Source organism: Triticum urartu, chromosome 7A, assembly GCF_056163025.1.
Source record: "Triticum urartu cultivar PI428250 chromosome 7A, HENAU_Tu73, whole genome shotgun sequence".
In the NCBI taxonomy this organism is placed as follows: domain Eukaryota; kingdom Viridiplantae; phylum Streptophyta; class Magnoliopsida; order Poales; family Poaceae; genus Triticum; species Triticum urartu.
This window is the reverse complement of record NC_141879.1, coordinates 10,158,912-10,229,679: the sequence shown is the minus strand read 5'-3', so window position 1 is coordinate 10,229,679 and position 70,768 is coordinate 10,158,912. Positions and strand designations below refer to the sequence as shown.

Below are 70,768 nucleotides of genomic sequence, written 5' to 3'. Positions count from 1 at the left end.
TGGCGAATCACACACATTGCGTCCGCTGTCTCCTCCGTCTCTCCAACTTATGAGGTGCACCATTTGTGTAAAGAACGGTAGAAAAGCAAAACAACATCGAAATTCGAAAGGACCAAGGGGAAGGCTGCATTGCAAAAACAAAAAAAATGTGAGTGTGCCAAATCTACCTTAATATTAATCGAGTCCACACGAAATCAGATAGAAGATAGAGGAGACAATGTTTGGCAACACGCGCGGTAGTAGAATGCGGGAGCACGACCTGCATGTTTGTCTATTCTTGGTATGCCAACAGTTGGATATTCTGGGGAAAAACTTAAAGCAACAAAATTTCGTGTTTAGAAGAACAAGGAAAACGCTATGGTTCAACTGGTGAATCACACGCATTGCGTCCGCCGTCTCCTACGTCCAACATGTGCACTTATCCCTTTCTTATGTACGCTCCGCCTCCCTACGCTTACCCGCAGCCATGGCTACTGCTCCAGCGCGCAAGCCCGAACTCCCCTGTCGCTCTCCGTCGTCGCTCCGACCGGCGATGTTGGCAAAGGAAGGGTGTCCAAAAATAAAATAAAATAAGCAAATGATTTTAGACTTGATCATTTGTTTTTTGTTGCTAATTGTGCAGTGCTGCACAATGGGTCACCATCTCACCGATTGGTGTGCTCTGTTAAGGGCACGGATGGATTGTCATGCTCCTCCCATTTAAACAAGGCCAGATATGCTTAGCTTGCCGATGTGGGACTAAAACAAGCGGCTTATCTGTTTGGCGGCCGGGCAGGGTACAAATCCATCTGATCTGATGATGCGCTTGTTTGGTCGTATATACTCTGTGATGCTTGTGTGATCCGATCACGATCTCATCGGCATGACTGCATGTATAAGCAGAGTGGACAGGCTAGCAAAACTCACCGGGGTGGTTTTGGTATTGTACGGTGACAGTCTTCTAGTTTGAAAGATGTGCATCAGTCCCACGTAAAAAGGAGGAAGAAGATGTGCACCAGTAGCGCATGAATGCAGTTCACCGATCTCTCAATGCATGAAACCCCATAATTGTTAATTAACCTGCTCTATTCCTAAGGGCCACTAGTAGAAAAATGGCCTAATGTGAAGCTCATCAGTCGTGGTTTGTAATTGAACCGGCACTAATGTGACCATTATGCCGGTTCCAACTGATAGGCGGGCGGCGCTCATTAGTACCGGTTCGTGGCGAACCTTTAGTACCGGTTTGTGCCACGAACCGGTACTAAAGAGGTGGTGGCCTTTAGTACGGGTTGGTGGCTCCAACCGGTACTAAGGCCCCTCCCCCCCATTTAGTATCGGCTGGAGCCACCAACCGGTACTAAAGGTGGTGCGCTGCCACCCGCAGTGCACAATGTTTAGTCCCACCTCGCTAGTTGAGAGGAGCTCGCACTGGTTTATAAGCCCCGCCGCGGCTACCGTGTGGAGCTCCTCTCTAAGCTGGCCTTTGTGGGCCTATTGCAAGTCTTCTGCTCTGTGGGGCCTATTGGGTCGTACGGGCCTGCATCCTGGCCCAACTAAAGGTTGGATTTCTAGTCGTATGAAGGTCCTTACGAACCGATACTAAAAGTCGTTTTTCTACTAGTGGGCACGTTCAACGACCACCCGCAATTTTTCTCCTGCATACATCCGCAGACAAGGGGGACCAGTCCGCGGGAACGGATGTAGGAGGCCGTCATCCAACGCTATCCACATACATCTGGCCTCCCTTATTTTTTTTTCTAGTTTGCACGTTCAAATAGCCGCATACATAAAGTTTAGATGTTCAAATAGTCGCGTGCATAGAGTACAGAAGTTGAAATAGCCGCATGCAACGCTAGTTCAAATGTTTACAAAGTGCAACTTTTGCATTTCAACATTGTTGTCCCTTTAACCACCCACTGATGCTCAATCAGATCTTCATTCAGCCGCTCGTGAGTTGGCTGATGCCTTATTTGTTGATTCATTTCAATAAACTCTTCAAATGTGGCCGGATTCTGGTCTGGAAGTTCGATAGGATCACCCATGTCCTCAAATTCAAGAGTTGCGGCATCATCCCCACCCTCATCCTCGACGATCATTTTGTGCAGGATCACACAACATGTCATTACCTCCCACTAGGTCTCTAGATCCCATTGTTTACCAGGTCCAAGAACAACGGAAAGCCTACAGAACTCCAAATGCCCTCTCGACATCCTTTCTAGCTTCTCCTTGTCTTTGGGCAAAGTGAGACTATTGTTGGCCAGCTGGGTTAGAGATAGTGCTGACAAAGGTAGCTGACGGAGAATAGATACTGTCAACCAGATAGTAGCCCATGTTGTACTCATGTCCATTGATAGTACAATGGCAAGGAGGAGCTTCTCCTTCAGTCAGCCTCACAAAGAACGGTGATTGTTGCAGGACATTGATGTCATTGTGGGACCTGGGCATGCAAAAGAAAGCGTGGCAGATCCAAAGATCTTGTCATGAAAATGCTTCAAGAATGATGGCGGGCTTCTTAACATGACCCTGATATTTCCCTTGTAAAGCCTTTGGGCAGTTCTTCCATTTTCAATGCTTGCAGTCAAGAGATCCAAGCAAACCCGGCCATCCTCTTGCTTCTAAGATTGCCAAGAGAGCCTCTCGGTGTCTGCCATAGTTGGTTCTCTCAGGTATTAAGGTCCAAACAGCTCGACCACGGCAGTTACAAACCTGACCATGGCATCTCCGCATGTGCTCTTTGACATCCGTAGGTACTCGTCCCACGAGTCAGCAGTCGTGCCATATGCAAGCATCCGGAGTGCGGTCGTGCACTTCTGGTAACCAGAGAAGCCACTTTCCCATAGTGTCCTTCTTTAAGACGAAGTATTCATCATAAGATCGGAAGCCATGGTACAAACGATCAAAGACAGTCTTGCGCTTCCGAAACACCGGCAAAAATGGTTAGCGAAGAGGAAGCAATCATTGACTGAATGGTTAGCGCGTGTGGCCTACATATAACGTGTAGACCAACATTGAGCGAATTAATCAATCACAAGTTGAGTAGGAGGAAGAAAAACTTATGATCTCATCCTCTGTCCCGGGCTACATATAATGTGTAGACCAACATTGAGTGAATTAATCAATCAACAAGTTGAGTAGGAGGAAGCAAAACTTACGATCTCGTCCTCTGTCCTTGCTTCAAGCTGACGAACCACGACGCAAAACTTGGTGACGCTGGTATGGATAGTGTGCCAGCGACATGACAATGCCCTCATGTTGCAATGTTGAATGATATATATGTCGTAGGGCGCAATGTGCTTTCGTGCATGAAACGTTTCATGCACTTGCTGCCAGAAGGCCTCCCCTTTGCTCCTGGCTATGAAATCCGCGAATATGGCCAACCACGCATCGCACAACAACTCATCTTCCATGACCGAGTATATCACCATCCTTCGTACTCTATAAAACACCTGCCAGCCATGGTGTCCGCCATGGAGGTCGTCGACAGGGGGGCGAAGTGTACCTAGGTACAAACGGCTTCAGGGTGGACAAATCCATCATAACGGCGAGCGGACACATCGGTGCTGATTGCGGACGTCTGGCAATGCCTCTGTGGCGGCTGTAGATGTACAACAGCAGCGGAGGTGGGGGTGCGGATGCAAAACAAGGGGGAGAAGGGCAGAGTGGAAGGAAATGGGACCGGGAGAGGGGATTGGGTGGGCCCAGGGTGTTGGAGTCCTACGTGTATGCTATCGGACTCTCACAAACCTCTCCCACTTTGTTTCCAATTTGCGGGAGAGCGTCCGGACAGCGCCGCAGACCGATACAGTACCGTACTGGATGGCTTCCGCGGTCCGGATAGATGCGGGCGGTTTGCATGTTTGTCTTGGAGATGCCCTTATAGGGATAGTGTGCGTGCATAGGGATGAGTATATGTGCGTCTGCGTCTGCATTGTGGTCTTTGGAGACGTCCGGCTTCAGTCGTGACGCGGTGTGTGCGTTAGCTGAGGATAGACTCTTTTGTGTTGTAGCTTGCTTTGCGGTGTTGTTTGTCTGTGGACTTGTTCGAGAGCGGTGTGGTGTGTGTTATGCTCGTTGAAGCTATGATACGCCTATGCGTACTTAAAAAAAGGCAAATTATGCAACGCAAGATGAGGCAGAATTTGACAAACACAGACAGAGGACCTCCATCACTGCTGTCCATACCCTCACGGACAGCCGTGGATTGGCTCTGTTAGAGCATCTCCAGCCGTGCCCCCAACAGGCCCCCCAGGCCACTTTTTCGGCGCCGGCGCCAAAAAAATGCCCCAGTCACGCCCCCAGGACGCCGAAAATCGCCAGTTCGGCCCTTTTTTCTGCCCGGCGGTCACAGGCCGAATCCGGCGCACTGGGGGCAATTGGGGGCTCCGGCGCAAGGGAAAAGCGCGGCTGGCCCACACCGTCAGGGGAAAAGTCAAGGTTTTCTTCCCCGACTCACCTCCCACCCCCCACGCCCTCGGCCGCCACTAGCTATATCCCGGCGCCGCCCGCCGCCCTTCACCGCTAGATAGCCATTCCCCGTTGGAAAAATAGCAGAGCTTCGCCGCGGCAGCCCCTCCAACAGCAGCGGGGCGTTTCCGGCCACGGAGGGGCAGTTTAGCGGTGGGTACACGCCCACCGGGCGCAAGGTGTTCGGCGATTTGCCTACCTCGGCGATGGACTCGGATGACGAGGAAGCGCTCGCCGTGCTGCTGGAGGAGGAAGCCGAGGCCGATGTTCAGGATGAAGAGCATCTCATGGTGCTCGCCGCCCTCGCCTAGCTGCTGGCGAGCAATGAAAAGCCGTGGTGAGGTGGCTCGGCGCCGGGGTGGGTGAAAGCAAAGAACCGGCATCGTCTCGAAGGCTACTGCATGCTTTACTTCGACTACTTCGCCGATGCTCCACTTCACGGCGAGAAAACATTTCGGCGCCGTTATCGGATGAGACGCTAGCTCTTCCTCAGGATTGTGAATTCCATCCGGGAGTTCGACAACTACTTCAAGTGCAAGATGGATTGCACCGGCGCCCTTGGATTCACCTCCATCCAGAAGTGCACGACAGCGATGAGGATGCTTGCGTACGGAGCTCCCGGTGATTCACTCGACAACTCTGGGCGCATGGCCGAGTCCACCAACATAGAGTGTTTCTACAAGTTCTGTCGGGCAGTGGTGGCAGTGTTTGGACCGCAATACTTGAGAACACCCAATGCGGAAGACACTGCTCGGATCCTAGCACAGAATACAGCAAGAGGATTTCCTGGGATGCTTGGAAGCATCGACTGCATGCATTGAAAATGGAAGAATTGCCCATTTGCTTGGGAGGGGATGTACAAAGGCGCCAAAGGCGGTTGCAGTGTGGTACTTGAGGCGGTGGCCACACAGGACCTCTGTATTTGGCACTCCTTCTTTGGTATGCCAGGAACTCACAATGACATCAACATGTTGCAGTGTTCTCCTGTCTTTGCCAAAGGTCATTCTCCTCCGATGAACTTCGAGATCAATGGGCGGCACTACAACAAGGGGTACTATCTAGCTGATGGCATCTATCCGAGATGGTCGACATTTGTGAAGACGATCTCAAACCTTGTGCCATGAGGCAAGAACGCCTGGTTTGCGAAGATTCAGGAGGCTTGCAGGAAGGATGTCGAGCGGGCATTTGGTGTGCTCCAATCTTGATTTGCTGTTGTCCGGTACCCCGCTCAGACCTGGTCCAAAGATCAAATGTGGGAGATTATGACTTGCTGTGTCATTTTGCACAACATGACCATCGAGAGCGAGCAAGAAGACCCAGTGTTTGACACTGAACCATACTACATGCAGGGTCCTCTAGCCGAAGTTGATCACCAGCTACCGGCAACCTGGACTGCCTATCTCAGTATGCGTTAGGAGATCTGAGACCCACAGGTGCATCATTAACTGCAGAAAGATCTGATTGAGCACCTATGGAGGCTCAAGGGGGACGCCGCGTGATGAAATATGAGTTTTTATTTGTTGAACTATACAATTTGTATTGAACTATTTGTTGTTGTATTATTTTGTTGAAGTATTTGATTTTTCTGTGATGAAATATGTGATAAGAAAAAATTGTGTTGATAATTGAACGCCGAGACACGGCGAACCACGCTGAATATGAGCCTATTCTCGCCCATACAGGCCCTTTATTCGCCGAAATGGGGTTGAAATGTGAGCCAATTTCGGCGCCTGGGAGCGAGCTGGGGGCGACGACTGGACGCAAAAGCGCCCCCAGCACCGATTGTATCGCCGGCTCGCCCCAGGGGGCGATTTTTATGCATCCTGGGGGGCCAACGGCTGGAGATGCTCTTAGCCTGCCACCGGTTCGCTCCACGTGCACGGCGACTCCATCCCCTCCCCTCTCATCTCTCCGGCGACCGGTGACCAGTGGCGGCCGTCCCTCCCAGTCCCAGTCCCGGTCCCCGCCCCCAGGTGATAAGATCCATCTCCCACCCGCCTTAGCCTTGCCTCGGTGCCGGTCAGATCCCTTCGCGTTCTCCGGTTGGATGCTTTGTTGATGCCGTCGCTGGCGACGCAGATTCTCCGGTGCATTCATCCTGGATCCCACCAAATCAGATTCCCCCTTGTGCTGCACAGCCCCTTCCTTCCTTCTTGGGAATCAATGGCGTCTCTATGAGTGAGCTGAACATTGGGTTATTATCTGTGGAGTGTTCACAGAGGCGTTTTGAGTGTGCACTGCAGACATGAGATGAAGTTCAGTGATAAATGCCCAAGTGTAGGAAGGGCGGCTTGCACTTCACTCTTGACTCTGGAGTACAAGCCAAATCGGCTGGTGGCTACACACTTCCCTTAATTAGCTGCTCCTAGCTATCTCTTGTTTGTTTGGTTGGTTTAACAGAGCTAGTGTCAGGATTGACTTATAGGTGTATGACTCGGATCCCAACGAGAAGGTTCTGCTATGTTGAAAGGCAAATTTTAACATGGTCCTTCTTACCTTCTTTTTTACATGTGAGGTAAGAAGGTAAGAGTCAATCAAGCCATTCATTGATGAGATCAACGGCTAAGATCTATTTTATACTCTTACCTTTCATGTGAAAAGAGGGGGTAAGAGGGACCATGTTAAAACTGCTCATGTTGAAAATGTTATTCACTGTTACAGTATTTATATATGGGGATTGTGTGTTTTTTTCTGACCACGGAAACGTACGTACAACATTGACGACTCTTCAACATCTTTCATGCGTCTGCGCCCAGGGGGATGTCTAGCGGGGCGACTGGGGTGACCGCGGGTGCGTCGCCGGATGCCGCCGGAGATCGACGATGGGTGGGGGCCGGTTTTGGGCACTAGCTGGTGCCGACGAGGACAACCCGGACGGGGACGCGGATGATGGGCCGCCATCACCGCCGTCGCCGACGCCTTCGGATCAGATTTGCGATTTCTTCCATGCGGGCTACACGGAAGCGGAAGTGGTGACGACAATCGACAAAGTGCTGCCTCTTGACGATTCGGCCAGGATAGGGTTGCACAAGGGAGAGAAGGAGGAGATGGTGCGCCGCATGGTGCATCGTCGGACGGCGGCGACGGCGGTAAGGCCTTGGAAGGGTCCTATCCCGAAGGTCAGTCTTCCTAACCTTACCATTTTTGATTTAATACGGCCGGAATCTTGGACTGTTGTTAAGAGGAAGAAATCGAGAAAGGCGGTGGCGGCGGCGGCGCCGGCACCGGTGATCAGAGAGATCGGCGAGATCCGAGCAGACATGACTCGTCGTTTGAATTTGCTCTTGGGCCTCAGTGGCTCCGATCGGGAAACGGCTGACTTGGGCCAGCCTGCTAATGGGTATGTGGCCCATAGCGAGGCAACTCCTCTTGGACCGTTAGCTGGGTATGTGGCCCAGCCTAACGTGGATTCTGTTCGGGCGACTGAATACGTGGGGGCTGTTCCCTGCTTGCGTGCGATCGATCACGCAGGTTCGTGCGATAAGCCGCCGTCGCTGTGCCCTATTGGAATCGTAGGAGAGGGACGCCGGGGTTTCGTCCTTGTGGCCCGGGGAGAGCGGCGCGCATTCCTCCTCTCGGGTCCATGGCTGGACGTGGAGCTGCGGCGCCGCCCGCCAAGAAGCCGGCCAATGCTGCAGTTGGTCGGGGTGGGGCTGCCGCGCCGTCGGGCGGGGCGGCACAGCCGCCGACTGCGAGTACGGGGCGCGGGGCCCTGGGGCCGCCTGGCCAGAGGCCGCCGGCGAGCAGTGTTGTGCCTACGGGTACCCAGGGTCGTGGCGTCGGTCACGCGGGCGTTCGGCCGCCGGGGCATGTGCCCATGCATGCTACAGCCGGAAGGGGCGGGCCCAGGCCTCCGGCGCCGACTGCAGCGTCCGTGGCTCAGCCAGCAGTGGGTCGCGGTGTGCCTCGGCCTCCGGCGCCAGGTGTGGCCGGCGTAGCTGCTGCTGGCCGGGGTGGTGGGGTAGCCCTTGGGGTTGTGCCAGCTCCTACGGGCGGCCAGCCTCGGGCCGCACCTCCGCCGCATCATGTCGCAAGGCCACCTCAGAACCGGTCGCATGTTCCTCCCCGAGGCCAGTGGGGAGACGATGGATATGATGCATATGGGGTTGGACAACATCGTGGTTCCTCTTCCACGGGAGTAGGTCATGGTTACGCCTGGCAGAGTGATGGGTCTACTGACAGACCGTTCCTCGGTCCTCCCGGTGGTTTTGTCGAAGGAGCCTCCGGTCCGGACAACCGCCAGAGAGGAGGCTACCGCGGACATCGTGGGGGTCGGGGTGGCCGTGGGAGGTATCGCCGACAACCTCCGCCCCCGGCTGGTGGTGACCACGCGGCGGCGACTGTGGAGACCGATCACGCTTAGTCTACGGACCTCACTACCCAGGCGATGGAGGTGGTGACGGCCCTGGCTAGTGTGGAGGTACCTGCTTCCGGGACGATGGCTGAGGTTACTGACAAGTCTGATTCTGAGAGGGTGGCCAAATGGGCGCGCAAGAAAGAAAGGATACTTTGCTACCGTTGTGGGGAGAAGGGCCACTTCATTGCTGAGTGTGTGGCGGAGCTATGTGATTCATGCGGCAAGCCAGCACATACATCCGGGGATTGCCCTTTTTGCGTGACCAGGCTCCGGCTCTGACAATGTATGGAGTATATTGTGCGGAGCTAATGTTCTTTGAGTCCCCGGCAGCGAGAGAGATTCCGGAGGAGACTCAGAGTATGACCACCGGGATTGTGAAAGCGACTCATGGTGAGGTGACTGAAGCTCAGATTGTGCGGAGGCTTCAGGAACTGGCACCGGGTGAGTTCCAGTGGGAGTTGGTTGCTCTCGAGGATAACGTCTTTAGGGTGGATTTCCCCTCTGTTGATGATTTGCAGAGACTGCTGAGCTTCGGTCTGTATAGGGTTCCTGGCACAAAGTGCATCCTGGAGTTTCATGAGTGGAAGAAGGTGGAGCCTAAGGGCAAACCACTTACGCAGGTCTGGTTGAGGTTTTTGGGAGCCCCGTCCAAACCGTTGCAGGATGTTCGTGTTGTGGCCAGCATGGGTATTATGGTTGGGAAGACGGAAAGAGTAGATATGGCTTTTACTCGAGCTCATGGAGTAGCCCGGCTTCTAGTGAGTGTTCTGGATATTGAGTTTGTACCAGATAAGGTCAACTGGACTTATAGGGGAGAGGTTTTCCCGCTTGAGATTGAGTTTGAGGACACTGATCTGTTTGCTGAGGCCGTTAATGGAAATGACGTGGATATGCACGAGGGTGACGACTGTGCGGGTGCTAGGGGGGCACCGACTGAGGAGTCTTCGAGGGAGCGGACTAACGGTACTGGCACCAGCGCTCAGTTGCCCGGGGTTGGGTCCGGGGTTGAGCCGGCACCTTCACCGTCGGTGCCTATGACTTCGGTGAGGTTTGGGTCCTTCGAGCCAGCCTCTGCCCCTCCCAGACTTTGGAGCGACAGGGTGGATTCTGATGATGTGTTCGAGCGTACACTCCCTTTGTTGGAGTTCGAGGGAGCTGGCGGGTCTTTGCCTGGACTTATGGAGACGGCTTCGTCGCCGAGGACTTTGGTTGGAGCTGGGGACGTTGAGCCCTTGGTTGCTTCACCTCCTCCTGTCTCACCTGTGGTCGAGGTTTCAGAGATGATCTCTACGCCCGAGTTGGGGCTTGGGGGAGGGGAGTCGGGGCAGGTGGCCTCGATAACTCCCACCTCTCTACCGTTACCGGTGATCCAGGTCTTGGAGGTGTCAGCGGGTGTTGCGACAGCTGGCCCGAGGCAGGTGGCCTCGGCTATTTCGTCACCGGTGGCGGCGACGGTGCCCGCGACCCCTGTGGCGCTGGGGGGGAGGGTTCAGGGCAGGTGGCCCTGATTCCTCCTTCTTCTGCGGCGGTCAGGAGGACCATCTCGCCGACGAGGCCGGCGCGCCACTTGGCGCCGAGGGATGGGGCAGGAGGAGGGAGCGGGCAGGCGGCCCCAGCTGTCCCGTCTCTTGCCCTACCCGTGGGGCACTTGTCCGAGGGGCTTGGGAGCCCGCAGCCGCCGCCTTTGTTTACTAGAGAGGAGGTAGTGGCCTTTGGCGGGATCCCGGACCCGGTCTCGACGGGGAGACGGATGAGTGCTCGCGTTCAGCATCTTCCGGAGGTGGATGATATGCAGCAGCGGTGCGCTATGAGGGCGGCCAAGCTTCATGATGCTGCGATATCTTCTGGTATGTCCGTCAACATATCTAATTCTTTATTGCATTTCTCTCATAAGGAGATTATTAATAATGCAAACCAATTAGGAGTTTCACTAGGTGTTATTGATAGTGAGATCTCCAATTCGGTGAATGATATGTTAGATTTGGAGGCTGAGCATATCTTAGAGACTATTCGTAGTATTGCAGCGGTTAAGCCCATGAATGATGAGGAGATTGATGCGTTAGGGGTTAGAGTGCTAGATAATCTGTGTGCGGATCTAGCACCTTCTAATCATGAGTCGGAGGACGATGATGTGCCCCTAGATGTTGCAGCTGTTAGTTCCGTTGAGCCAGGTTATGAGGACCAGGCGACAGAGCCCACTAAGCCAAAGCATAAGTGGAAACGGAAGATTTATCCCGATTCTGCAGTTCGTAGGAGTGCTAGGATTCGGACTACTAAAAAATTCCACGACGAAATATGAAAGGAATCTTTTGGAATAGCAGAGGTCTGAAGGACTTGGCTAAAAGAAGGTTTCTTGCTGAGGCTTCTCTGGAACATCGGCTAGATTTTATTGCTCTATTGGAAACCGGTAGAGATAATTTTGCGCCGCAGTTTCTATCCTCTCTTGTGGGTGGTATTGATTTCGATTGGCATTGCCTCCCTCCACGAGGAAGATCGGGAGGTATCTTACTGGGTGTGAGATGCGATTCCCTTGAAGTCCGAAGTGTAGTAATGGGCGACTTCGCGGTAAAGTTTCGAGTTAGGTCTAAAGTTGATGGGTTCAACTGGGCTCTGGTGGCGGTTTATGGTGCCGCACAGCCCGAGCTTAAACCGGAGTTTCTGGCGGACCTAGTTCGAATCTGTGGGTCTGAGCAGCTTCCGATTTTGGTCGGGGGTGATTTCAATATCATTAGGAGGAGAGAGGAGAAAAATAATGATAACTCTGATGGCAGGTGGTCGTTTATGTTCAATACCATTATTGAAAGCTTGGATCTGAGGGAGATAGAGCTTTCTGGTAGAAAGTTTACTTGGGCTAATAATCTGCCAAACCCGACATATGAAAAGCTTGATCGAGTTCTAGCGAGCGTGGAGTGGGAACAGAAGTTCCCTCTTGTTATGGTGCAAGCTCTCACGCGGGGAATTTCCGATCACACACCATTGTTCGTCGACTCAGGGGAGCCGAACCATATGGGAAACAAAAACACCTTCTCATTTGAGATGGCCTGGTTCGAACGCGAGGGGTTCTTAGACCTCATAGCCAGGGAATGGGCCAAGGGTGTAGGAGGTAGGACGGCGGTGGAGCGTTGGCAGAATAAAATTAGGCATTTGAGAAGCTTCTTGCGGGGTTGGGCTAAGCACCTCAGTGGGGTGTATAAGATCGAGAAGGATAGGCTCCTTTCTCTTTTACAGGCCTTGGACATAAAAGCTGAATCCGCGATTTTGCTGCCTCCTGAGCTCCAGGTTAAAAATGAGGCGGAGAAGAGGTTGAAAGAACTTCTCCGCAAAGAAGAATTGAAGTGGGCTTTGCGAGCTAAGGTCCGCAAAGTGGTCCAAGGGGACGCGAATACTCAATTCTTTCACCTCATTGCTAATGGTAAGCACAGAAAGAAGCGGATATTTCAACTTGAACAAGATGAGGGTACTATTTTAGGTCAGGATAATCTCAAAACTTATATTACCGAATATTATAGACAGTTATTTGGACCTCCGGAGGATAATTGTGTGTCCCTCGATGAGTCCAGGACTGAGGGTGTGCCTCAATTGTCTGATGCCGATAATGATATCCTGGTCGCCCCATTCTCAGAGAAGGAGGTGTTTGATGCTATTGCAGAAATGAAAAACAATAAGGCTCCCGGACCGGATGGGTTTCCGGCTGAGTTCTATAAAAAGTGCTGGCACATTATTAAGGGGGATTTACTACCTATGTTTCATGATCTATTCTCTGGACAGCTTCAATTATTTCACTTGAATTTTGGAACTATCACATTGCTCCCTAAGAAAACGGATGCTGTAAGAATTGAGCAGTTCAGGCCGATCTGCCTCCTCAATGTTAGTTTCAAAATCTTCACCAAGGTCGGGACCAATAGGCTCACACAGATTACGCATTCTGTGGTGCAACAATCCCAAACTGCTTTCATGCCAGACAGAAACATCCTTGAAGGGGTGGTTGTTCTTCATGAAACGCTCCATGAAATCCACTCCAAAAAATTAGATGGAGTAATTTTTAAGGTGGATTTCGAAAAAGCGTACGATAAGGTCAAGTGGCCATTCCTCCAACAGGCATTGCGTATGAAAGGTTTTGATGAAGCCTGGCACCGACAGGTCGAATCCTTTACGCAAAAAGGGAGTGTGGGAATTAAAGTGAATGACGATATAGGTCATTACTTCCAGACACATAAAGGCCTCCGACAAGGAGATCCGATGTCCCCTATCTTGTTTAACATTGTGCTGGATATGTTAGCAATTTTGATAGGAAGGGCTAAGGAGAATGGTCAAGTGGGTGGTTTAGTACCTCATCTTGTTGATGGAGGTGTATCCGTCCTTCAGTACGCTGATGATACAATCATCTTTATGGAGCATGATTTGGCCAAGGCAAGAAATATGAAGCTGGTGTTATGCCTTTTTGAACAATTGACCGGGTTAAAGATTAACTTTCATAAGAGCGAGTTGTTCTGCTTTGGTAGAGCCAAAGACGAACAGGCGTCTTATAGGCAATTGTTTGGGTGCGAGTTGGGGAGTTTACCTTTCTCATACCTTGGTATTCCGATACACCATCGTAGGCTGACCAACAGAGAATGGAAGTGCATCGAGGATCGATTTGAGAAGAAACTGAGCTGTTGGAAGGGTAAGCTCATGTCTTACGGAGGCCGTTTGATCTTGATTAATTCGGTGCTCACGAGTATGCCTATGTTCCTCTTATCGTTCTTTGAGGTCCCAGTTGGTGTTAGGAAAAGACTGTACTTCTATCGGTCGCGTTTCTTTTGGCAGGGTGATGAACTTAAAAGAAAATACCGGCTTGCTAAATGGGACATCATCTGTCGATCGAAAGACCAAGGGGGTCTTGGGATTGAAAATCTTGAAGTTAAGAACAGATGCCTTCTTAGTAAGTGGTTGTGGAAGCTTTCCTCCGGGACTGAGGCCATGTGGGCGCAGATCCTTCGCAGCAAGTACCTCCAGACTAAAACATTGTCCCAGGTCACAGTCAGGCCGACTGATTCGCCTTTCTGGAAAGGACTAATGAAAGTCAAACAATCAATGTTCAATAGGACGAGGTTTGTTATTGGAAACGGTGCAAGTACACGTTTCTGGGAGGATATTTGGCTTGGCGACTCACCTTTAGCCATTCAATATCCATCTTTATATCGGATTGCTCAACGACGTGAGGTGTTCGTAGCAACGGTATTTCAATCTATCCCCCTTAATATTCAGTTTAGACGGTCCTTAGCGGGCAATCGTTGGGAAGAATGGCTCCATCTAGTTAGGAGACTAATGGAGGTTCAACTTTCTCACCAACCCGATGGATTACGCTGGAAGTTGACTAGATCTGAAGTATTTACAGTTAAATCAATGTATATTGATATTATTAATTCGAACTCCATTCCAACTTCCAAGTTTGTCTGGGCTGTCAAAGTTCCTTTAAAAATTAAAGTGTTTATGTGGTTTGTTCATAAACAAGTTATTTTAACAAAGGACAACTTGATAAAGCGTAATTGGACAGGACCTACTAGGTGTAGTTTCTGTGATCGGGATGAGACGATTAAGCATCTATTCTTTGATTGCCCGTTGGCCAAAGTTATTTGGCGGATGGTCCATATTGCTTTTAATATTACTCCACCGAATTCTTTCAACACATTATTTGGGACATGGCTTAATGGGGTTGAGCCTGACTTAGCAAGACATATTCGGGTTGGAGTTTGCGCTTTGTTGTGGACTATCTGGAATTGCAGGAATGATTTGGTTTTTAACAGAACATCACGGATTCATTTTTTGCAGGTTATCTTCCGAGCTACAGCATTGATCCGTTCGTGGTCGCTACTCACTCCGATGGAGGCCAGGGAGCATTTGGTTACTGGATCTATCCGTTGGGAGATGGTAGCTCGGGATATCTTCAACCGGTTTGGATGGCGGTCATGTAATAGGATAGGCAATTAGTTTACCTATCTATTTATAGCCAGCCGGTTGTGGCGTCTTTTCCTGGCTAGTTTGTGTATCTAGCCTTTTAGGCTCTGTGTGAGCTACCTTTTTTCTTTTTTTTCAGTTCGAGACTTTGGAACCTTGTTGGCACTTTTTGATATTTGGTTAATAAGATGGCCGTATGCATCACTCTGATGCAGAGGCCGGGGAGCCCCCCTTTTCGAAAAAAAAACTCTGCTCCTTTTTTCTTCTTACAGAATAGGTAGGATACTACCCACCTTCGGTCAGAAATCATTTAGCTCATTATCGGACTAATGCTAATTTGGTGAATCAGGCTGGCCTACAAGAACAGAGTTGCCTTTGGGAAACCGTGTGAATTGCTACAGTATGATGAAGGGATCGATGTATCTCCAGAGGCAAGGCAGGTGGTTCAGGCTGAGGCACATGATACTGATTGCTCTGCCTGCCTATGCTAGTTAAAACTAGAAAAATCATCGATTCTTTCTCAGGTATGTACATTCTTTCCAAAGCTGGTTATTACATAAATGATGAGTATTGCATATTCAGTGATGCATACACTAGTGCATCAGCTAGAAGCAAGCGCTATATCAAAACTGTACACTTCTATACTAGTTCAGAAGCTATTTGGCTTTACAATATCCCTTCCTTTTGAATATGTACTTTATGGATCAATTTGAAGGTCATATTCCCTTTCCCTGCAGGTTGAACATCAATGGGTTCATATGTTATTCTTGGTCATAGATTTCACATCTGTGAGGATGGTTCATGGTAATGAGCCAGTGATGGCGATGGAGAGAAAAATTAAAGATTTTGATGGGCTGACACCATGTCCACCAGATTACCACCATGATGGTAGTTCTCTGCTCCCGATGCTTTCGGGATTACAAACTGGTTGTTTGTATTTAGTCACACAATGATGTTGTATTTTCAGGGTCCTCTAGTACTTATCTGATTGCATAGAGTTATGTATCTGCTGCTGAAGATTTTGATACAGAATACTCCATTATGTGACACTATCATAACATGAAAGATGCCTCTAGTTTACGTTCTGTAATTTAATTATCGATTAGTGAGCTGTGTCCACTGTCCACATTGGTTACTAGTTAGTTTATTAGCAGGTCCAGTCAGCAAAACTTTAAAAAGGGCAGGTAGCTGGAACAGATCCACTATTGACCTGTTGACCGGTTGGCATCTCTCCCAGATGATACTAGATAAGATCCACTTCCCATCCGCCTTGTCCTTTCCACAGTGTTCTCGTCCACGTTAATTGCGTAGTCGTATCGATGGATACCTGCCAACAGACACTCCTTGCTTACTTTATACCACCAATTAATGATACCAAAATTTGCTTTCTGGTATTATCACATTCTTGTTGTAAAGGAATTTCTGACATCTTAATTATATATGCTGGACTTTATAGAGGCATGCTTCGTGTTTTCTGCTTCAAAGTGTGCAGGACAGGACAGGCAGTAATTCAGTGGGTAAAGCAGGGAATGACAGGAAAGTGCTATTGTCCACAATTGTCGGACCTGAGGTTGATATAATAGCTGCTTCTGGATGTAAACCAAACCCAAGGAAGTGAAAAATGCTAGAATAGGAAGGATTGCCTCTCCAGTTTGTATTGCAGTCACTAACTGTGGACTGTGTGGCACATTAGAGACCAGGGAACAGGGCCAACGTATTTGGAAAAGCAAGATGTTTTGGCTCCAAATGCCATATGAAACGAGAGATGTTTCTTAGTGCGTGCCGATAGCTCAACTGAATGCATGTGCTTGTTGAAATCACAAAACTAATATGTCAATGATTTTGATTCGAGGTATGTACATTCTTTCCAAAGCTATCTGATATATCAATGATGAGTACTATTTATTTAGAGACAAATACCAGTGCATTAGCAACAAATTTGCTACTCCCTCCGATCCATATTACTTGTCGCTCACTTGGTACAACTTTAGTACAAAGTTGCATTAAGTGAGCGACAAGTAATATGGATGGGAGGGAGTACTTTCTTTGTGGAAGGCCTAGAAGCAAACGCTCTGCAAATTCTGCATGTACACTTCTATAGTAATTCGAAAGTAATAAGGCTGTACAAAACCTTCCTTTTTGAGTATGCATTATATCGATGCCATTTGAATAAAACCCCTTTATTTTCATGATTTCCCTGCGGGTGGAACATCTACAAAAGGATGGTGATGGACAGAAAGAAAAAGATTTTGTTACCAACTGGTTGTTTCTATTTAGTCACACGGTGTTGTCCTCTGCTACTTTATACTTCAATTATCAATCAGTGAGCTGTATCCGTGTTGCTTACTGGTTAGTTTATTAGCAAGTCCAGATCAGCTAAACTTAAAAAAATGGGCAAGTGGGTGGATCAGATCTGCTATAGCCTTGTTGACCTGCTGTTTGGGGATGTCTGTCTCTCATTCTCTTGCAACACAACATTGTTAGCTCCTACGATCTGCCTTTACTTCAGCCTTGCCTCATCGCTGCGCCATCTCCTACAACGCTGCTTCTCACTTCTTCATCTGTGTAAGCTCACCACTATTCTCGTCTGTTTTCCTCTACGAATCTGGCTGTAGTGTTATGTTTATTATCTTCCTTATTGCAACTGGCTAATTGATCTCATGATTTCTCACTCCAACAGGTGTTCATCTATTGCTTATTCACGGGTTGTTTCTACCTGCGATCCAGAAGCACTTTGATTGCTCGTCTATCATTTATTCAGGTCATTACTCACTCTCAAAATATTATCCTTGGTTTTTGCCATTGTCTACAGACATGCCAATAGGTTTCTTTCTTCTCATCTCTGTTCCATGCAGTTGACTAATTTATCCTGTGATTTCCTACTCCAACAGGTTTTTCATCCATCTGTCACTTTATTCGGGCCATTCCACACCCCAAAAAAGGAAAAAAGAGGGAGAATTGTTTCATAGATTGTCTACTTGTTCATCTCCGTTCACACTAGAAACACCTCTACTCTCTCCAGCCTAGTGACCCTCACCTTACACGAGGAGAAGTCTTCCTTTAGAGTTATTCTACTTGTTTCCCATAATTTTTCTTTCCACAAAACCAACAAAACGCTCCTCCCTAGACATATACACCCAAAAAAGAAACGCTGCAACCTGATGGAAGTGGCATTAGCTAGCGCTGCCTTAAGTGTTAGCTTAAAATTGGCCGCATCACCGGCCTTGAAGAAGCTCCTTGCTAGTGCCTCAACATACCTTGGAGTGGACATGGCACGTGAGCTCCATGAACTGGAGACCACTATCTTGCCCCAGCTCAAGCTGTTGAGTGAAGCAGCAGACAAGGAAAACCACAGGCCCAAGCTGGACAAATGGCTTCGGGAACTCAAAGAAGCACTTTACCTGGCCGAAGACTTGCTGGATGAGAGTGATTACAACGTCCTCAAGCGCCAAGCAAAGGGGAAGGATTCCTTGCAGGCCAATGCCTCCTCCATCAGCAACACCTTTATGAAGCCTATGCGTGTTGCATCGAGCAGGCTGTCCAATCTGAGTTCAGAGAACAGAAAGTTAATTCGCCATCTTAAGGAACTGAAGACTACCCTAGTGAAAGCCAAGGACTTCCATCAACTCCTCTGCTTACCTGCTGGTTATAATGCAGAGAGCCCTGCTATACCATCAACTCATGTTCCTGTGACCACATCAGTACCACCTTTCAAAGTGATTGGCCGTGATAATGATCGCGATCATATAATACGTCTTCTTACCAAAACGACTGCTACTACTGAGTCTAGTACAGCTATGTACTCCGTTTTGGCCATTGTTGGGGCTGGAGGGATGGGAAAGTCCACCTTGGCACAACTTGTCTATAATGATGAGAGGGTAAAAGAATGTTTTAATGTCAGAATGTGGGTAAGCATCTCACGCAAACTTGATGTCCACCGTCATACACGGGAGATCATCGAGTCTGCCTCAAATGGGAAATGTCCACGCATCGATAACCTTGATACTCTGCAGGGCAAGTTGATTGACATACTAAAAGAATCAGGGAAATTCCTGCTTGTGTTGGATGATGTTTGGTTTGAACCTGGCAGCGAGAAGGACTGGGACCAACTGTTGGCTCCTCTAGTTTCCCAGCATAAGGGAAGCAAAGTTTTGGTAACTTCTCGACAGGATAGATTTCCAGCTGCTCTCTGCTGTGAAGTGTGTCCTCTGGAAAACATGGAAGATGCTCACTTCTTGGCACTCCTCAAGCATCATGCATTCGCTGGACCAGAAATCAGAAATCCACAGCTACGTGAAAGTCTCGAAAATTTTGCAGAAAAGATTGCTAAAAGGCTTGGACAATCTCCTTTGGCGGCAAAAGCTGTGGGTTCCCAGTTGAAAGGGGAAACAGATATATCTGCATGGAAGGATGCTCTGAATATAAAGATTGACGACTTAAGTGATCCGATGAGTGCTTTGTTGTGGAGTTATGAGAAGTTAGATCCACGTCTGCAGAGGTGCTTCCTATACTGCAGCTTGTTTCCAAAAGGCCACAAGTATTTAATTGATTAGTTGGTTCATCTTTGGATGGCAGAGGGCCTCATTGATTCGTGCAACCAAAACAATAGAGTGGAAGATATTGGGAGGGATTGCTTCAAGGAGATGATCTCTGTTTCGTTCTTTCAACCAGTTTACAAGAAATACACTTTTGACACTCCGAGATATGTTATGCATGATCTCCTTCATGATCTGGCAGAATCACTCTCCAAAGAGGACTACTACAGATTGGAAAATGATAAGGTGACAGAAATACCGTCCACTGTTCGACATCTATCGGTTCGTGTTCATAGTATGACGCAACACAAGCAAAGTATCTGCAACCTACATCATTTGCGCACTATTATCTGCATAGACCCCCTAATGGATGATGTAAGTGACCTTTTTAATCAGATACTACAGAATTTGAAGAAGTTGCGTGTACTACATTTGTCATCTTATAGCAGTAGTAAGTTGCCAGAATCTGTTGGTGAGTTGAAGCACCTTCGGTATTTGAACATCATCAGAACACTGATTTCTGAATTGCCAAGATCATTGTGTACTCTTTACCACTTGCAGTTACTTCTGGTAAATGATAAAGTTGAGAGTTTGCCTGGGAAACTCTGCAACTTAAGGAAGTTACGACATCTTGACTGGTATGATTATGGAACATATGATTCAAACAGAAAAGCAGCGCCTCAAATTCCTAACATTGGCAAGCTAACTTCGCTTCAACAAGTTAAGAAATTTTCTTTGCAAAAGAAAATGGGATATGAATTGCAACAGCTGAGGGATCTGAACGAGATCCGTGGCAGCTTAAGTGTCACAAATCTTGAGAATGTCACTGGGAAAGATCAAGCCTTAGAATCGAAGCTGCATCAGAAAAGTCATCTTGGCAGCTTGCGACTTGAATGGTGTTGCCAGAATAACACCAATGCAGAGGATAGTTTGCATTTGGAGATTCTAGAAGGCCTGATGCCACCGCGTCAACTTCGGAGCCTTACAATTGACGGTTACAAGTCTTCACAATATCCAAGCTGGTTACTTAACGGTTCTTATTTTGAGAATTTGGTATCTTTAAGGTTTTCTAACTGTAGCGCATTAGAAAGCCTACCATCCAATACTGGGCTATTTGGGAATTGCTCTTCGCTTGGCCTCCACAATGTGCCAAACCTGAAGACATTACCTTGTCTTCCACTAGGGCTTACATATTTATGTCTGAACAATTGCCCACTGCTTATATTTACTTCCAACGATGTGCCAGAAAATAATGACCAGAGAGAGATCATGAGGACAGACCACTTGGCATCACAGCTTGGTTTAATCTGGGAGGTGGATGCAGGATCAGATATCAAGAGTGTACTCTCACGGGAACATTCATTTATGAACCAGCTGATGATATTTATGCATGCTGATGTGTCAAATGTTCAAAACCTTCAGAGTGCTCTAAAAGGAGAGAAAGATGAAATATTTGCAAAAGAGGATATCATCAAGGCATGGATATATTGTCACGAGCAGAGGATGTGCCTCATGTATGGAAGGAGCATTGTGCTGCCACTGGTTTCACCATCAGGACTTCGTAATCTTTATCTCTTCTCTTGCAGTATTACAAATGGAGCTTTAGCTGTATGCCTTGATGGCCTGGCTTCACTGGAAACTTTGGACTTAAATGAGATCATGACTTTAACTACACTTCCTTCGGAAGAGGTTCTCCAACATTTGACAAATCTTGGCCGTTTGTTCATTGTATATTGCTGGTCTCTCAGGTCATTAGGGGGCTTACGAGCTGCTACCTCTCTTTCACATGTTCACTTGACTTCCTGCCCTTCTTTAGAGTTGGCAAGTGGAGCCAAATGTTTGCCATTATCCCTTGAGAAGCTCAGTATACGCGGTTGTGTGCTTGCAGCTGACTTCCTCTCTACTGACTGGCCACACATAAATGAAATTAGCATATACAAATGCAGAAGCACCGCGTGCTTGTCTGTTGGTAGTCTCAACTCTGTTAAATCATTGGTACTGTATAACTTGCCAGATTTATGTACACTTGAAGGATTGTCTTACCTGCAACTTCACAATGTACATTTGATTGATGTTCCGAAGCTCACCCCTGAGTGCATCTCACATCTTCGAGTTCAGTACTCGCTCACTGTTAGCAGTTCTGTGATATTCAACAACATGCTCTCGTCTGAAGGTTTCTCAGTTCCAGCATTTCTCTCTCTTGAAGGATGCAAGGACCCATTTGTTTCATTGGAAGAATGCACAAATTTCGCATCAGTAAAGACCCTAAGATTTTGTGGTTGTCAAATGACTTCCCTGCCAACAAATCTGAAGTGCTTCTCCAGTCTGAGGAGTCTCGACATCTATAGCTGCCCCAACATATCATCTTTACCAGACCTGCCATCCTCCCTCCGGCACATATGTGTACGGGGTTGTGAGGTATTGAAGGAGAGCTGCCGAGCACCTGAGGGAGAAAGTTGGCCAAAGATCGCGCATATCCGTTGGAAGGAATTTATAGTGTGATCTAGATTCCCAGCTACAAATAAACGGAAAGGTAAATTAGCTCCCGTCGGCTATCTTGGCACTGTCAAAGATATATAGTCTTTCGTAATATATATGCACTTCATTAAACTTTTGAATCTTTGAAATATTCCATTGATTGCAAAATTTTCTTAATAGCAGGTGCTTCAGCCTGGCTCATCCTGCAGCCCAAACTGTCTACTACTTCACGGGCTGGTGTTAATCCCCTCGGTCTGTCTGTCGCCTGCTTTGCTGATTGCTTCACGCATTGCCCTCTTGCACTCCACCACCTCCTGCCATCTGGTGCCACTGTCACTAACGATGTTTTTTTGTAATCGTGGTGTTGGTTATCTTCTTATTCATGCGATTATCATCCATTGACTGAACAATTCCTGGAACCGTAGTCTAATTTGCACGTTATTCCATCACTTAGTGGTGTCCTGTTTTGCTATTATCTCCTGTAATCTTTATGTCGTATGTGATCTTACATACCATGTAACTGGAGGTCTCTTTTATCATTCACCCCCGTAATAAGATATTTGATGTACTGCAGTACTTGAGTTTCATACTTGATACAATGTGCCTGCTGCTTCAGGGAAAGCCTGCTGCTTCAGACCTTGGGCGCATGCTAGCTGGTCTTCCTGGTTGCTCATTTCCTGCTGTTTGAGATCTACAGGCATTATCATTATGTACAGATTTCTCTGTTGAACAGCATAGAGACATTTAAGTATGCAGTATCTTCCGGAGGTAAGTCTGGATAAATGTGTCCTGCAGAAGGCAAGAATGAGTTTTGTTATTTAATTATCATGACTTGGCTTTTATGATCTACACCGTATATATGAGGACGGTTCAGAAAGGCTTGTACAGTTTATGTCAGTTGCCATGCGTGACACTAGCTAAGTTGATTTATAATTGCTGATCTATCATATCCGTGCTGGTACCACCATATTTTGCTTGTGCTATCAGTCTTATGGACAATTCTGGACGTGCTGGGGAGCAAATTTGTGAGAGAAACTGATGAATGACTACTTTGGTGGGCAGCAGCTCTTGGAAATGTCTGGGTGTTTATTCAGCTTGTACATTTTTGGTCTTCTCCGTCGATTCAAGGGGAAACACCGAGATGCAAAATTAGATGGAAGATGGATTTCCAAGGTACTACGTGTCATTGTTTGTTTGGTGAATGACAGATAACCAAAAACCAACACATGCAGCATCCTGGATGTTAGGTATCCACTTACGAATCACTCGAATTACTCCATTACAGGAAGATCAAGCTGAGCTAGAAGAGGTTGAGGAGGAGTACAGGAGGTAGGAGATGATAGGGGAAAGAGGAAGCCGCCGTTGCCGTTCGTGATCCAAGCCCGGATGCCTGTTCGCTACGATTGGTCGGCTTACTTGTAGTCTGTCCTCCTTCGATTGGCACGCAGCCAGGCCCGGCCCATGAGCTGATGGGCTTGCTGCTTGGACCGCCGTTACTGGAAATTGGGTCGCTGACATCCCCTACCCCTTGAGATTCGGCTTGACCCCAAGCCGATGCCACCAAGGACCGTTCGTAATTCTGGTCACCACTCAATATTCCTTGACAGCGACCCGTTCCTTCCAGTGAGTGAGGAATCCACACGGACAAACTGCTGCCGCCTGGGTCCCATGGCTGTTCAAGGTGGCATGCCCACGCCATTGCTTCCTTTGAGTTAAACTGGCCTTACAAGGTGATGATCCTGCAACAATCACGAGCCAACTAACAGTGTAACGCAAAGCATGATGACTCCATGGGGGCTTCGGCAGAAAACATAGTAAAAGCTCATCCGATCCTTGAACAACGAGGTGCATACATTTTGTAGACCACACAACAGAAGGAGCAGCTCCTGTGAACGTAATGAAGGCCACCAGGGAAGGATCATCCAAGAAGAGGGCGCAAGCAGCAGTTGATGAATCACAACCACAGGGAACTCGTTGAATAAAGCCAGAGCAAATGAAACTTGTATACCCAAGTAGTTGTAGCTTTTTTAAGGCTGGAGCTGCTGGAAGGAGCCAATTGGGGTTGCAGAATTCAGTAGAGTGACCGCCATGCAAAGTGAAAATAAACTATGGAATAACTGCAGTATGTGACATGCCTTCGCTCACCAGCTGAAAGAGCTCGTTGTCGTATTGCTGACCATCTTCGTATAATAATAAGCCAGGCCATAGTGATTCCGTAGGGCAAACTGTAAACTGCAGTTTCAGGGTTGTAACAGTCGTACTTGAGTAGGAGAATCCAGTGTGACTGATAGCAGGGAAGTGAGTAGCAAAGAAGCAAAATAGGTAGCAGGATCAATGAATTCCAAGTTGGTCATTCCAGGAGCACTAGACAATTCATCACACGTGAACCTCATGTGGTCAATCTGTAGATAGAGCTAACTACACGAGATTTGCTTGAACACCACATGAGTTGTGCAATAATTACCTGAAACTAATGCCAAGTGTAGCTTCCGTTGAATGATTTCCTGAGTAAACTCAAACATTGGCCATGGTCTTGGTCGGAGGTTGGCTACATCATAACTTTGTAGCTCAACTGAAATAGAGAGCCGACGGCCACACGAAGTTTGTTGAACTTGAGCATGCAATTCATAAGATGGCTGCATAGATGATATAAAGAACAACCGTACTGCCACCATGAAGTCCACATTATCCATTAGTTGTGTTTCCTTCTGACTTGGAATAGAGATAAATCTTGGCACCATAAGGATCCCGCAAATAACTTTCTTCGAACGACATATTTTCTGCTGCTCATTTTGCGGACACCACAAGGTTTTTCTACTGAGGTATAGATAACTAGAACCAAGATGATGAGATTCAAATACCACTGAACCAAGATTGTTAACAGTAGAATAGGAGTTCTCATAGCACTCACTCTTTTGCTGTTCTGAAATTCCAATAAACTGAGAGCCACAACAGGATTCTCTCATGTGATTTGGATCAGGAGAACTAGGAGTACTAGTCCGAAATTCTACTCTTAGTAGCTCTGACCGTGACTGTGCTGCTTGGCAACTGCTCAGGTGCGCGCCCTCATGAAAGCAATCAAATGACGGCCATGGGCATTCTCTGGACATACAAGAAATTAGATAACCTGTATGTGTAGCAAATGTTCCATGGCAAGAGATTTCTTCCACCGCTGCCATACTGAGACATGCAAAGACATCCACTACCCAAAATTGAATCACGTTCTGCAAATGACTCTCGATGCCTTGTACCTCTGTAGTATGTGTTGCACGACCTAGGGAATACTGATTTTGCTTGAACTGCGTTAACTGAAGAACTTTTTGGCTTGACAGTTTTGAGCTGAAAGTACCCGGGTTCTTCACGTTATGAGGCATATGCACAACCCCAGTAGGATGCTGATTAGGAGTTAACCATGCTCGCAATTTGTTCCTCATCCAGAGTTGGTGGTCCGGTGGCCACCACACATATCCAAAGTCATCATAGATGCAGCCACTAGCCGTGTCGTGGAATAAGGCAACGTTGTTCACAACAATCTGTACTGGGAAAGGGGGCGGCCATTGTTGTCGATGCTCATACTGCCAACAACACCAAAGTTCTCCAGTAGGACACGACACAAACCAGAAGCTTCCCACTGCAGCTTCTAAATATGTTGACTCTGAATGATACGCAAACGAGGACCACGACGTTGGGTGTAGCAGCTGACCTTGTTGTTCGATTCCCATATCACGTTTCATGGGCATCTGCGGTGAATGGATGATGTCGATGGAGAGCGCTGCCTACAACGGTATGAACTGCGTGACCTCTGTGTAGTTGAAGGTGACCGCGTGCTCAGGGTGGACGGTGGTGGCGGCGTCTTGGGCCTCGTCGATGTTGGCGACGGCGTCGACCTGGGTCGAGCCAGTCGTCGAACAGGTCATGGGCATCGGGTCGATGGAGTCCAGGGATGCACCATGGAGGGATGCACCATGGGGGGTCGCCATGACCTCCTGGGCCTTGGTGGTGGTGGAGAAGGCGTCGGGGACGACCGTGAGCACTCTGGCATCTTGGTGAGGCCGCCATCGGCTGCTGTGCCCATGGGGCAAGCCGGCTGTGGGGTCGAGACGACCGTGAGGATCTTCAACATCCGCGCGTGCTGCTTGTCCATGGCGTCGTAGCGCGCCATGGTCTGCGCGTGGTCATCGTCCAAGTAGGCCTTCCGCTCCGAGTGCATGGTGGTGGAAAAATTGATGAACTCAGAAAAAAAATTAGGCAAAAATTGGACGAACTCGAGAGAATTTGTGGCAAATCGGAAGGGTGGAAGGAGGCTCTGATACCACGATGTTAGGTATCCACTTACGAATCACTCGAATTACTCCATTGCAGGAAGATCAAGCTGAGCTACAAGAGGTTGAGGAGGAGTACAGGAGGTAGGAGATGATAGGGGAAAGAGGAAGCCGCCGTTGCCGTTCGTGATCCAAGCCCGGATGCATGTTCGCTACGCTTGGTCGGCTTACTTGTAGTCTGTCCTCCTTCGATTGGCACGCAGCCAGGCCCGGCCCATGAGCTGATGGGCTTGCTGCTTGGACCGGCGTTACTAGAAATTGGGTCACTGACATCCCCTACCCCTTGAGATTCGGCTTGACCCCAAGCCGATGCCACCGAGGACCGTTCGTAATTCTGGTCACCACTCAATATTCCTTGACAGCAACCCGTTCCTTCCAGTGAGTGAGGAATCCACACGGACAAACTGCTGCCGCCTGGGTCCCATGGCTGTTCAAGGTGGCATGCCCACGCCATTGCTTCCTTTGAGTCAAACTGGGCCTTACAAGGTGATGATCCTGCAACAATCACGAACCAACTAACAGCGTAACGCAAAGCATGATGACTCCATGGGGGCTTCGGCAGAAAACATAGTAAAAGCTCATCCGATCCTTGAACGATGAGGTGCATACATTTTGTAGACCACACAACAGAAGGAGCAGCTCCTGTGAATGTAATGAAGGCCACCAGGGACGGATCATCCAAGAAGAGGGCGCAAGCAGCAGTTGATGAATCACAACCACAGGGAACTCGTTGAATAAAGCCAGAGCAAATGAAACTTGTATACCCAAGTAGTTGTAGCTTTTTTAAGGCTGGATCTGCTGGAAGGAGCCAATTGGGGTTGCAGAATTCAGTAGAGTGACCGCCATGCAAAGTGAAAATAAACTATGGAATAACTGCAGTATGTGACATGCCTTCGCTCACCAGCTGAAAGAGCTCGTTGTCGTATTGCTGACCATCTTCGTATAATAATAAGCCAGGCCATAGTGATTCCGTAGGGCAAACTGTAAACTGCAGTTTCAGGGTTGTAACAGTCGTACTTGAGTAGGAGAATCCAGTGTGACTGATAGCAGGGAAGTGAGTAGCAAAGAAGCAAAATAGGTAGCAGGATCAATGAATTCCAAGTTGGTCATTCCAGGAGCACTAGACAATTCATCACACGTGAACCTCATGTGGTCAATCTGTAGATAGAGCTAACTACACGAGATTTGCTTGAACACCACATGAGTTGTGCAATAATTACCTGAAACTAATGCCAAGTGTAGCTTCCGTTGAATGATTTCCTGAGTAAACTCAAACATTGGCCATGGTCTTGGTCGGAGGTTGGCTACATCATAACTTTGTAGCTCAACTGAAATAGAGAGCCGACGGCCACACGAAGTTTGTTGAACTTGAGCATGCAATTCATAAGATGGCTGCATAGATGATATAAAGAACAACCGTACTGCCACCATGAAGTCCACATTATCCATTAGTTGTGTTTCCTTCTGACTTGGAATAGAGATAAATCTTGGCACCATAAGGATCCCGCAAATAACTTTCTTCGAACGACATATTTTCTGCTGCTCATTTTGCGGACACCACAAGGTTTTTCTACTGAGGTATAGATAACTAGAACCAAGATGATGAGATTCAAATACCACTGAACCAAGATTGTTAACAGTAGAATAGGAGTTCTCATAGCACTCACTCTTTTGCTGTTCTGAAATTCCACTAAACTGAGAGCCACAACAGGATTCTCTCATGTGATTTGGATCAGGAGAACTAGGAGTACTAGTCCGAAATTCTACTCTTAGTAGCTCTGACCGTGACTGTGCTGCTTGGCAACTGCTCAGGTGCGCGCCCTCATGAAAGCAATCAAATGACGGCCATGGGCATTCTCTGGACATACAAGAAATTAGATAACCTGTATGTGTAGCAAATGTTCCATGGCAAGAGATTTCTTCCACCGCTGCCATACTGAGACATGCAAAGACATCCACTGCCCAGAATTGAATCACGTTCTGCAAATGACTCTCGATGCCTTGTACCTCTGTAGTATGTGTTGCACGACCTAGGGAATACTGATTTTGCTTGAACTACGTTAACTGAAGAACTTTTTGGCTTGACAGTTTTGCGCTGAAAGTACCCGGGTTCTTCACGTTATGAGGCATATGCACAACCCCAGTAGGATGCTGATTAGGAGTTAACCATGCTCGCAATTTGTTCCTCATCCAGAGTTGGTGGTCCGGTGGCCACCACACATATCCAAAGTCATCATAGATGTAGCCTCTAGCCGTGTCGTGGAATAAGGCAACGTTGTTCACAACAATCTGTACTGGGAAAGGGGGCGGCCATTGTTGTCGATGCTCATACTGCCAACAACACCAAAGTTCTCCAGTAGGACACGACACAAACCAGAAGCTTCCCACTGCAGCTTCTAAATATGTTGACTCTGAATGATACGCAAACGAGGACCACGACGTTGGGTGTAGCAGCTGACCTTGTTGTTCGATTCCCATATCACGTTTCATGGGCATCTGCGGTGAATGGATGATGTCGTTGGAGAGCGCTGCCTACAACGGTATGAACTGCGTGACCTCTGTGTAGTTGAAGGTGACCGCGTGCTCAGGGTGGACGGTGGTGGCGGCGTCTTGGGCCTCGTCGATGTTGGCGACGGCGTCGACCTGGGTCGAGCCAGTCGTCGAACAGGTCATGGGCATCGGGTCGATGGAGTCCAGGGATGCACCATGGGGGTCCGCCATGACCTCCTGGGCCTTGGTGGTGGTGGAGAAGGCGTCGGGGACGACCGTGAGCACTCTGGCATCGTTGGTGAGGCCGCCATCGGCTGCTGTGCCCATGGGGCAAGCCGGGTGTGGGGTCGAGACGCCCGTGAGGATCTTCAACATCCGCGCATGCTGCTTGTCCATGGCATCGTAGCGCGCCATGGTCCGCGCGTGGTCATCGTCCAAGTAGGCCTTCAGCTCCAGGTGCATGGTGGTGGAAAAATTGATGAACTCAGAAAAAAAATTAGGCAAAAATTGGACGAACTCGAGAGAATTTGTGGCAAATGGGAAGGGTGGAAGGAGGCTCTGATACCACGATGTTAGGTATCCACTTACGAATCACTCGAATTACTCCATTGCAGGAAGATCAAGCTGAGCTACAAGAGGTTGAGGAGGAGTACATGAGGTAGGAGATGATAGGGAAAGAGGAAGCCGCCGTTGTCGTTCGTGATCCAAGCCCGGATGCCTGTTCGCTACGCTTGGTCGGCTTACTTGTAGTTTGTCCTCCTTCGATTGGCACGCAGCCAGGCCCGGCCCATGAGCTGATGGGCTTGCTGCTTGGACCGCCGTTACTGGAAATTGGGTCACTGACATCCCCGACCCCTTGAGATTCGGCTTGACCCCAAGCCGATGCCACCGAGGACCGTTCGTAATTCTGGTCACCACTCAATATTCCTTGACAGCGACCCGTTCCTTCCAGTGAGTGAGGAATCCACACGGACAAACTGCTGCCGCCTGGGTCCCATGGCTGTTCAAGGTGGCATACCCACGCCATTGCTTCCTTTGAGTTAAACTGGCCTTACAAGGTGATGATCCTGCAACAATCACGAGCCAACTAACAGTGTAACGCAAAGCATGATGACTCCATGGGGGCTTCGGCAGAAAACATAGTAAAAGCTCATCCGATCCTTGAACAACGAGGTGCATACATTTTGTAGACCACACAACAGAAGGAGCAGCTCCTGTGAACGTAATGAAGGCCACCAGGGAAGGATCATCCAAGAAGAGGGCGCAAGCAGCAGTTGAAGAATCACAACCACAGGGAACTCGTTGAATAAAGCCAGAGCAAATCAAACTTGTATACCCAAGTAGTTGTAGCTTTTTTAAGGCTGGAGCTGCTGGAACGAGCCAATTGGGGTTGCAGAATTCAGTAGAGTGACCGCCATGCAAAGTGAAAATAAACTGTGGAATAACTGCAGTATGTGACATGCCTTCGCTCACCAGCTGAAAGAGCTCGTTGTCGTATTGCTGACCATCTTCGTATAATAATAAGCCAGGCCACAATGATTCCGTAGGGCAAACTGTAAACTGCAGTTTCAGTGTTGTAACAGTTGTACTTGAGTAGGAGAATCCAGTGTGATTGATAGCGGGAGAAGTGAGTAGCAAAGAAGCAAAATAGGTAGCAGGACCAATGCATTCCAAGTTGGTCATTCCAGGAGCACTAGACAATTCATCACACGTGAACCTCATGTGGTCAATCTGTAGATAGAGCTGACTACACGAGATTTGCTTGAACACCACATGAGTTGTGCAATAATTACCTGAAACTAATGCCAAGTGTAGCTTCCGTTGAATGATTTCCTGAGTAAACTCAAACATTGGCCATGGTCTTGGTCGGAGGTTGGCTACATCATAACTTTGTAGCTCAACTGAAACAGAGAGCCGACGGCCACACGAAGTTTGTTGAACTTGAGCATGCAATTCATAAGATGGCTGCATAGATGATATAAAGAACAACCGTACTGCCACCATGAAGTCCATATTATCCATTAGTTGTGTTTCCTTCTGACTTGGAATAGAGATAAATCTTGGCACCATAAGGATCCCGCAAATAACTTTCTTCGAACGCCATATTTTCTGCTGCTCATTTTGCGGACACCACATGGTTTTTCTACTGAGGTATAGATAACTAGAACCAAGATGATGAGATTCAAATACCACTGAACCAAGATTGTTAACAGTAGAATAGGAGTTCTCATAGCACTCACTCTTTTGCTGTTCTGAAATTCCACAAAACTGAGAGCCACAACAGGATTCTCTCGTGTGATTTGGATCAGGAGAACTAGGAGTACTAGTCCGAAATTCTACTCTTAGTAGCTCTGACCGTGACTGTGCTGCTTGGCAACTGCTCAGGTGCGCGCCCTCATGAAAGCAATCAAATGACGGCCATGGGCATTCTCTGGACATACAAGAAATTAGATAACCTGTATGTGTAGCAAATGTTCCATGGCAAGAGATTTCTTCCACCGCTGCCATACTGAGACATGCAAAGACATCCACTGCCCAGAATTGAATCACGTTCTGCAAATGACTCTCGATGCCTTGTACCTCTGTAGTATGTGTTGCACGACCTAGGGAATACTGATTTTGCTTGAACTGCGTTAACTGAAGAACGTTTTGGCTTGACAGTTTTGCGCTGAAAGTACCTGGGTTCTTCACGTTATGAGGCAGATGCACAACCCCAGTAGGATGCTGATTAGGAGTTAACCATGCTCGCAATTTGTTCCTCATCCAGAGTTGGTAGTCCGGTGGCCACCACACATATCCAAAGTCATCATAGATGCAGCCTCTAGCCGTGTCGTGGAATAAGGCAATGTTGTTCACAAGAATCTGTACTGGGACAGGGGGCGGCCATTGTTGTCGATGCTCATACTGCCAACAACACCAAAGTTCTCCAGTAGGACACGACACAAACCAGAAGCTTCCCACTGCAGCTTCTAAATATGTTGACTCTAAATGATACGCAAACGAGGACCACGACGTTGGGTGTAGCAGCTGACCTTGTTGTTCGATTCCCATATCACGTTTCATGGGCATCTGCGGTGAATGGATGATGTCGATGGAGAGCGCCGCCTGCAACGGTATGAACTGCGTGACCTATGTGTAGTTGAAGGTGACCGCGTGCTCAGGGTGGACGGTGGTGGCGGCGTCTTGGGCCTCGTCGATGTTGGCGACGGCGTCGACCTGGGTCGAGCCAGTCGTCGAACAGGTCATGGGCATCGGGTCGATGGAGTCCAGGGATGCACCATGGGGGACCGCCATGACCTCCTGGGCCTTGGTGATGGTGGAGAAGGCGTCGGGGACGACCGTGAGCACTCTTGCATCGTTCGTGAGGCCGCCATCGGCTGTTGTGCCCATGGGGCAAGCCGGCTGCGGGGTCGAGATGCCCGTGAGGATCTTCAACATCCGCGCGTGCTGCTTGTCCATGGCGTCGTAGCGCGCCATGGTCCGCGCGCGGTCATCGTCCAAGTAGGCCTTCAGCTCCGGGTGCATGGTGGTGGAAAAATTGATGAACTCAGAAAAAAAATTAGGCAAAAATTGGACGAACTCGAGAGTATTTGTGGCAAATCGGAAGGGTGGAAGGAGGCTCTGATACCACGATGTTAGGTATCCACTTACGAATCACTCGAATTACTCCATTGCAGGAAGATCAAGCTGGGCTACAAGAGGTTGAGGAGGAGTACATGAGGTAGGAGATGATAGGGGAAAGAGGAAGCCGCCGTTGCCGTTCGTGATCCAAGCCCGGATGCCTGTTCACTACGCTTGGTCGGCTTACTTGTAGTCTGTCCTCCTTCGATTGGCACGCAGCTAGGCCCGGCCCATGCGCTGATGGGCTTGCTGCTTGGACTGTCGTTACTGGAAATTGGGTCACTGACATCCCCTACCCCTTGAGATTCGGCTTGACCCCAAGCCGATGCCACCAAGGACCGTTCGTAATTCTGGTCACCACACAATATTCCTTGACAGTGACCCGTTCCTTCCAGTGAGTGAGGAATCCACACGGACAAACTGCTGCCGCCTGGGTCCCATGGCTGTTCAAGGTGGCATGCCCACGCCATTGCTTCCTTTGAGTCAAACTGGGCCTTACAAGGTGATGATCCTGCAACAATCACGAGCCAACTAACGGCGTAACGCAAACCATGATGACTCCATGGGGGCTTCGGCAGAAAACATAGTAAAAGCTCATCCGATCCTTGAACAACGAGGTGCATACATTTTGTAGACCACACAACAGAAGGAGCAGCTCCTGTGAATGTAATGAAGGCCACCAGGGACGGATCATCCAAGAAGAGGGCGCAAGCAGCAGTTCAAGAATCACAACCACAGGGAACTCGTTGAATAAAGCCAGAGCAAATCAAACTTGTATACCCAAGTAGTTGTAGCTTTTTTAAGGCTGGAGCTGCTGGAAGGAGCCAATTGGGGTTGCAGAAGTCAGTAGAGTGACCGCCATGCAAAGTGAAAATAAACTATGGAATAACTGCAGTATGTGACATGCCTTCGCTCACCAGCTGAAAGAGCTCGTTGTCGTATTGCTGACCATCTTCGTATAATAATAAGCCAGGCCACAGTGATTCCGTAGGGCAAACTGTAAACTACAGTTTCAGGGTTGTAACAGTTGTACTTGAGTAGGACAATCCAGTGTGATTGATAGCAGGAGAAGTGAGTAGCAAAGAAGCAAAATAGGTAGCAGGATCAGTGAATTCCAAGTTGGTCATGCCAGGAGCACTAGACAATTCATCACACGTGAACCTCATGTGGTCAATCTGTAGATAGAGCTGACTACAGGAGATTTGCTTGAACACCACATGAGTTGTGCAATAATTACCTAAAACTAATGCCAAGTGTAGCATCCGTTGAATGATTTCCTGAGTAAACTCAAACATTGGCCATGGTCTTGGTCGGAGGTTGGCTACATCATAACTTTGTAGCTCAACTGAAATAGAGAGTCGACAGCCACACGAAGTTTGTTGAACTTCAGCATGCAATTCATAAGATGGCTGCATAGATGATATAAAGAACAACCGTACTTCCACCATGAAGTCCACATTATCCATTAGTTGTGTTTCCTTCTGACTTGGAATAGAGATAAATCTTGGCACCATAAGGATCCCGCAAATAACTTTCTTCGAACGACATATTTTCTGCTGCTCATTTTGCGGACACCACAAGGTTTTTCTACTGAGGTATAGATAACTAGAACCTAGATGATGAGATTCAAATACCACTGAACCAAGATTGTTAACAGTAGAATAGGAGTTCTCATAGAACTCACTCTTTTGTTGTTCTGAAATTCCACTAAACTGAGAGCCACAACAGGATTCTCTCGTGTGATTTGGATCAGGAGAACTAGGAGTACTAGTCTGAAATTCTACTCTTAGTAGCTCTGACCGTAACTGTGCTGCTTGGCAACTGCTGAGGTGCGCGCCCTCATGAAAGCAATCAAATGACGGCCATGGGCATTGTCTGGACATACAAGAAATTAGATAACCTGTATGTGTAGCAAATGTTCCATTGCAAGAGATTTCTTCCACCGCTGCCATACTGAGACATGCAAAGACATCCACTACCCAAAATTGAATCACGTTCTGCAAATGACTCTCGATGCCTTGTACCTCTGTAGTATGTGTTGCACGACCTAGGGAATACTGATTTTGCTTGAACTGCGTTAACTGAAGAACTTTTTGGCTTGACAGTTTTGCGCTGAAAGTACCCGGGTTCTTCACGTTATGAGGCAGATGCACAACCCTAGTAGGATGCTGATTAGGAGTTAACCATGCTCGCAATTTGTTCCTCATCCAGAGTTGGTGGTCCGGTGGCCACCACACATATCCAAAGTCATCATAGATGCAGCCTCTAGCCGTGTCGTGGAATAAGGAACGTTGTTCACAACAATCTGTACTGGGACATGGGGCGGCCATTGTTGTCGATGCTCATACTGCCAACAACACCAAAGTTCTCCAGTAGGACATGACACAAACCAGAAGCTTCCCACTGCAGCTTCTAAATATGTTGACTCTGAATGATACGCAAACGAGGACCACGACGTTGGGTGTAGCAGCTGACCTTGTTGTTCGATTCCCATATCACGTTTCATGGGCATCTGCGGTGAATGGACGATGTCGATGGAGAGCACTGCCTGCAACGGTATGAACTGCGTGACCTCTGTGTAGTTGAAGGTGACCGCGTGCTCAGGGCGGACGGTGGTGGCGGCGTCTTGGGCCTCGTCGATGTTGGCGACGGCGTCGACCTGGGTCGAGCCAGTCGTCAAACAGGTCATGGGCATCGGGTCGATGGAGTCCAGGGATGCACCATGGGGGGCCGCCATGACCTCCTGGGCCTTGGTGGTGGTGGAGAAGGCGTCGGGGACGACCGTGAGCACTCTGGCATCGTTGGTGACGCCGCCATCGGCTGCTGTGCCCATGGGGCAAGCCGGCTGCGGGGTCGAGACGCCCGTGAGGATCTTCAACATCCGCGCGTGCTGCTTGTCCATGGCGTCGTAGCGCGCCATGGTCCGCGTGTGGTAATCTTCCAAGTAGGCCTTCAGCTCCGGGTGCATGGTGGTGGAAAAATTGATGAACTCAGAAAAACAATTAGGCAAAAATTGGACGAACTCGAGAGAATTTGTGGCAAATCGGAAGGGTGGAAGGAGGCTCTGATACCATGATGTTAGGTATCCACTTACGAATCACTCGAATTATTCCATTGCAGGAAGATCAATCTGAGCTACAAGAGGTTGAGGAGGAGTACATGAGGTAGGAGATGATAGGGGAAAGAGGAAGCCGCCGTTGCCGTTCGTGATCCAAGCCCGGATGCCTGTTCGCTAAGCTTGGTCGGCTTACTTGTAGTCTGTCCTCCTTCGATTGGCACGCAGCCTGGCCCAGCCCATGAGCTGATGGGCTTGCTGCTTGGACCGTCGTTACTGGAAGTTGGGTCGCTGACATCCCCCCCATGAGATTCGGCTTGACCCCAAGCCGATGCCACCGAGGACCGTTCGTAATTCTGGTCACCACTCAATATTCCTTGACAGCGACCCGTTCCTTCCAGTGAGTGAGGAATCCACACGGACAAACTGCTGCCGCCTGGGTCCCATGGCTGTTCAAGGTGGCATGCCCACGCCATTGCTTCCTTTTAGTCAAACTGGGCCTTACAAGGTGATGATCCTGCAACAATCACGAGCCAACTAACGGCGTAACGCAAACCATGATGACTCCATGGGGGCTTCGGCAGAAAACATAGTAAAAGCTCATCCGATCCTTGAACGACGAGGTGCATACATTTTGTAGACCACACAACAGAAGGAGCAGCTCCTGTGAATGTAATGAAGGCCACCAGGGACGGATCATCAAAGAAGAGGGCGCAAGCAGCAGTTGAAGAATCACAACCACAGGGAACTCGTTGAATAAAGCCAGAGCAAATCAAACTTGTATACCCAAGTAGTTGTAGCTTTTTTAAGGCTGGAGCTGCTAGAAGGAGCCAATTGGGGTTGCAGAATTCAGTAGAGTGACCGCCATGCAAAGTGAAAATAAACTGTGGAATAACTGCAGTATGTGACATGCCTTCGCTCACCAGCTGAAAGAGCTCGTTGTCATATTGTTGACCATCTTCGTATAATAATAAGCCAGACCACAGTGATTCCGTAAGGGAAACAGTAAACTGCAGTTTCAGGTTGTAACAGTTGTACTTGAGTAGGAGAATCCAGTGTGATTGGTAGCAGGAGAAGTGAGTAGCAAAGAAGCAAAATAGGTAGCGGGATCAGTGAATTCCAAGTTGGTCATTCCAGGAGCACTAAACAATTCATCGCACGTGAACCTCATGTGGTCAATCTGTAGATAGAGCTGACTACAGGAGATTTGCTTGAACACCACATGAGTTGTGCAATAATTACCTGAAACTAAGGCCAAGTGTAGCTTCCGTTGAATGATTTCCTGAGTAAACTCAAACATTGGCCATGGTCTTGGTCGGAGGTTGGCTACATCATAACTTTGTAGCTCAACTGAAACAGAGAGCCGACGGCCACACGAAGTTTGTTGAACTTCAGCATGCAATTCATAAGATGGCTGCATAGATGATATAAAGAACAACCGTACTACCACCATGAAGTCCACATTATCCATTAGTTTTGTTTCCTTCTCACTTGGAATAGAGATAAATCTTGGCACCATAAGGATCCCGCAAATAACTTTCTTCGAACGACATATTTTCTGCTGCTCATTTTGCGGACACCACGAGGTTTTTCTACTGAGGTATAGATAACTAGAACCAAGATGATGAGATTCAAATACCACTGAACCAAGATTGTTAATAGTAGAATAGGAGTTCTCATAGCACTCACTCTTTTGCTGTTCTGAAATTCCACTAAACTGAGAGCCACAACAGGATTCTCTCGTGTGATTTGGATCAGGAGAACTAGGAGTACTATTCTGAAATTCTACTCTTAGTAGCTCTGACCGTAACTGTGCTGCCTGGCAACTGCTCAGGTGTGCGCCCTCATGAAAGCAATCAAATGACGGCCATGGGCATTGTCTGGACATACAAGAAATTAGATAACCTGTATGTGTAGCAAATGTTCCATGGCAAGAGATTTCTTCCACCACTGCCATACTGAGACATGCAAAGACATCCACTGCCCAGAATTGAATCACGTTCTGCAAATGACTCTCGATGCCTTGTACCTCTGTAGTATGTGTTGCACGACCTAGGGAATACTGATTTTGCTTGAACTGCGTTAACTGAAGAACGTTTTGGCTTGACAGTTTTGCGCTGAAAGTACCCGGGTTCTTCACGTTATGAGGCAGATGCACAACCCCAGTAGCATGCTGATTAGGATTTAACCATGCTCGCAATTTGTTCCTCATCCAGAGTTGGTGGTCCGGTGGCCACCACACATATCCAAAGTCATCATAGATGCAGCCTCTAGCCGTGTCGTGGAATAAGGCAACGTTGTTCACAACAATCTGTACTGGGACAAGGGGCGGCCATTGTTGTCGATGCTCACACTGCCAACAACACCAAAGTTCTCCAGTAGGACACGACACAAACCAGAAGCTTCCCACTGCAGCTTCTAAATATGTTGACTCTGAATGATACGCAAACGAGGACCACGACGTTGGGTGTAGCAGCTGACCTTGTTGTTCGATTCCCATATCACGTTTCATGGGCATCTGCGGTGAATGGATGATGTCGATGGAGAGCGCTGCCTGCAACAGTATGAACTGCGTGACCTCTGTGTAGTTGAAGGTGACCGCGTGCTCAGGGTGGACGGTGGTGGCGGCGTCTTGGGCCTCGTCGATGTTGGCGATGGCGTCGACCTGGGTCGAGCCAGTCGTCGAACACGTCATGGGCATCGGGTCGATGGAGTCCAGGGATGCACCATGGGGGGCCGCCATCACCTCCTGGGCCTTGGTGGTGGTGGAGAAGGCGTCGGGGACGACCGTGAGCACTCTGGCATCGTTGGTGAGGCCGCCATCGGCTGCTGTGCCCATGGGGCAAGCCGGCTGCGGGGTCGAGATGCCCGTGAGTATCTTCAACATCCGCGCGTGCTGCTTGTCCATGGCGTCGTAGCGCGCCATGGTCCCCGCGTGGTCATCTTCCAAGTAGGCCTTCAGCTCCGGGTGCATGGTGGTGGAGAAATTGATGAACTCAGAAAAAAAATTAGGCAAAAATTGGACGAACTCGAGAGAATTTGTGGCAAATCGGAAGGGTGGAAGGAGGCTCTGATACCATGATGTTTGGTATCCACTTACGAATCACTCGAATTACTCCATTGCAGGAAGATCAAGCTGAGCTACAAGAGGTTGAGGAGGAGTACATGAGGTAGGAGATGATAGGGGAAAGAGGAAGCCGCCTTTGCCATTCGTGATCCAAGCCCGGATGCCTGTTCGCTACGCTTGGTCGGCTTACTTGTAGTGTGTCCTCCCTCGATTGGCACGCAGCCAGGCCCGGCCCATGAGCTAATGGGCTTGCTGCTTGGACCGCCGTTACTGGAAATTGGGTCACTGACATCCCCTACCCCTTGAGATTCGGCTTGACCCCAAGCCGATGCCACCGAGGACCGTTCGTAATTCTGGTCACCACTCAATATTTTTTGACAGCGACCCGTTCCTTCTAGTGAGTGAGGAATCCACACGGACAAACTGCTGCCGCCTGGGTCCCATGGCTGTTCAAGGTGGCATGCCCACGCCATTGCTTCCTTTGAGTCAAACTGGGCCTTACAAGGTGATGATCCTGCAACAATCACGAGCCAACTAACGGCGTAACACAAAGCATGATGACTCCATGGGGGCTTCGGCAGAAAACATAGTAAAAGCTCATCCGATCCTTGAACGACGAGGTGCATACATTTTGTAGACCACACAACAGAAGGAGCAGCTCCTGTGAATGTAATGAAGGCCACCAGGGACGGATCATCCAAGAAGAGGGCGCAAGCAGCAGTTGAAGAATCACAACCACAGGGAACTCGTTAAATAAAGCCAGAGCAAATCAAACTTGTATACCCAAGTAGTTGTAGCTTTTTTAAGGCTGGAGCTGCTGGAAGGAGCCAATTGGGGTTGCAGAATTCAGTAGAGTGACCGCCATGCAAATTGAAAATAAACTATGGAATAACTGCAGTATGTGACATGCCTTCGCTCACCAGCTGAAAGAGCTCATTGTCGTATTGCTGACCATCTTCGTATAATAATAAGCCAGGCCACAGTGATTCCGTAGGGCAAACTGTAAACTGCAGTTTCAGGGTTGTAACAGTCGTACTTGAGTAGGAGAATCCAGTGTGATTGATAGCAGGAGAAGTGAGTAGCAAAGAAGCAAAATAGGTAGCAGGATCAGTGAATTCCAAGTTGGTCATTCCAGGAGCACTAGACAATTCATCACACGTGAACCTCATGTGGTCAATCTGTAGATAGAGCTGACTACAGTAGATTTGCTTAAACACCACATGAGTTGTGCAATAATTACCTGAAACTAATGCCAAGTGTAGCTTCCGTTGAATGATTTCCTGAGTAAACTAAAACATTGTCCATGGTCTTGGTCGGAGGTTGGCTACATCATAACTTTGTAGCTCAACTGAAACAGAGAGCCGACGGCCACACGAAGTTTGTTGAACTTGAGCATGCAATTCCTAAGATGGCTGCATAGATGATATAAAGAACAGCCGTACTGCCACCATGAAGTCCACATTATCCATTAGTTGTGTTTCCTTCTGACTTGGAATAGAGATAAATCTTGGCACCATAAGGATCCCGCAAATAACTTTCTTCGAACGACATATTTTCTGCTGCTCATTTTGCGGACACCACAAGGTTTTTCTACTGAGGTATAGATAACTAGAACCAAGATGATGAGATTCAAATACCACTGAACCAAGATTGTTAACAGTAGAATAGGAGTTCTCATAGCACTCACTCTTTTGCTGTTCTGAAATTCCACTAAACTGAGAGCCACAACAGGATTCTCTCGTGTGATTTGGATCAGGAGAACTAGGAGTACTAGTCTGAAATTCTACTCTTAGTAGCTCTGATCATGACTGTGCTGCTTGGCAACTGCTGAGGTGCGCGCCCTCATGAAAGCAATCAAATGACGGCCATGGGCATTGTTTGGACATACAAGAAATTAGATAACCTGTATGTGTAGCAAATGTTCCATGGCAAGAGATTTCTTCCACCGCTGCCATACTGAGACATGCAAAGACATCCACTGCCCAGAATGGAATCACGTTCTGCAAATGACTCTCGATGCCTTGTACCTCTGTAGTATGTGTTTCACGACCTAGGGAATACTGATTTTGCTTGAACTGCGTTAACTGAAGAACTTTTTGGCTTGACAGTTTTGCGCTGAAAGTACCCGGGTTCTTCACGTTATGAGGCAGATGCACAACCCCAGTAGCATGCTGATTAGGAGTTAACCATGCTCGCAATTTGTTCCTCATCCAGAGTTGGTGGTCCGGTGGCCACCACACATATCCAAAGTCATCATAGATGCAGCCTCTAGCCGTGTCGTGGAATAAGGCAACGTTGTTCACAACAATCTGTACTGGGACAGGGGGCGGCCATTGTTGTCGATGCTCATACTGCCAACAACACCAAAGTTCTCCAGTAGGACAGGACACAAACCAGAAGCTTCCCACTGCAGCTTCTAAATATGTTGACTCTGAATGATACGCAAACGAGGACCATGACGTTGGGTGTAGCAGTATCACGTTTCATGGGCATCTGCGGTGAATGGGTGATGTCGATGGAGAGCGCTGCCTGCAACAGTATGAACTGCGTGACCTCTGTGTAGTTGAAGGTGACCGCGTGCTCAGGGTGGACGGTGGTGGCGGCGTCTTGGGCCTCGTCGATGTTGGCGACGGCGTCGACCAGGGTCAAGCCAGTCGTCGAACAGGTCATGGGCATCGGGTCGATGGAGTCCAGGGATGCACCATGGGGGGCCGCCATGACCTCCTGGGCCTTGGTGGTGGTGGAGAAGGCGTCGGGGACGACCGTGAGCACTCTGGCATCGTTGGTGAGGCCGCCATCGGCTGCTGTGCCCATGGGGCAAGCCGGCTGTGGGGTCGAGACGCCCGTGAGGATCTTCAACATCCGCGCGTGCTGCTTGTCCATGGCGTCATAGCGCGCCATGGTCCGCGCGTGGTCATCTTCCAAGTAGGCCTTCAGCTCCGGGTGCATGGTGGTGGAAAAATTGATGAACTCAGAAAAAAAATTAGGCAAAAATTGGACGAACTCGAGAGAATTTGTGGCAAATTGGAAGGGTGGAAGGAGGCTCTGATACCATGATGTTAGGTATCCACTTACGAATCACTTGAATTACTCCATTGCAGGAAGATCAAGCTGAGCTACAAGAGGTTGAGGAGGAGTACAGGAGGTAGGAGATGATAGGGGAAAGAGGAAGCCGCCGTTGCCGTTCGTGATCCAAGCCCGGATGCCTGTTCGCTACGCTTGGTCGGCTTACTTGTAGTCTGTCCTCCTTCGATTGGCACGCAGCCAGGCCCGGCCCATGAGCTGATGGGCTTGCTGCTTGGACCGCCATTACTGGAAATTGGGTCGCTGACACTGGAGCATCAGGCTGAATGGGTGGACCATGCTTGTCTCTGTCGCCTGTTCTCTGAAGCCGAGAGAAAGGCTTGTAGCTTGGTGGCCTGTTCATAGTACATACGGTGCATTTACGCCCTGATGCAAAAGTGTAGCAAACTGTACCACAAGATGCAGTCGAGTGCCCAGCAGACGGTGACAGGGAGCATCTCGGGGGATTCGAGGTCGGCGAGGAAGCGGCTCTCCCGACGTCAGCTAGACCTGATGAACACAATGAGGGGGAACGAGATTGTAACTCTTAAGTGTTCGTCATCGTCCACGTCGGTTGGGTGTCCCGGTGTTGCTGGCATGTTCAGAGTTCAAAGAAAATGACTCGGACAGAACTGCAAGAGGCTCCCCTCTTGCCGCCGTGCTAGAGCAGGGTCGCCGACAACGACAAGGCTTCTGGACCGGAAGGGGGCCGTGTGCCAGCTCGTCGAGGAGCTCATGGCGCCGTCGACAATATCTGCAGAATGCAGTACGTCTCTGCCTACCAAACTGCAACATTTTATCATTGCCAGGGGAAAAGAAAAGGGTTTTTGACTGAATTTGGTGTTAACTGTATCCTGGCTGATAATTGAAATTATTGTCTGGCTAGTGCCATGGCATAAGTCACTCACACCGCCTCATCTGCGAAGGTGCGCCTTAGAGTCATTGAGGATTCTCCGAATTAATGGGGTAAGATAAGAATCCACTGATCTCTTTTTACCTGTCAACATAATCCACTGATCTGACAGAGATTTTCGGTCCTAATTCAGCCACACTCGGTGTCCTGTGTTTGAGATCTTTACATTGCAGCGATGGAACGACACCTTGCGTCACCCACATCCTGCCATGGGACCTACTAGTAACTAGTCAGACAGAGTATGTCGTCATGGAAAACACTTGTCTGAACTCACCCTGATCATTGGATCTGCAGGGCTTTGGAAGTCGGTGCGCTGATCGTGTGCATACGGTACGTGTGGACGCGTGGTGCATGTAGATTCTGTTTGTATCAAGCCAGGACTGTGTTAAGCAGAGCAGCGTATGAGTGTAGAAGTATGCATGCTAGTCCAACTGTTCAGAGGCTAATGAATGTGTAATACTAGAGTTTAGAAGTATTTTTGCAAGAGACTGAACTGTAACACTTTGGCCAACCAAAACATGTGATCTAATGAATGTGTGAGAGAGTTAAGACGTAACCGCACAGTAAAGCTACAATACCTGAACAATATTAAGATAGTTTCCTCTTCATTTTTTTCCGGAGGTGAAGTACTCGGATGACCGAGATAGTCTTTCTGGTTAACTACGCCTGCTACCATGGCGCATATCTTTTGAGATTCATAACAATTATTTTAAAGATATTGAACAGTTTAATATTAAAGGATGGCGACTTTCATAGTTCTTCATACGCTATATGTAATTGAAGTGCGTTTTTACGTAAGTGAGCCATCTGTTTTGTTTCAGGAGGAAGCGCAACTGGGCTAGGCCTGCTGCAATTTTTTCCCATCGATGGAGGAGCAGCCAAAAATATATGCCCGTCAGGTATTCGAACTCCAGAGTTCCACCTTGGGGATCGATCAAAGCAGCCAACCAAACTACGTAATGATTTCTGCTAGGAAAAACCGTCGCTGCCCTATCAATAGTCCCACCTCGCTCCTTTCTAGCAAATTTCACCAATTTTTATATGTTTCGGAGTTGAAACCGGTAAGCCGCCTAAACAATCAAGGTGAGGAGCGTAGGAAGGAAAGGAACTACAAGAAAAATCTTGCTGCCCTGAGTTACGAAGGGAAGGAAAGAAAATAGATTGAGCCAGGAAGAAATTTACATACTCCATGGGCTAGAAATTGGCATAAGCTAGGAAGAAAAGGGAATTCTACGTGCGCCATGAGTTAGAAAGGAAGCATCGATTGAATGATCCAAGGTTTTGAGTTGAGGCAAACAGGAAAACTTTCATAAAATTATAAGGAGCGCACACTGTACAATATACAGGAATCGTATTTGTTAGCTTTCTCTGGCTCTATGCATGATGATATTAGCATATGGGTGGTCGTTTCTTTCCTATGCAATTTTTATCAAACTGTAGTCTTAAAGTTTTGACCAACCTGGTATCTGGTGTTCATTTGAGTGTTGCAACAATGACATAATAGCCAAAAAAATTGACTGAGGAGTAAATTTATCAGAATTGATTGGTTCAGTTTTGTATGTTCGAGTAAGTGGTTAGGCAAATCGACTATTTCAAAGAATTGATTTGTTCGAAGCATGGGTTTAATGTTTAATGTCGTATTAAAATAGAGGTTTTGAATGTCCGGAGTGGGGATTCTCAATGCTAATGCTGGATAACATATATATTGTCCCAAGGGGTTGAAAGGAGCGATTGTTATCCAAGGTGGAGAAGGGCACTAACAACATGAGCATCGTGTTCTGCAACCCACAGAAGCGGCCATGGAAAAGGAGATGAGAGGTGACATGGATTTAATCTTTAATGTCGTATTAAAATAGAGGTTTTGAATGTCCGGAGTGGGGATTATGAATGCTAATTGATTAATGGACCTTTGATTTTTTTTTCTCTACCGTTGCAACGCATACACACAAAAATCACACTGGCAACTAGTAAAGTCAAACAAGACCGAAGCTAAGTCTTGCTGATGACAATTGTGGTTCTAAGGGTCTAAGGGCACGTGCAAGAAGACTTCTTGACTATCTCGACAAGATTAGGCCAAAAGTGATATGGCAGCGGCTCATCGATGCCTCATTACGGTGGCAACAATGGTCGTTCGGTGGTCCAACGACCTCAATGTGTTTTTTATTATGTTTGAGTGTGCTTATGTTTGAGTGTGCTTTTGTTTATATAAAAGAAGAAGAATACAACTTGATGAGAAAAAGGGCTTTCTTCTAGTTTTTCATACCTTTTCGGTTTCCTATTTTTATTGTATTTCAATTTTTTGCTCCTTATTATATTTCTTATTAAATACTCCAGACAATTTAAACATTTGAGATCATATTTTTATAGTCATGAATATTTTCTTCAAATTCATGAAAATGTTAAATTTCACCACAAAAAAAATCATATTTTTTCCTGAATTTAGAATGTTTATTTTAAATTATTGAGCATTTTATATATTTGTGAACCTTTCCAAATCCATGAAAAGTTTTAAAATTTTAAGAATATTTTTAATTTGTAAACATTTGTTTATTCACGAGCATTTATGAAATTCATAAACTTACAAATTAATGAATATTTTTTCAAACTCGCGATTTTAAAAAATAATATAAAAAATCATAATCAAAAACATATTTCCATTTCATGAAAATTTTCAAACTCTTGAATTTTAAAAAATATTATTTTTGAAACTACAAAATTGTGATACCTTAAATTTGTGTTTTTTAATTTACAAACATTTTGGAATTTTTGATGGCTAGTAGCCATATTTTCTTGTAGACCAAAATGTTAGTTTTCTCTATTGTTTTTTCAGAGACGGCACGCAAAAAAGCACGTAGTGAGGAGTGACCGAAACAACACACAAAATAGACCGTATCTATCATTCATGGGTTGTCCCGAACTACGGGATATAGTCTATTCCGCGATGAAGGCGAGAATAGTGGTATGGTCGATCCTGCAAGCCTAAAAGCTTCAGCTTGTTGCAAAGGGTTTGCTTTTGCTGCCGATTTAGAAGTACGTAGAATTCAAGTTGCCTCTAATTACAAAAATTTCATCAATGATATTACAGATAGAAGCTCCGGGGTGATATTACTTGTGTCCAAGCACTCTGCATTGTAGAAGGCCTTAAGGAGAGAGTTTTGGTGTGTCAGTAAGCACTTAACTTCTCCAATGCTAGTATGTCGACACATGTGCTTAGATGAATGAGACGTCTTGGTAGCATCAGCTCAAGCACATGTGGTGTCTGATGTACACTGTTGTATGGTGGTCAGATCATATGCGTGGATGAATAAGAAGCAAAAAAAACATCCATAATAGCACCGCATTAAGCACTGTATAAGAAAAAAGACTGTTTCTTTTGCAAGCACTGAGGAAATGTAAGTGCATCTCGTGCCCCCTTTGTGGTTTTGGAGTATTAACGAGAAAAATGGTTAAAGGACTAATGTGTTTGTGAGTATACACATGTGAAAGTCCTGGTATGGGATACATTGGAAATTCGGTGTGCCATTTAAAAATATATCATGAATAAACTGGAACGCGAAAACTTACTTTTTCGGTTATTCTTTTTTCTTATTATTTCAATCATAGGGAACACCATACTGTTAAAAGGGGTTAAAGTATTATGACAACAATATTTTTGAAGTGATGATCAAACTAAACATATTTCTTTGAGTGAAGACTTTCATAATCTCGTACAATGCAGTTTAAATTTATGTAATGAAAGAGATGATATTTTTTCGAACATTGTAGTCAATGTTATTACTGAAAAGTTAAAAAACATCAGTGTGTTTCTCTTGCCATAAACAATTTTAAATTTAAAATTCCAGCAGTTGTAGAGCTGGCAACATATGAAAGGATTTAGAATGAAAGGCTCACATCATGTCAAAATCTATATGATTTAGAATGAAATTATGGTTTTTAGTTCCCGCATTTTGGTATAGGTATAATAAAATTTAGAGTAAGAAGATTGAACATCAATCATTCTCACGTATTTATAATAAAATTTTCCACATCGGTTTTTTTTTCATATATTGGAACTAGATATATGTTGTTCATGTAAATTGATATTAAAATATTTCAGTATTTTTAAATAAAACAAACGGATTTTAACAATAACATGATGCCAATATATCAATATGCATATTTTAGCATATAATTATAATATTCATTATTAAAATAAAATTATATTAGTATGAGATGATATTATGTTGCAAAAATATGTTTTATTCAATTTTTATGTTAAATTTCCTGTTAGAATATATTACCATAAATCTAGGCAAACCAGAAGTATCACACTCATACCGGAATTAGTTAATGCCCTTAATGTATTATAGTGCATTCCTTTTCAATATCTACACAATTTCAAACATATTGGATTATTTAAGATTATAAGAATGTAACAAATAACTTGATAGAGGCTTCAAGAGTGCAAGATTGTCAAGCTTAGGTGTAACTAAACAGAGAATTTCAAGAGTGTTTGAGATCAAACTTAAAATTCTCTACAACTTTAGCAGATTTAACAAAAATGCAATTCTAGTTTTCAGCTTTTGAAAAATATCATTACAATTCTCTAGATTCTTCTAAAATGTCACTATGGAGCTCCAAAAATGCCACTATAGGACACTTTTTCGAAGGATGAAAATTGCAGTGGCATTTTTCATACGGTGCTTCTTGGTGGCTATTGAAAACTGAGCTTTTTAGCTTTTTTGAGAAACCATGCCTATTTTAGCTTTTTTTGAAAGAAATGCGCATTGTAGCTCTGTTTTTTAGAGTTATTGCGCATTGTTGCTGCAAAAACAAAGGACGGTGACATGGCCCAGAGACAGAACACAGAACGCAACGCGGTGGGCCCACTAGGCCTTAGCTGAGTACACAACGGCTGACGCACGCTTCCCAGTGCAGTCCAGCGCAGCCCACACCCGCGCATAGCCCAGGTCACATACACCTCGTTCTTGGCGTCTCCGCCGCAAATCGTCACCGGCGGCAAGTCTTCTCACCATTTATGCCCCACCGACCTCCGGCTATTTCCTCAGCCTGCGCCGCCAGCCCCGCACTGCCTACTGGAGCAGCACCACCACCTATGGTCCAACGACGTGGGAGATGGGAGACGGTGGTGGTCGGGGTCACCATGGTGGCTGGCCCCCCATCGGATGGAGCTGCAGTTGATCACCATTTGAGCCTAAAGCAGCCGGCAATGGCATGGATGCTTCGCTCGCCTAGGTCACTGAAGCCTGTCGGCGGGTGGGCCGAGTTGTTCCCCTCCGCATGTAGCAGCAAGGACAAGGATAGTAAAAAAGGTGCACATTTCTTCTTGCACCTCTCCTCTCCTTCAATTTGGATTCAATGTTCGTACCTTGGACAGTTTGACTGGACATGGCGCGTGAGCTGCAGGGCAACAAAATTAGTGGACGTCACTCCACAATGTCTCTAATTTCCATCATACAATCAAGATTAGCAGGACCATGTAATGCAGAGCTAACAAATTATTCACCGACGCGGAAAGGTGGCCCTGAGCATTCACATTTCACTGTGTTTCAGTTGCATATATGTAGCGCGGTTCTCAAAACAGCTTTCATGACACATATGTAGCGCGGCCGGTTTCTCATTGGAACAAAACAGCTTTGATGACACATATGTAGCGCGGTTTCTCTTCAAATAAAATTGAAGTACTGTGGCATATCAAACCGCCACTGTATATGATCGGGCCGGATACTATAGCAAATAGACCGAAGGGGTATTGTAGCTAACGTGTTTTTAAAAATTTTGAAATATTTATTGGAAACACGAACATTTATAGAAATACCAAATGTTTTTCAAAATGTTAACTTTTTTTGGAAACTCGCAAAAAAAATCAAATATGTGAAACTTTTTATAAAAATTCCCCAAATATCGATTTTTTTAAACATTTTTTAAACTTGAAAACATTTTTTCAGAATAGTGAACATTTTTCTGAAAGTATTAACTTTTTTCCAAAAAAAAGAAAAATTTTCAAAATTACGAACATTTCCTTGGAAACGTGAAGAATTTCTAAAATTTACGAATATTTTCGAAAAATTTGAACACTTTTTGAAATTTTTGAGCATTATTTGAAAAAGCTATCATTTTTTCAAATTTGTGAATTTTTTCAAAGTTACAATTTTTTTATTTTCTAGGGCCTAAGCATTTGTTTTTCTCTATATTTACATTTTTGTTCTCTTTTTTCATTAATTTACTTTTCTCCTTTCTGGACTTTATTACACTTTTTGAAGCCTGTTAAAAAATTTGAAAATTTGTTCAGAATACCATGTTCTTGTTTTCAAATATTGTTTACAATTTTAAAAATGCTCTGGAATTTCATAAAATGCTCCCGTTATGAATTTTTGTTCATAAATTTAAGAAATTGTTGGATTTCATAAAAAGTCGATAAATTTATTAAAAGGTATGTGGTTTACAATTTTTGTTCAAATATTTTGGTTGTTTGTTAACAATTTTGAAAAAAGTTTTCAAGCATGTAAAATTTCCATACACTATTTGAAATTCCAAAATTGTTCACTAAATTTTGTGAAATGGTTAGGACATAAATAGTGTTCATGTGGATTGATAATGACAAAAATTGCAAGTAATAGAAGCATTCAAATTAGAAAAAAAACTACAGGCTCATGGATGCACCCATCTAGCATAGTGTGGCACACTCCTCTCAACTGGTGTTTTTTTGGATTGGATAAATGACCCCTAATTTCTTGAGGCAACGTGGCACAGACATATGAGGCATCAATGCCAGGTTTGAGTAATTTCCGACATCGTTTGCATGTTTCGACATCTCCTGCCATTTATCGGCCCTTTTTCACCGACGAAACTCCAAAAAAACGTAAAACTTGTCAAAAATCCAAATAACTTGGCATGATGCCTTAATTGGTCATAGAAGCTTCTCGTTCTTTGAGCGATTTTCTCACTAATGGAATTTGCCGGAGTCACTGCCTCCGTCCTTGCATTCGTCTCTCGTTCGCTCATAACATGTTGTAAAGTAAAACGAGACAATGGCCAAGACAAGTAATAAGAACTATGTGTAATCTTTATTGATAGTCTGTATATTTACGGTGTTACAAAGAGATGCAAAACAACAGGCCCTGTTCGGCAAGGGGCGTGGGCAACTGGCGGAAGATGCCAAGTTAGCAAGGTTTTTTAAGCATGGATTAAGTTAATCTTAAAAAAACTTGTCATGGGCAAATTTATCCGATTCGCCAGATTTCAGGGGCCTAAAAAACCGGATTCAGAGTTGAGGTGGGTTTTTTATGCCAATAGGCATGTTTGAGGGGAGGTTACTAGCGTTCGAAGCGTTACGCTACTGGGCCAACCTAAACTTCTATCAATTGCAGTGAACGTGACTAATAACCCACAAGTGTAGGGGATTAGTTGTAGCCTCTTTCGATAAGTAAGAGTGTCGAACCCAACGAGGAGCTAAAAGTAGAACAAATATTCCCTCAAGTTCTATCGACCACCGATAGAACTCTACGCATGCTTAACGTTCGCTTTACCTAGAACAAGTATGAAACTAGAAGTACTTTGTAGGTGTTGTAGGATAAGTTTGCAAGATAATAAAGAGCACGTAAATAGAAACTAGGGGCTGTTTAGATAAATAAACAATGAAGTTAGTATAGCGAGTGTAGAAAAGTGATGGTAGGAGTTGCGGAATTGTCCCTAAGCAATTGACTACGTTACTAGACTGATAGCAAGTTTTATGTAAGAGAGGCCACTGCTAGCATATCATCCCTTACTTGGAATTTTATGCGCTTATGACTGGAACTCCAGCAAGCATCCGCAACTACTGTCATTCATTAAGGTAAAAATCCAACCATAGCCTTAAAATATATTGGTCCCCCTTCAATTCTGTATGCATCAATTTCTATGCTAGGCTGAAGCTGCTGTCACGCTTGCCCTCCAATACATAGTCCTATCAACATACAACTAACCCTATGGTGTGATCACATGCGCACTCATATGATGGGCACCAAAGGACAATAACATAACCACAAGAAAATTAAACCAATCATAGCAATAAACCAATCACCGACAGGACAATAAAAATCTACTCAAGCATCATAGGATGGCACCACAACATTGGATAATAATATGAAGCATAAAGTACCATGTTCAAGTAGAGGGTACAACGGGTTGCGGGAGAGTGGACCGCTGAATATAGATGAGGGGAGGTGATGAATATGTTGGGGAAGATGATGGAGGCGTTGGTGCAGATCGCCATCACATGATGATTGCCCCGGCGGCGTTTCGGCTCCACCAAGAGAGAGGGGGAAAGAGCCCCCCTCCTTCTTCTTCCTTGACCTCCCCCCTAGATGGGAGGAGGGTTTCCCCTCTGGTTCTTGGCCTCCATGGCGGCGGAGGGGCGGGAAACCCTCCGAGATTGGATCTCTCTCTCTCTCTCTCTCTGTTTCCTTGTGTTTCTGCGTTCCCAGATTCTGGCCTTTCTCGGAGATCCGTAACTCCGATTGGGCTGAAATTTTAACACGATTTTTATCCGGATATAAGCTTCGTTGCACCCGAAGGAGACCTCCAACTGACCTACGGGGTGGCCACAAGCCCCCTGGTCGCGCCTAGGGTAGGGAGGCGCGCCTCAAGGGCTTGTGGGCCCCTCGAGCATCGTCTCGCGTAGATTCTTTTTCCCAAAAATCACATATATTCCAAAAAAAATCTCTGTAAATTTTTATCGCGTTTGGATTCTGTTTGATATGGATATTCTGCGAATCAAAAAAGATGCAACAAACAGGAACTGGCACTGGGCACTGGATCAATATGTTAGTCCCAAAAATATTATTAAAAGTTGCCAAAAGTATATGAAAATTTAGAATATTGGCATGAAACAATCATAAATTATAGATACGACGAAGACGTATCAGTATCCCCAAGCTTAATTCCTGCTCGTCCTCGGGTACGTAAATGATAAAAAAGATAATTTTTGATATGAAAGTTGTAGAACATTGAAATGAAATATCCAAAAATTATATATACGATGGAGACGTATCAGTGACATGGAAACATAGCTCGCTCGATACCAGCTGTTTTAGTTGACGTGAAAAAAGCTAGTCTGCTTCAGCAGTTAACCAGTACTGCACTAACTTTTGAAAAAAATAAAAATAGGAAAAATCACAATAAATGAAAAAAGTTCGTGAATTCAAAAATGTTTCGCGGATTTTGAAAAATAATTTCAAAAAAAATCTTTGGCTTGGAAAAAAGTTATTTGGTTTTTAAAAAAATTCATCGGTTCTGAAAGTACATTGATTTTTTTAAAAAGTCATTCAATCTGGAAAAACCATCGAATTTGAAAAAGGTTAACGAATTTAAGAAAAGTTAATGATAGCGTTGATCGCCTTATTAAAGAAGTGAAAGGACCTATAATCATCACAATAGTTAGGGTTGCCGGTTGGTTACCATTGATGCGCCGTGTATAGGGTCTTGGGTCTAGTTCTTTTGGCCGATTTTTCCAGAATTTTGAGAATCGGACCTCCCCCAGCTTTGCCCAGAATCTTGAACCAATAATATTTTGACAATCCCAACTAGATAGTATGTAAACAACTAGGATTGTCAAGAAAATATAGGTTCAAGATTCTGGAAGAAGCTGGGTGAAAATTTAATTCTTAAGATTCTCGGAGAATCGACCGAAAAAACTGGGCCTTGAATTTGAATCTTGACATGCGTAGATCTCTTGAAATCTTAACATAAGAGAAAAAAAGGTTTAAATGGGCCGGACCATGGTGTAGGGGTTGTGCGCCGGCTGGGGAGTTCGCCTATAACGGGGTTGCTTAAGGCGCGTATAGGAAATACCACGTGCGAACCAACATGTGGTTAGATAGTTAGAGGGACTGTGGTATCCCCTCCGGCTAGGGTTCAAATTCTGGTCCTCGTATTTATTTCTGGATTTATTTCAGAATTTCCGACGATGCGCATTCAGTCAGAGTGGGAAATCTATATTTTTCTCATAGACGCCGACTGGATGATTGGGCTTGGCCCAGTACACCACGCACGCGCGCACCGGTCACTCTCGCTCCTCCCCTTCTCCGCCCTCTCCGCCGCAAATCGCCACCGGCGACAAGTCCTCTCTCTCTCTCTCTCTCTCTTGTGCAACCCCCGTACGCCCACCGACCTCCGTCTGTGCCCTCAATCACTGCCGCCACACCCACACTGCCTACTGCCAACTAGAGCAGCGCCGAGGCCCCCGAGACGGTGGTGGTCGGGATGCGGGCCTCGCCGGTCCTCATGGCGGGCGGCCCCCGTCGGCTGCGGCACCTGGAGCTGCGGGCTAGCCAGAAGTAATTCGAATCCTAGTATTTTAGTATATTCAAGCCATTCCACACTAAAAAACCCGGAAAAGAGAGTGGAAAATTCAATTGTGTGCTTGTTCATCTTCATACTAGCTAGGTGTTCCATCATTTAATATCTGTTCTCTTGTTTTCCTCCTTAAACACCCCTTAACTATCTTCCAGCCTGGTGACCCTCACCTTAGAAAAGGATAAGTCTGCTTAGGAGAAGTTTGTTCTTTTACCTGTTTCCCATAATTTGTCTTTCTACACCCAAGATCTCTTCATCCAAAAAACAAACACAACTCCCTCCCTAGGCCTATACACCCAAAAAAATAAGGACGCGGCTAGGGAGCGGCCGGCTGCTCCCTAGCATCCCGTGGCAGCCTGTCATAAAAGGAAACGTTTGGTCCCCCCTGACAAAAAGAGAAACTAACCGGCCCACGCTATAACCACGCTATAACCTGGTCCGCCCCTCCCCTCACGTGCTCCCTCTCTCTCCAACCCCCCCCCTTCTCCTGACCATACCAACCCCCTTTCCCCCGCGTACCCATCTTCTTCCCCATCAAGTTAGGGTTTCCCTTCCCAAGATCCAGAAAGCTTCCATGTACCTGCAATGGCGGCATAAGACCTGGTCAGCAGATCCAAATTAATGGGTGAAATCAGAACAGAAGCAAAAAACAATCACGGGAGGCCAGGTTTGCTCAACTCTTCCATCTAAAAGCATCCCCCTTTCTCAACGACTCTTTTCTTCACTTTCTTTCTAGTTTATACACAAAATGCTATGTTGTATCCTTCTTTCTCATGTTGGTTAGTGAAAAATCATCTGATTTGATTATTTCTTAAGCAAAAAACCTGACCAAAATGCTATGGTTTTAAGCAAAAACTGCTGCAGGTTTTAAGCAATTAAAAAAGCATGATTATTTAGTGCGAAAAAATTGTAGTTCCTGATCTGGGCAAAACACTGATACTAATAGCAGAATTGTAAGCAATTCGGTTACCAATTTTAGGCAACTATTATGACTGTGGTAAGCAACTGTTGTATTTTGGGAATCAAAAGTAAAATCAGGCAGATGAGTGCCATGTTGACTTCACACAGCCAATTCAGTTTGAGTAACTGTGCGTGCCGGTGCATGAAATAAAAAAACCTAGTATTACAAGCAATTTCCCTACTTGTTTTAGGCAAAACTGGTAAAATTTGGTGCAAAATAAAGAGAAATCGTTGTTCATGTGTTCGTTTGAAGCAAAACTGGTAAAATTTGGTGCAAAATAAAGAGAAATCATGGTAGATGCTGAAAAGTACTGATTAAAAACTATTTCAACTTGTGTGTTCAAAATCAAAAGGAAAAAAGATTGCCTTGGGGAATTGATTGAACATTACCTTGGGGAATTGTTTGAACATTGTTTCCTATCAATTGTACTTCCTGGCAAGAAAATTAGGTTGATCCTGCAAAGAAGAGTTCATGCACAGAAGAAAGACAAGAAAAAACACATGAACCCTTAGGGGCTCCAACGCGTTAAGATAGTTCAACAAGCAAAAATGAAAAAAGAGGCCATAAACACAACATGGTCCTGAAGTTGCTGGTACGAATTACATACTAACAAAGTACTGAACATGAAGAAAATGTCACACCCAGCTAGTTTTTAGTACTGGTATATAAAATTTATGAGACGCACAAAACGCTACTCTCAAAAGTCTCTAATATTAGCTTTTCCTCTCGATGCTAAAAACACTTCAAGAAAAAGAAGGCATCCTGTTCCCATGGAAAAAGCTTGCTTTACTCGGCCTTGGAAACACATGAAAATCAGTTGTATCTGCAGCCATTTGGAAAAAAGGAAAAATGGATCATTGTAACTATTGAAAAAAACATCTCTCCTATAGGCAACTATTGTCAATACAGCAGTTGCCTAAAAAGCAATCACATAAAAAAACTGTTGTATTGACATAAATTGCCTGAAACATAAATCATAAGCGACTATTGTAAAAAATTAAAAAGAGTCATTTAGAAAACTTTTCCTACTGCTCATATACCTGAAAAGTGAAAACTTAAATATACTTTCATGTTGCGTCCATGATAAAAAAATCATATACTTGCTGTTACTAAAAATGTTGCCTATGTACAGTGTGTTAGTTGCTTGCCTCGTCCAACTAAACTTGTTCGCTTCTTTAGTTTGAAAAATGTGCAGGGTGGATATGATTGACCTAAATGAGCTGCCAGAAGACAATACCCCTGAATTGCAAATTCCTGCCAACAATGATATTGGAGATCCTGCATTTTACACACAGCAGAGCATCCATGCAGGTGATGCTGAGTTCGTTGCGGAATCTCCTAATCCTATGGTCATGCAAAATGTTGTCAAAACTGTGGCAGAAGCAATGGGTATGGGTGGCCACTCACTTAATGCAGGGGTGACCGCATGTGGTAGAACTAACCCTGGAACAGAAGCAGCAGAGACAGATGCGCACACCCTTGATGACACAGGTGCTGCAGGTGATACTGGAGGGACTGTTGGAAATGGATTGACAGGCTTGGGAGGTGAGAACGATGATGAAGCTTGGCCACAGCCTAGGGAACCTTACATAGGCATGAGGTTTGACACTTTGGAAGGCGCCAAAGAACACTACAATGCGTACGCTTTACAGCTTGGGTTTTCAATCAAGATGAACACATCAAGGAGGACTGTTGATACTGGTGTGTTGATAAAGCAGCAGTTTGTTTGCAACAAGTTTCGGAAACCTAAAATTGATGATGGAGGAGTAGAAAGTATTCCTGCCCTAGATAAGATTGTTGAACAAGAACATGATGTTGATGAAGATGAAGAAATTGTCTTTCTTGGTGATGAGAGTAAAAAAGGAAGAAATGCAAGAAGCGGAAGCGAGATACAATAGTGCCGACAGGATGCAAAGCAAAGATGGTGGTCAAACTATTAGATGGTCGTTGGGAGGTGATTTACTTTGTTGCTGAACACAATCATGCATTGGTTGACAAACCATCTTTGATTAAGTACTTGCGATCACATCAAGGGATCCCCCCAGAAGAGAGGGCCTTCCTTACACATCTCCACAATTGCAATATACCTACAGGTTTGTGAAAACAAGACTGCACTTGCCTTGGTTTATTGTGTTAGTTGCTTAACCCCTATACAGCCTTTTGCCTAGATTTAGTTTTTTAGTTTGCTCAAAACCTAGCAAAAAATATTTTTGCCTGTACTTACATTTGTTGTGTCTTAGTTCCTTAAACCATAGCAACAAAATTGATTGCCTTATGCTAGTTGTGTTAGTTGCTCCTGGGTCTTGAACCCAAGCACTGATTTGCCTGCATCTAATGCGTTAGTTGCTTGCATTCTTAAGTTGCAAAAAATTCCTTTTTTTACACATCTCCTTGTTTAATTCTGGATTTGGTTCATGTTAGGAAAAAAAGTTTAGACTAACATTCATATATGGCTTTGCTCCCCTACAGGTCGAATGATGCACATCATGTCGGATTACTATGGTACAGAGCTGATTGTCCCTTATGGAACTAAGCATATTTCAAACCTAAAGTCAGAGTTGAACAAGAATGCGACGAAGGAAGGTGATATGATTAAGACAGTTGCCTACTTTAAAGATCAGCAAAAGGAAGATCCAGATTTCTTTTACAAGATTAAGTATGATGAGGAGGACAGGGTTGAGAATATTTTCTGGGTTGACGGTCCAGCAAGGAGGGCTTACGTGGAGGCATACCATGACTGCATCTCATTTGACACCACATACATGACTAACATGTATAACATGCCCTTTGCACCATTCATTGGAATTAATCGACATGGGCAGTCATTCATGTTGGGGTGCGGTTTTGTGAGGCAAGAGTTGGCTACAAGCTTTGATTGGCTGTTTGGGACCTTTCTTGAGGCAATGCATGGTTTAGCACCAAAAAACATCATTACTGACCAGGACATCGCGATGGCACAGTCGATTAAAAGGATGTTTCCAACAAGTATCCACCGATGTTGTCGTTGGCATATAATGAAAAAGGCTCAAGAGAAGCTTGGCGCCTTGCTGGGGCGAACCCTGGATTGTCAACAGATTTCAACAGCTGCATTGACTTCAACTTGACACCAGAGGAGTTTGAGGCAGCATGGGCTGCTCTGATGTTGAAGTATGAGGTTATGACTCATACACACTTTGAGACCCTATATAAAAACAGGGAGACATGGGTTCCTTGCTACTTCAAACACCAATTCTTTCCCTTCTTGCAGTCAACCCAACGTAGTGAGGGATTCAACGCTGTCCTCAAGCGATATGTGAACCCATACAATTCGATCCTCAATTTTGTCAAGCAATATTCAAAAATACAGACTCACATACTTGTCCGAGAGGGTGGAAAAGACTACCGAACAGAGCATTTGCAGACTGAAATGTGGTCGTCTTTTCCTATTGAGAAACAAGCCTATGACACATACACTAGGGACTTGTATGAAAAGTTTTGCACGGAGTTGAAGCTGATTGGGAGATACAATGTACGGCCCCATGGAAGTCACATGTACGAGATTTACCCCAATGAAACACAAACATGGGTTGCTAAATATGGTTCTAGGAGTTATTTTGTGACATCAGACCCTAGTGCTGGAGACTACACGTGTGAGTGCTGCAAAATGGACAGGGATGGCATGCTTTGCTGCCACATCTTGAAGGTTTTGACCCAACTTGGCATCGATAAAATTCCAGCAAAATACCTTCTTCGGAGATGGACACCTAAGGCAATTCCCAGTGCACCCCCTCATGTCGAAGGTCAACCCGATGAATTGCCAGCACAGTCGAAGAAAGAAATGAGGCACGCAAACTTGACAATGGATTTTGCAAGCCTTGCTCGTGTTGCTAGTGCAACAGATGCTGCTTCAGATTTCGTGAGGAAACATATGCGGGCAGCTCGGACAGAAATAAGGCATTTGAATTTGTCGAAGAAAAAGAAGCCAACATCACCTCCCAATGTGCCCCCTGGGGGCCCTGGTGGTCCACCACCGTCAAGTGGTGGTTCTGCACCGCAATCCAGTGCTCCTCCGGCAAACAGTGCCCCTCCACCACCTCCTACTTCAGCTACACGACCGCCAAGCAGCTCTTCACAACATCCCACTACTTCAGCAACAAAGCAAAAGGTGGTTGTTCCTTTTGGAGTATCTGCACAGCCCATGCCAGGGGTTGCACCTCGGCCCAGTGCCCCTCCACCACCTCGTACTTCAGCTACACGACCGCCAAGGAGCTCTGCACAACATCCCACTACTTCAGCAACAAAGCAAAAGGTGGTTGTTCCTTTTGGAGTATCTGCACAGCCCATGCCAGGGGTTGCACCTCGGCCCAGGGGACCTCCACCACTGCCAGTGGTGGCTGCACCACTGCCAAGACTTCTGCAACACAACCTAGAGGATCTATGCCGGTAAACAGAGGACCTACACCACCACATGGGTGGCCTACGCAGCTACTGAATGTGACAAACCCACATGGGTGGCCAGCATCAACACCCAGGGGAGCTGCCACACCACCGCCATCGGTACTTGCCCAAGTGCAGATTGTCTCTGGACAACAACCTACTCTTACACAACAGCAAAAGAGTGGAGGCCAATTATTGTCTTCTACTTCAACACCTACTGATGGTCATGCAGGTGCTTCTAGGGTTGACCAACACCTTGGATATCCTACTCCAACACCTGACCCACCTATACCTAGAGACCCACCAAAGTCGACAACCAAGGGAAGGGCGAAAACTAAGAGGATTCAATCAGCACTTGAACTGCACCCGAAAATAAAGAACAAATGCAGTTATTGTAGTTCTATTGAGCACAATTCGGCGCTCTGCCCAACAAGATTGGTGTGAAAAAGAGTAGAGAATGCGAGAAGGTGGAGATGTTGCTTGCAAAGTTAGAGATTTGAGGAGCACCATGGCTTTGAATTTTAGCGTACCAGAAACTACCTATGATCCAGAAAGCTTTTGAATTTTAGCGTACAATGTTGTAATTTGATTGAACCATGTTAAACAGATATCTTGTCTTGTAGGCATGGACTATTGCATTACTTTTACTATGCATGCAACTTCTGTTGCATATTCTTGCAAGTTGCAATATTGTGTCACTCAACTAGTTTAAGTATTGTTGTGCTAATTTGATGATAAAAACTACCTTAGTGTAGATTCAAGATGTCTATCCATGGGGCCTTGTTGTAAACGGTGTTGACCCAATTGCTTGTTAGTTGCTTCCTGATATTTGGAATGTCATTATGGGTGACTCTTGGCACAGCCCTTGCCTCCCAACCACTTGTGAGTGTAAGCGCGAAAACCCCACAGTCAAACCTATAGAGAAAATGGAAGGAAAAAATAGTATGGCATTAGTTGCATAGTTTCTTGTATGTAGTATAAATATAGCAAGAAAATAAACAAAAATAAAGAGAACAGATCAAACAAAAAAGACCGTGTAAAAAATCTAGCGGTTTGGATGTTCTGGTTGCTTACTCATTATTTTGCTTTGGGACATCAATGTTGACAAGTTTAAAATCGTCCATGGAAATGTGAGACTTAGGGTAGTGTTTATCCCAGAGAACTCTAACACTTGCGACAATAGACCTTGCGCAACCGTCCAGAGTCTTGTTAGCAAGTGTCCTCCACGAATCAAGCACCTCAAACTTTCGATCTCGTATATTCAAGTTGAAAACCCAATAATGATTTCCTGTGATTGGATTTCTTTTGTCAATTTTCTCTATGACAGGGAACATGATCTGTAAAAAAAGAATAGGAGACAAAGAAAAAAGTTAGTATACAACACAGAAAGCCGTGTTTTAATCTCGGCAACTTATACAACTGTATAAAACATTTGAGCAACTTGTTATATTACTCTCTGGCAAATTAGTACAGTCATTTGAGCAAACATGTAATGTCATTTGAGCAACTTGTTATGTTACCATAAGCAACTTATGTTGCTACTCAGGCAAGTGTGAACATTTGTGTGAGCAACTTCTTGCATGCTATGTGGTTGTTTACACACTTGTTCCATGCATTTTATAACTAGAAAAAAATTATATGAACAATAAGCAACAGTTTGGCTGACCATATCTTTACGATCCAGCCGGTTGGATTTATTGAATCTTGAAGCAAGCTCTTGGCCGTCTAATGACATCTCCTGCAACATTTTCTGAAAAGGCAAAATAAAAAGGGAATATGCGTCTATAAAAACAGCATGAAGAAAGAAAGCAAAACATTGAAAAACCTAAAAATAACTACCGTTTTCTTACCGAGAATCTCAAGGGCATCACAACCTTCATTGAATCTGGTGGCAAGTTCATCATGATGGACTGTATCCCAATTTCAACTACATGGGTCATCAGGAACCCTTCCTTTTTCATTGCGTTAGCAAGCTCCCTCACAGTTACAAAGTACTTGCCATAGTCAATTACCTTTAGGCTACATTTGAAAAATGAGAAGAAAACAAGAATGTCATGCTGACATGATGCTCATAAATTGAAAACAAAAAAGTGGTTTTGAATCAACTTGTTGCTCTATTGAACTTTTTCAATGAAAATTGCCTGCTTTTGGTGTATGATATGCCTACATGACATTACATATGTTGCCTGACATAAATGTAAAAAATGCTTGGAAATTGTTTTACCTGGTATCTACATCAGGTGACTCTTCTTCGTTTAATCTCCCTTGCAAAATAACCGATGCATACAACCGGTTGACATCAGCTCTGCATTTAAATGAATTTTTCTCATTGTAGTGTATGAATGGTGACATCATGCAAGGAGCTGGCTTGATTATCCTTCTTTCAAATTTATTTAGGACGGGCTCTCCAGAGCTGCTGCTGCTATAAAACTTGCTACCTGATCCTTCTTCTCCTTGGTTAGAAGTTTTTTCTGGTGTGAACACTTCACATGCTTCATTACCGGGTACAATTTCAAAATCATCACTGTCGTCGAGAATTTGTATGTACTCACGTGCTGCGATACTGCTTGGCCCATCACCTCCCTGTGCACCCTCAACTGTAGTTTTTGGAATGAAAATTTCATCTAAGCCAATTGAGAAAGATGGGGCCGGGCAATACTCATCAGCATAACTGCTTGATGATGCGCTTTTGCTTTGGTGATTCTGTGGTCGATCCAACCGTGCTTGAATGAAAATGGGTGACATGCTGTTTGAGCTTTCAACAGGTTTTTCACTTGGAGGGGCAAATCTTGCTATGAGATCACTGATTTCCAGAACATTTATTTCTAGGTTATTCTTTGTGCCCCCCTTGAATTGCAGTGGTGGACGGTTTTCTTTATTATCATCACAAAAAATGGATTTTTTCCCTTGGGACTCACTGTTTGGGCACTTTGTGCCGCTGAAGTTGACTTTGCAGGCAACTTGCTCAGTGATTCAGGCAACTTTGATGAGTGATGATCAAAGCAAGTTGTGTCACCTGTAGCAGCAGTGGATGCCAAGGGGCAAATGTTTTCTTGATCCTTGCCCAGACCTGCATCTAATAATGGACCCTGTGCTGCTCCTTTCATCTTACGCTCTTTGGCATCATTAGGGACATTTGTTGATTGCGGTGCACTAACGCAAGGGAGCTTTTGTGCTTGACAATTTAGCTCAACCAAAGGTTTCCCACAACTTTGAATAGTTGTGCTCGCTGCTATTTGTGATGAAACTCTAGCTGGTGCTTCTTTGATGGAGCCTACGTTCCCCATTGAAAGATTTGCACTGAGTTTTTTGCAACTTGCTTCCTCCTTGGGCTGAGTTGCCAGACTTTGTGTGACAGATGATGCAACATTCTCACCTTGGAATCCTTTTGGTGCTCTTGTAGTGCTTGATATTTTATTTACTTCCACCTGGGGCTTCAAAAAAGCACAAGTTGTCTGTTTCTGTACATCAGTTGCCTGCTTTTGATGCTGTGTTTGCCCAGATTTCTTAATAACTGACTGCCTTTCCTTGGGAACCTGCACTTGTTGTGCATTTTTTGAACGCCTTTCTCGTAGCTCCTCTGTTGTTGCTGTCACTACTGTTGGCTTCAGGATGAAGCTGACAGTCTTTTTCTTCTTCGGTGGGATGGGTGGTAGTTCCCTCTCTACAATTTCTTCTGGTTTTCCACCCAAGTTATGTTCTGCACCCATTTCTTTCATCATCCTCTTGCGCATGTGTTTTGGACATATTCCTGTCAGGTCCATTGGGGGGAATTCCTTCAACTCTAATCCCATCAACAAATGCTGAAAACCCCTCTTTGCTTCCCATGCAGCTGGTGCCTCATCAATGCATTCTTTCGCTTCATACAATGGTATGCGTGGGGAAAAATGTTCCCGCTCCATCATCACTATGTCTGTGACATTAACTGTGCCAAATTCATCAAGCTCCTTAGGTTTGCTGTCCTTCTTTTGAACCAAAAACTGCAGTGTACATTGTTCATCATCATCACCGTCCGAGTAACCAGCAGCTCCATCCTTATTCCTGCTGTTCCCACCACCATCAACATGGCCACTGCTATTACCTCCACTCCTATCCTCATCATCCTTGCCATCCCCCTTCCCATCCCCATCCTTGTTTTCTTCCTTGTCACCGCCTTTTCCAACATCATCATCATCTTCTTCTTCTTCTTCATCCTCGTCATCTTCCGTACTAACTTCATCTTCTTCATTTTCATCGCTATCGTTCTCTTCATCCTCGTCATCTCCCTCTTGCTCGACTGTTTGCTGTGCCTTGCCCGCTACTGTACTTGCCACTGTGTCACCTGGTTGTGTTTCCCCATCCTTGCTAGCGCTGCCGTCATGGGTTGCTTGATCCTCTTGTTCCATTTCAGCAATATGTGCTTCCTCCCTCTCACCTTGTTCTTCTCGCTCTTTGGGGTTACGCCCAGCATCTTCCCTCCTCACTTCATCACCATCATCATCGTCCGAGTCCCCATCGCTGCCGTTGTTATTATCATCTGCTTCATCAGATTCATCTCCATCTTTGTCATTATCATCGTTGTCCGACTTGTATAACTCTTCTTCACTAGGTGAGGTGTCGCTGCCTTCTTCACTTAATAAGCTTTCGCTGTCACTGCCTAACTGTTTACTTCTTTTCATTGAACGCTGCCTGCTTCTTCCCATCTTACTAGGTTCAGTCGTGCTTGTCCCAGCTTCAATATCATCGATCCTGCCGATGTTGTACACAAGCTTTCCAACTGAGTGCGATATTTCGGAACACATTTCGTGTACCATGATTGATACCTTCTTTTGTTTCTATAAAACAAGAAAAGAAAAAAGTGGTTAGAACATATAGATAACAAAAAGGAGAGGTAAAGCTTAGTAAAAAAATACTCTAAGCAACTTTGAATTGGGAATCTGGAACATGTTAAAATTTAATTTTAAAAACTGAAGTTGCCTACCCTAAAGAAGCAAGTTGCTCAAAGACATGTTTAAGAATTGCCATGACACTAGTTAGCTTGAGAAAAAACAAACACAAGGAAAAGAAGGCCATAATGACTTGATGCTAACAAATAAATGAGAAAACAAAAGCTAATAATTTACTTACTTCTTTATTATATGACTCGGGTAATCTTGCTGCAACAAACTTTGTGATGTGATCCATGCTTCCAAACAAACTATCGTTCGCACATCGGGAAAACTCGGTCTTAAGCTGATTGCATTTGTTGGAAGAGAAAAAAAGAATAAAAAAAGTGTGAGCACATAAGATCCATTTGTGAAAAAATAGTACAACATAGTATATAATTTCATGCTGAAAAATAGGCAAATTTTCCACCTAAGAGTTAAGCTGAATTAGTAGCATAAAAATTGAGTCACACACCCACTGCATTTCCCTTCAGAAAACATATTCTGTTCATCACAAAAAACCAAAAATGGTATGCTTGTCTGAAAAAAACTAAAGAAATTGCTTTACCAAAATTATAAGACTTGCCAGATTTAAATACATGAATTGCCTATTTTTCTGTCATTGTTGTACATTGTACTTTAATAGTAGTCAACGGAGAAAAGAGACATATGTGTCCTAATAAAACACAAGGTGACATAAAAAGAGGAAAAAGAAAAAACTTACACGTAGTTTGCCGTATTGACCCGGGCCCTTCTTATCCTTCTTCACGATTTTTGTGATCAAATCTGAGTTCCAAACAGAAACTCTTGGTGTCAAGCTTGGGATAGGTTCATCCACATCAAGTGAGTCCAGATACAACAGCTGCATGGGAGTAAAAAAAGATAATTTTCCAACAGAAAAAGAAAGAAGAAAGAATAAGAGAGAACCAAATGTTACGATTGTCTGCACTTACTACAAGATGAAAAACACAACAGCATACAGTATTCTTCTTGACACTTGCTACTGTGAACGTTGCCTTTAACTGATCAACAACAAACTGACAGACATTTGTCTCTGTTATACCATTGACATCCATAACAGCAGGGAAGCTTTTTGGCGAGATGTTTAGACTTGTTGACGGTGCAAGAAAGCAAGAAAAAGCTACTGCTAGCCAAGCATGGAGGAAATTGTCGTCATGAGCTCCGCGCATATCTACAATCATCTTACACCATGCCGTGAGGGTTGGTGAGTTCTTGGATGTAATGTTGTAGATGCTATAAATGGCCTTTGTGATGTCAGGACGATTCTCAAAACAGACCTTTCTGCCCCTGTTTGGCAACCCCCATATTCTATGAACACTCGCTGCATCTACCGGGATCTTCCCCCTCTCTGGTATAACAATTTGGGACCTCTCGGGGTCGTAGTGCTTCATAATCCATTGGCTGAGATCTGCATCCATTGTAGTGGCTGCGAGGTCCAACAAACCCCCGAACTCTTTGTCAATTATGACACCCTTTTGGTCAGTTATAAGAGATTTGTTTAGTTTATACAGCCTTGCAGGCGATCCTCTGTTTCTAAAACCCTACAAAAACAAAAAACATAAAACATCGGGAACCCCCCCCCCCCTGTTAAAAAAAGATATGAGGCAACACATGTATGCAGTTTGGCAAATCATACACATTAGATGGGCAAAAAAGGAAATCTAAGCAAAAAACTGCATTACCTCATTTCCTGAACACTTTTGGCGCTTTGCTTTTCTTGGATGATCCTCAATATCTTTGTCAGGTTCACGCTCATTATCTTTGTCAAATTCAGGGGCCTTGTCAGCATCTGTAGATACATCCTCGTTGCTATCAATATCTGATGGACGGGGGCCACGAGCAATGACCGCTTTCGACATTCTTCTACGCTTGTACCCAATTGTGGTTGTGGGGGCAGTACTACGAGCCTACAGAGGTCAAAGAACCAACAAAAACAGCATATATAAAATGCCGCCCATTAAATGCATCACGAAAAAAGAAGAAGAATGATTTCGAAGAATTTTCCGCACGCACCTCTGTTTCATTATCTGCACTAACATTAGAAGGATCGGCATCGGGGTTGACTGGAAAGCGGTCTTCCTGCATTTCCTTACTGCTGCCATCCATTGTTCCTGGTATATGACAGAAAAAAGCCATTATTAAACCATGGGTAAAAAGATACATACATAGATAAACACGTGAGTTTGAACAGCTAACTAATCAGAAAATGAACAGCTGCTTCCACTTGAACTATCTTACACAAAACTAATTCCACTTCAACTAATGCACAAGGACACATGTGAACAGTTAAAACTAATGCACAGGCAAAGTGCATCCTCTACATTAGGCAAAAACAATGACAAAAATAGGCAAAATCTATTAAGGACATCTATTACAAAACGCGTGACAAGAAAAACACATGCAGGTTAGTGACCTTTCAGTTAGGCAAACACCATGCAAAAATAAACAGGCAACTAATAGACAACTATTAGGCGATTTTTTTTAGCAAACATGTGTACATAGAAAAGAACATACTCAGCAAAACTATATCAGGGGTGACCATTGTCGCGAAGCTGCATAATGGACTCAAAAAATAGTCATATGCACAAAAAAATGTTGTCCACTAGGTACGACTATTTGCTGTATCGGTTGGGCAAACATCGTTGAGTTGACAAGCAACTAGGGAGACAAAACAGTTATGCAAACTGTGAAGTTCATCAGTTGGGCAAACCCCATCTAGTTGACAGGCAACTAGTGAGACAATTATTGGGCAACCATGCTGTACATCAGTTGGGAAAACTACATCCAGTTGACAGGCAACTAGGGAAACAACTGTTAGGCAAACTACGCTGTACATCAGTTGGGCAAAAACAATTCAGTTGACAGGCAACTAGGGATACAACTGTTAGGCAACTAACCCGAATTAAGCAAGCAAACAGAGTAATAGGAACCGCTGACCAAAAACTACTGCAAAATCGCCTCACCAAAATCGATTTCTCGCGCATCTAGAACCTCTAACGGTGGGTTAAAACATGCACGCACACATGCCCTAAAAATAGAGGGAAAATCGAGGGAAAATCGAGTTCCTCCACCCTTCCACAAGCATCAATGGGGCGATTCGTCTCGCACCTCAACCAAAAATCGAAGCATCCAGGGCTATCCTAGCAACGGGGCGACTCGTCTCGCACCCCCAACCAAATTCGAGCGCATCCGATGCTATCCTAGCACGGGGCAAATGTACAGCCAATGCATAGATAGGAAGCAGAGATGGGGCGGAAATGTACAACGAGAGCTAGGGCGGGGATTACCGGAGTTTTGGGGCTGCCGTTCACAGCACCACCGCCGCCGGTTGTTGTTCCTCCCTAGATCCAACCCGTCAACGAATCAGCACGGCCAACATCGCCGAGAGCACAGAAATGCCTCGCCCCTTGAACGGAAACGCTGTGCACCGCTCGAATCGACGGGGGGGAGGAAGGAACCGCCGGATTTCGTCGCGGGGAGGAGAGCGAAGACTCAGAGATACGGCAGTTTCAAAAATTGGGGGAGCCGTTCCTCTTCGCTGGAGTGAGGGGAGGGCAGTGGGCGTGGGAATGGTGACGCGCGACGTGGCTGCGAGGCTGGGGATGGACTAGTCGTGGCGTGTCGAACGAGCCGGGCCGACAGGGCGAAACCTGAGACGCGCCCCCGATCAGATCAGGCAGCACCTGTGCGTCCAGATTTAGATCGGACGGCGCGCGAGGGTGTGCGCTCGGGACGCCCAACAAGCACAGCTGCACTTTTAAGAATTTGGGAAAAAATAAACCCTATAATCCGATGGAAGTGGCGTTAGCTAGTGCTGCCTTAAGCGTAAGCTTAAAATTGGCTGCATCACCGGCCTTAAAGAAGCTCCTTTCTAATGCTTCAATGTACCTTGGAGTCGATATGGCGCGTGACCTCCATGAACTGGAGACCACTATCTTGCCGCAGTTCGAGCTTTTGATTGAAGAAGCAGACAAGGGAAACCACATGCCCAAGTTGGACAAATGGCTTCAAGAACTCAAAGAAGGCTTCTACCTGGCTGAAGACTTGCTGGACAAGCATGAGTATAACCTCCTCAAGCGCCAAGCAAAGGGGAAGGATTCCTTGCTGGCAAATGCCTCCTCCATCAGCAACACTTTGATGAAGCCTCTGCGTGCTGCATCAAGCAGGCTGTCCAATCTGAGCTCTGAGAACAGAAAGCTAATTCAACAACTGAATGAACTGAAGGCTACCCTGGCGAAAGCCAAGGACTTCTGTGTGTTAGAAGTATATTTACGTTTAAGATAGAGATAAGAGATAGAGATAGGATAGGTTAACTTGTCCTCTACTCCAAGTCTCTCTTCCTGCATTGTACCTCTATATATACCCCTACACGGGTCAGATCAATACAACATAATATTCAGCTATCTCATATTTTCTATATGGTATTAGAGCGGTTTGTCCAACGACGCCGATCCTAGGACCTTCCTCCACTTCCGCAGCGCGCCGCCCCCGGAGAGATTAATCTTCCCTTCCCGGGGGCGCGGCACCCGATCGATCACTGATCATATCGGTTCCGTAGATTAGATCAATTTCTTAATTTAGATAAATTCGCCAATTTCTGAAATTCTCTTAGATCATTTTTTTAGCCACCAAATAAACTCGCCAACCCTCAAATTCCGGTGAAGAAAATCCAACAGAACCGGTGCAGGCGGCAGCGCCGCTGATCTCGCACGTGACCGCCGCTGCCAAGAGACAGGTCGGGCAAATCGATCATCCTCTCGTTGCACAACGAGCCAACTCCGGAGCGGGGCGCTCCGATCTGCTCTAACCGGCTTCATCGACTACATCCACATGCGGCGGACACAGCGTATTCGGCACCAAGGGTATATCTGCACCGACCTTAAGCTCCGTCCAGCGATGGGCAGGCGGCCGCACACGCTGATGCGGCGACGGGCGTGCTCATACGCGCGCACGCGAGGACGAGCGCATGCCAGGAGGGCTGGCCACGAGCGACGCCCCCCCTTGACTTCGAGCCACGCATCGGCCCGACACCTCCCAACGCAATCTGCATCGACAAGCACCATGTCCTGCATGGCTCGCTCGGTACGGCGGCTGCGAGCGCCCAGCGACGCAGGTGGCTGCACAAGCGGACGCGGCGACGGGCGTTCCGATCACGTGAGGGACTTAACTCGCATGTTATCTCAGACGCATGTATGCAGGTACTGATCGGTCAAGGTGGGTTCTACACGTACGTGTGGCCAAGAGCCCAAGACTACGTCAAGGTTCAGCGGACGGCTCACCTAGCAATCCTGCATCGACGTCGCCCTACACTACATCTGCATGAAGCCGGCAAACTTGCACCATCGCCCACCACAATCTTCGAGCCACGTCCATAACCGCTGCACCAAGCTATCTTCGCCGAGCGATCTACACCGACCCACGCCACATCATCGAGCTGTACGTCTACATCACGCCCAAGAAAAAAAAATCTTCATCGAGCACATGTACAAGAAGCGGCCATGACATGCATCGTCCACACGCCAGGCCGGTGTGGAGAGAGATGCAAGTCTTCATCGACTTCTCCGGCGCGCCACGGCATCGACACATCATCGCCGCAAGGGACGCCTTCAAGCGACATCGTTGTCGACACGCGGTTGCAACACCATAGCCGACACTTCATTGCCAAGGTCTTCATCAACATGGTATTCACCAGCATCATCGTCAACACACCGCCGCCGCCGCCTTGTCCACAAGATGGACATCTAGCGTCCTCTGACAGACTTTTCTACAAGGCGCGACCTCGACGACGGCAATGACCGCGTCACGACGACGGCATCTTCCGCGTCATCCATGACGGCACGACTGCATCGACACGGCGTCACTACAGTGACGACCCTACACGGCCACACAGTTCTGGCAAAACCGATGTGTGCTCGATGGGCTTCCTCCGGTCTTGGCAAAATCGGTGGACTCATCGCCGACGGCACCCTCTGACATCCGCAAGGTGCATCGTCCACGTCTGCAGCTCCGTCATAGCGCATTTTTCTGCGCCTCCGGCTTTGTGCGGCTTCATCATCCACGATGACCACACCATCGACCATGACTACCTCGACCATGGCTACATCATCATGATCGGCTACCTCGACATTAATGGCTACGTCTACAGCAACTCATCGGCAACAACTCCAGTCAACAGCGTCCGCCTCGTCACTTGCGTCCACGACACTCCCGCTGTGACTGCGGGAGGGAATAGTGGAGAAGGCAGGAAGGCACCACAAGGGGACGTAGTCACCACCCTAACTGCCGACCCATCAGAGATGCAGTTGATGATGGCGCAGCGGAGAAGACGACAAAAGAGCAAGACTTCAAATTCAGTCGTAATCATCCGCTTCACTCCCGCTACGACTGAGGGGGAATGTTAGAAGTATATTTACGTTTAAGATAGAGATAAGAGATAGAGATAGGATAGGTTAACTTGTCTTCTACTCCAAGTCTCTCTCCCTCATATTGTACTCTATATATACCCCACACCTGGGTCAGATCAATACAACATAGAACAATAGAAACATTAGTCATCCTACAATTTTTCACAATAGGGTGCGTGCAAAATTAATCTATGTCAAAACCAATGTTTTAAATAGCAGGCTATGGAAAATAGCGGCGGGCCTCAAAATCAGCTATAGCGGGCTATAGCAGGCTATAGCAGGCTATTTGTGAAGACGACCATTTAGCGGCACCCTGCTGAAAAGACTATAACGGACTATAGCGGAGCTATAGCCGGCTATTTGAAACTATGGTCAAAACTGCAAAATTGTTTTTCTTTCATATGCTTTATTGTACGGCAAACAAACATGAATCAGAGTTGATTATAACGTACATGTTAACTGTAAACCCATGTGTGCAAGAAAGGCGGCACACGAACTCTGCTAAATGATCACTAAAGTACCACCATATGGCAATATCTGCATCTTGGCTAGTCTAAGGAAAATTTACAGTTAACTCCATATTGCACTATGTTATAATAACACAAGAGCAAAGAAATACCTACAAAAATAGTGATCATACCATATTTTAATTTGGATGTGAAAGAAAATTACAGCAAAAAAGCTAAACCATGAATATTCATTGTCATAATATGCCCCCCCCCTCAATAGCCATAGGCACCACCTACAAAAGTATACCGGACTAACAACAACTCTAACTGATCCACTAAAAATATGTCCTGCAAAATTCGTTTCAGGGATCCTGTAAAACGTTTTTGCAGTATCGCGCAAGACTAGGTAGAACAGATCCATTAAAACCATACTGCAAATTTAAAATTTAGGTTGCGCTACAAAGTTCCGAGCAACACAACCAGAGTTCATGATACATACATAATATAAACCTAGATTAAACTAAATAGATTAAACCTAGGGATGGCCGGATCTCATGGCGTAGAAGTCCTACACCGACCTCCGACAAGCATGGGCATACTCGTGCTCTTCCTTGGCGGCAGCGAGCCTTTCGGCGACACCCTCTACTCCACCTGCCACCGCACGCTGGGCGGCGAGGAGCTCCTGATCTGTGGCATGACACCTCTTGGTGTGCAGGAAAAGCATCGTGTCGAGCTCTTTGAAGCCGGGCCACGCGTCCTGACCGCCGCTCGCCACGGCTCGACATTGGCCCGACTGGAGCTGCCAGCCTCCATGTCGTGCCGGGTGAGCTTACGTGGTGGTGACCCTCCGCGGCCGTCACGCCCGCGAGCTCCTTTGGCCATGGATCTGTGAGAAAGGGAAAGAAACACGAGGAATCTCTCGCCGGGTAATATGGATTGTGGCGCAGGGGGTGGGGAATATGAAGTGTAAACTTTGGTTAAGCATTCCTACTCCCAA

At 46.0% G+C, this 70,768-nt stretch overlaps 5 protein-coding genes and 4 pseudogenes across 9 annotated transcripts; 3 read left to right on the top strand and 6 right to left on the bottom strand.

The window, feature by feature from the left end:
* Positions 1–17,155: 17,155 nt before the first annotated feature.
* LOC125524503 (uncharacterized) lies at positions 17,156–23,682 on the top strand. Of its 5 annotated transcripts, XR_015610264.1 has the most exons (7): positions 17,156–17,302; positions 17,418–17,498; positions 17,629–21,805; positions 21,934–22,002; positions 22,367–22,518; positions 22,816–22,923; positions 23,036–23,677. XR_015610264.1 is itself a non-coding variant. In XM_087534556.1 (4 exons), exon 3 carries the CDS (start codon positions 19,306–19,308, stop codon positions 21,772–21,774), a length of 2,469 nt encoding a protein of 822 aa, XP_087390682.1. In that variant the 5' UTR covers positions 17,156–17,302; positions 17,418–17,498; positions 17,629–19,305; the 3' UTR covers positions 21,775–21,805; positions 21,934–22,326. The 5 variants fall into 5 exon arrangements, 2 of the variants coding, with proteins under 2 accessions (XP_087390682.1, XP_087390683.1); XR_015610265.1 differs by having other exon boundaries at positions 21,931–22,002; positions 22,367–22,923; positions 23,036–23,682; XR_015610263.1 differs by having other exon boundaries at positions 22,367–22,923; positions 23,036–23,680.
* On the top strand, positions 18,007–19,290 carry LOC147956870 (putative disease resistance RPP13-like protein 1). Its single transcript, XM_087531496.1, has one exon. It carries the CDS (start codon positions 18,007–18,009, stop codon positions 19,288–19,290), a length of 1,284 nt encoding a protein of 427 aa, XP_087387622.1.
* LOC147956869 (uncharacterized) lies at positions 22,335–25,960 on the bottom strand (annotated as a pseudogene).
* Positions 25,961–28,127: 2,167 nt separating this feature from the next.
* LOC147956868 (uncharacterized) lies at positions 28,128–29,024 on the bottom strand (annotated as a pseudogene).
* Positions 29,025–37,094: 8,070 nt separating this feature from the next.
* Positions 37,095–38,212, bottom strand: LOC147956867 (uncharacterized). Its single transcript, XM_087531495.1, has 2 exons — positions 37,268–38,212; positions 37,095–37,196 (listed from the first exon to the last, which is right to left on the bottom strand). Exons 1-2 carry the CDS (start codon positions 38,210–38,212, stop codon positions 37,095–37,097), a joined length of 1,047 nt encoding a protein of 348 aa, XP_087387621.1.
* Positions 38,213–40,107: 1,895 nt separating this feature from the next.
* On the bottom strand, positions 40,108–41,254 carry LOC147956866 (uncharacterized; annotated as a pseudogene).
* Positions 41,255–55,136: 13,882 nt separating this feature from the next.
* On the top strand, positions 55,137–58,437 carry LOC147956865 (protein FAR1-RELATED SEQUENCE 5-like; annotated as a pseudogene).
* Positions 58,438–58,739: 302 nt separating this feature from the next.
* LOC147956864 (uncharacterized) lies at positions 58,740–62,774 on the bottom strand. The gene is made up of 6 exons (XM_087531494.1): positions 61,010–62,774; positions 60,218–60,590; positions 59,844–60,012; positions 59,660–59,743; positions 59,068–59,330; positions 58,740–58,908 (listed from the first exon to the last, which is right to left on the bottom strand). Exons 1-6 carry the CDS (start codon positions 62,772–62,774, stop codon positions 58,740–58,742), a joined length of 2,823 nt encoding a protein of 940 aa, XP_087387620.1.
* Positions 62,775–63,364: 590 nt separating this feature from the next.
* Positions 63,365–65,054, bottom strand: LOC147956863 (uncharacterized). Its single transcript, XM_087531493.1, has 5 exons — positions 64,932–65,054; positions 64,601–64,825; positions 63,878–64,459; positions 63,622–63,759; positions 63,365–63,385 (listed from the first exon to the last, which is right to left on the bottom strand). The coding sequence occupies exons 1-5, from the start codon at positions 65,052–65,054 to the stop codon at positions 63,365–63,367; spliced, it is 1,089 nt and encodes a 362-aa protein (XP_087387619.1).
* Positions 65,055–70,768: the final 5,714 nt, after the last annotated feature.

Bases quoted from the DNA above. Each gene is read 5' to 3' on its own strand.
- LOC147956870 (XM_087531496.1), top strand. From the start codon at position 18,007: ATGGCACGTGAGCTCCATGAACTGGAGACCACTATCTTGCCCCAGCTC.
- LOC125524503 (XM_087534556.1), top strand. From the start codon at position 19,306: ATGGCAGAGGGCCTCATTGATTCGTGCAACCAAAACAATAGAGTGGAA.
- LOC147956867 (XM_087531495.1), bottom strand. From the start codon at position 38,212: ATGCACCCGGAGCTGAAGGCCTACTTGGAAGATGACCACGCGGGGACC. The intron at 37,197-37,267 runs GTACAAGGCATC...TGCATGTCTCAG, and splicing joins GTGCAACACATACTACAGAG to TATGGCAGTGGTGGAAGAAA.
- LOC147956864 (XM_087531494.1), bottom strand. From the start codon at position 62,774: ATGTGTTCCGAAATATCGCACTCAGTTGGAAAGCTTGTGTACAACATC. The intron at 59,744-59,843 runs GTAAGAAAACGG...TTGCCTTTTCAG, and splicing joins TGATGCCCTTGAGATTCTCG to AAAATGTTGCAGGAGATGTC. The intron at 58,909-59,067 runs GTAAGCAACCAG...TTTTCTCTATAG, and splicing joins GTCCCAAAGCAAAATAATGA to GTTTGACTGTGGGGTTTTCG.
- LOC147956863 (XM_087531493.1), bottom strand. From the start codon at position 65,054: ATGGCTTTTTTCTGTCATATACCAGGAACAATGGATGGCAGCAGTAAG. The intron at 64,460-64,600 runs GTAATGCAGTTT...TTGTTTTTGTAG, and splicing joins AAAAGTGTTCAGGAAATGAG to GGTTTTAGAAACAGAGGATC. The intron at 63,386-63,621 runs GTAAGTTTTTTC...TGTTTTCTGAAG, and splicing joins GTCAATACGGCAAACTACGT to GGAAATGCAGTGGGTGTGTG.